The sequence below is a fragment of the Medicago sativa genome, chromosome 7, assembly GCF_051527215.1.
Source record: "Medicago sativa cultivar Bolivia chromosome 7, Bolivia_mono, whole genome shotgun sequence".
Lineage (NCBI taxonomy): Eukaryota > Viridiplantae > Streptophyta > Magnoliopsida > Fabales > Fabaceae > Medicago > Medicago sativa.
In genome coordinates, this window is record NC_140755.1 from 28,213,639 (window position 1) to 28,285,727 (window position 72,089).

The 72,089-nt window shown below is 35.1% G+C and overlaps 3 protein-coding genes and 1 long non-coding RNA gene across 4 annotated transcripts; 2 read left to right on the forward strand and 2 right to left on the reverse strand.

The window, feature by feature from the left end:
- The first annotated feature begins 9,693 nt into the window (after positions 1-9,693).
- LOC146905342 (uncharacterized) lies at positions 9,694-11,068 on the forward strand. The gene is made up of 2 exons (XM_085724958.1): positions 9,694-10,188; positions 10,870-11,068. Exons 1-2 carry the CDS (start codon positions 9,773-9,775, stop codon positions 10,871-10,873), a joined length of 420 nt encoding a protein of 139 aa, XP_085581084.1. The 5' UTR covers positions 9,694-9,772; the 3' UTR covers positions 10,874-11,068.
- Positions 11,069-11,931: 863 nt separating this feature from the next.
- On the reverse strand, positions 11,932-13,114 carry LOC146905343 (uncharacterized). The gene has a single exon (XM_085724980.1). It carries the CDS (start codon positions 12,548-12,550, stop codon positions 12,341-12,343), a length of 210 nt encoding a protein of 69 aa, XP_085581106.1. The 5' UTR covers positions 12,551-13,114; the 3' UTR covers positions 11,932-12,340.
- Positions 13,115-34,902: 21,788 nt separating this feature from the next.
- LOC146905344 (uncharacterized) lies at positions 34,903-36,985 on the reverse strand. Its single transcript, XR_015020600.1, has 2 exons — positions 36,905-36,985; positions 34,903-35,140 (listed from the first exon to the last, which is right to left on the reverse strand). It is a non-coding gene; the product is annotated as an uncharacterized LOC146905344 (long non-coding RNA).
- A 14,620-nt stretch (positions 36,986-51,605) lies between these two features.
- On the forward strand, positions 51,606-53,126 carry LOC146905345 (uncharacterized). The gene is made up of 2 exons (XM_085728518.1): positions 51,606-52,620; positions 52,780-53,126. Exons 1-2 carry the CDS (start codon positions 51,606-51,608, stop codon positions 53,124-53,126), a joined length of 1,362 nt encoding a protein of 453 aa, XP_085584644.1.
- The last annotated feature ends 18,963 nt before the right edge of the window (positions 53,127-72,089 follow it).

The window sequence follows — 72,089 nt, forward strand, 5'->3', positions numbered from 1 at the left end:
TTTAAGTAACCATGAAATTGCTCTTGAAGATTTTATTATATCTGGCATTGACAGAAGCAGAGTAGCTTCTATGATTTATAGCATTTACAAGAACAATGGCAGAGGAATTGGTTTTCCAGAAGTGAAACTTGAGAAAACCAATCTAAAATCTTGTTGTGAATGCATCAAGGAAGGTCTGAAAACATTCTTTGTACCAGAAGGGGCTGAGTTGGAAACTGTTGTTCAATCAGAACCTGAAGCTTCTAGTCCTAAGGCTAAGATTACTTCAAAGCCAAAGAACTCTAAGTCAAAGGCTATGATCAAATCTGATTCCAAGACTTCAAAGGTCAGGATCCTGAAAAGATCAGAACCTATTCCTCAGAGTCTGGTGAAACCAAAATCTGGGGTTCTGAAGTCTAAGTTTCAGAAGAAGACAGTTACTGCTTCTGAAGTACCAAAACCTAAGGTGATGGTTAATCAGAAGCAACCCAACTCACAGCACAAGGTACAAGAAGTGAAGAGTAAAGCCTTAAGTACTAACCTTCCAGGACCCATAGAACAATGGGTACCTAAATCTAAAAATGTCAATGATGCAGGTATGTCTAAAAGCAGTGCCAAAGCAAAGATCATGGTACCTAGACAGCGGTTGCTCAAGACACATGACAGGAGACAAGTCCATGTTCCTCAGCCTAACAATGAAAGAGGGAGGAAATGTGAAATTTGGAGGCAACCAGTCAGGCAAGATCATAGGTACAGGAACTATTGGTAATTCCTCTACCTCAATTAATAATGTATGGTTGGTAGATGGTCTTGAACATAACCTTTTGAGCATTAGTCAATTTTGTGATAATGGTTATGATGTGTTTTTTGAAAAACCCAACTGTACAGTAATCAACAAGGAAGACAAATCCATTGTGTTCAAGGGAAAGAGAGTTGACAATGTCTATAAAATCAATTTTTCTGAACTGGCTGATCAGAAGGTGGTTTGCCTACTATCAGTGAATGATAAGAAATGGATGTGGCACAGAAGGTTGGGACATGCTAACTGGAGGTTAATATCTAAGCTTAGTAAGTTACAACTTGTGAAAGGGCTACCAGACATTGACTATCATTCAGATGCACTCTGTGGTGCATGTCAGAGAGGGAAAATTGTGAAATCATCTTTTAAAACCAAAGACATTGTTTCAACCTCAAGACCTTTAGAATTACTCCATATTGATTTATTTGGACCAGTGAGTACTGCATCCTTATATGGAAGTAAATATGGATTAGTCATTGTTGATGATTACAGCAGATGGACTTGGGTGAAATTCATAAAGAATAAAGATGTTGCGTGTGATGTATTCAGTAGCTTCTGCACTCAAATTCAATCTGAAAAAGAATCAAAAATTTTGAAAGTCAGAAGTGATCATGGTGGAGAATTTGAAAATGAGCCATTTGAAGCTTTGTGAAAAACATGGAATTTTCCATGAATTCTCTTCTCCTAGAACACCACAACAAAATGGGGTTGTAGAGAGGACAGGTTGATACTACACTCTTCAGAAGGACCCTTGGGAAGGATATTCTTGTTGTGCAAATATATGTTGATGATATAATATTTGGTTCTACTAATGCATCTCTTTGCAAGGAATTTTCTGAGTTAATGCAGGATGAATTTGAAATGAGCATGATGGGAGAGCTGAAGTTCTTCCTTGGCATTCAAATCAATCAATGCAAAGATGGAGTCTATTTTCATCAATCAAAGTACACAAAGGAGCTTCTGAAGAAGTTCAAACTTGAAGATTGTAAAGTGATGAACACTCCAATGCACCCTACGTGCACCTTAAGCAAAGAAGATGAAGGAGCTAAAGTAGATCAGAAGCTGTATAGAGGTATGATTGGTTCTTTGTTATACCTCACTGCATCTAGGCCAGATATTTTATTCAGTGTATGCTTGTGTGCAAGATTCCAATCAGATCCTAGAGAATCTCATATGACTGCTGTCAAGAGAATCTTCAGGTATTTGAAGGGAACAACTAATCTTGGACTCCTTTATAGGAAATCCTTAGATTATAAGCTAATTGGATTCTGTGATGCTGATTATGCTGGTGATAGGATTGAAAGAAAGTCAACCAGTGGCAACTGTCAATTTCTGGGTGATAATCTTATATCCTGGGCTAGCAAAAGACAAACAACTATTGCTATGTCTACAGCAGAAGCAGAATACATTTCAGCTGCAAGTTGTTGTACACAACTACTTTGGATGAAACATCAGTTGGAAGATTATCAGATAACTGCTAACAGTATTCCCATTTATTGTGATAATACTGCTGCTATTTGTTTATCTAAAAATCCAATTTTGCATTCAAGAGCTAAGCACATTGAAATCAAACACCATTTTATCAGAGATTATGTTCAAAAAGGAATTTTAGATATACAATTCATTGATACTGAAAATCAATGGGCTGATATATTTACTAAGCCTTTAGCTGTTGAAAGATTTGATTTTATAAAGAAAAATTTGAACATGCACTTTGTATCTGATTAAATGCTTGCTTGCTCCTGAATAGGATTTTAGGTTCTGAAGTTAGTTCAGAAGCGGTAGTCCATCAGAAGCTCTTTATTGAGGTTCTAAGGAAAACTCGCTTCTGATGATGACGTCAGCATCTGAAGTCCAGAAGCTGGATTTGTTGCTTCTGAATAGTTGAATTAGTGGAAACGTTGGAAGTTACCTTTTAAAAAGTAACTTCTGGCCCACTAACTTGGTAGTTACTCTGTGAACTTCTTACGTGGCCTGTATGTGTTGGTGTATAACTAAAAGGGCAATGATGATTTTAGCTTTGAAAGTAATTTTCACGCGCCCCCAATTTTATCATTAATGTTATGTTTGTTTGTCACTTTTGAATTGCAATCGTTTTGCTTTTAACACTTTGTCAATTCACACACTACTCACTCACAACAAACACATTTGCTCTCAAACTTCTTGCGAAGTAAGCGCATTCTCTCAACCTTAGAACCCTAAAATCTTCATCTTCTTCAAATCTTCGTCTATCATCAAATGGCATCATCAAGTTCGCAACAAGAAGATTCAGTATCTACTTCACGAATGGTCCCGGAATATGACTACAGAGGAAGAAGCATGAAATTGGAAGAATGGGATTTACAAGTTCAGATAGAGAATCCAGTGGATTTTGATTCTCTGAGTTTTCATAAGTGTTGGATCAGAAGCTACTTTGAAGAGCAAGGACTCATGCATTACTTCAAAATGTTGAATGGACCAACATACGAAGCTTTGGTTAGACACTTCTGGGTAAGAGCAAAATTTTACAATAGAGCGGCATCCCTAGCTGAGGAAAGTCAGATGGTGTTAATGTATCCTGAATTAGAAGGGAAAACAAGAGAAGAAATGGGTCTTGCGCCGTTTGTTGAGGATGAAATCAGATCAAGTATCTGCGGTATTCCAGTAAGAATTACTCAATGGCAAATAGAAGCTGTTCTTAAGGTTGAAGCGTCTGGATATTACTTTGGAATTGATCTTTCAAGTGCTGTTGAACAACGCATTTGGAAGGAAAGAGCTAACTTGGTTATATACAATTCTGAAAAGGAGAAGAAATATGCTGAATTAAACATGGAAACCAAAATGCTTCTGAAGATTCAGAATGAGGATTTGTTTCCATGTGGTGATAATGAGAAACCAAATTTGGCTCAGAAGGTCTTTCTCCAGCACCTCATCAAGAAGGAAAAGGTAAATGTGCCCAAATACATGTTCAAGTACTTGGTAGAGTGTCTGAAACAGAGTCAGCTGCAGGATAAACCAAGGCCCTGGGTTCCTTATGGAAGACTCTTATCAGAGATATTCTATCAAGGAGGTGTCTTGGACAGTTTAAGCAGAGCTCAAGGCTACACAGATCAGATGCTGGATACAAAAACTGGAGCATTCATAAATGCTCAAACTCTCAAGAACATGAAGCTGATCAGCAAGGTCACCAAACTTAGAACTGATCTAAGTGAATCTCATGTCGTGTCTGATCTTATGAGGGATTTTCCACCCATCTGCAAACATGATCCTATTGAAGTACAGATGAGGTACATCAAGGAACACTATGTGGCAACCAAAGAGGTCATCAGGTTGGATGAGGTACCTGAGGAAATGTATGGTGGTACTGTGCCTCTGGCAAAAAGCAGGAGTGTTAAGAGGAAAATGACCAAAGAAGAATATCTGAAGGTTGAAGAATCTGCAAAGAAGGCAAGACCTGCTTCTGTCAAGCTTAAGATTGGTGGTTCTGCAATGCCATCAATTGAAGAAGTAGCTGAAGACAACAACTCTTGTGTAGTCCTAAGTTCTGGTATTGCCCCTGTACAACCAGCTATACCAAAGAGGAAGAGGAAGCCAGCTTTGAGGAGGACCAAGGATTTTCCTCATATCACCATGACAGCTCAAGCTGCTTCTGATTTGGAGTTAAAGGACTTACAAGGGAAGAAGGCAGCAGCTGAAAAAGTCTTGGAAATTGCTGCTGACCTACAAGAGTCTGTAGTTTCAGAAGCCAAGCAACTGATGCTGATGACCAGTGAGTCTGCTAAAGAGGATTCTGATCCTGAACCAGAGAAGGTAATTAATATATCATCAGATTCCGCATCCTCATCATTATCAGATTCTGATGATTCTGATGATGATATACCCTTAGCTCAACTTTTTCAAAAACCAGTAAAAAGCCAGTCAACATCAACCAAAACCAACAAAAAGCCATCTCAGTCAACTACTTATGAACCAGTTGGTCACATAATTAATGAGAAGTTGGCTGAAATGGCTGAGCAGAGAGAAAGAGTCATTGATACTATCTTTCGCCTTAACCCTCAACCCCTTAACATTCAACCTCTCAACATGATTCCTCCAGAAAATGTTGAGTCTACCTCAGAAAAAGCCTCTGAAACAACTCCAGAAGCAGCTGCTTCTGAAAATGTTGTTTCAGAAAACCCCCATCAACAAACCCCTAAACCACATAAACCCACAACACCCCCACAATCACCAATAGCTACAATTGACCCCCAACTCAACACTCATACATCAACTTCACCACAACAACCACCAACTGAAATTGAACACTCCGCAGAACCAACTCCCATGGATGTTGACAACTCTCAAGTCAATGTTCAAGCCTCAACCTCTACTGCACACATTGCTTCTGACCAGCCCTCATCGTCAAACACACAAACACACTTTACCATTCCAGTTCCTAACCCTGTTCAAGACCTGGAAATCAGTGATTCTGATCTTGAAACCCTTGAACAACCACCCACAAACATCCTGGAATCTGGATATATTAATGCTGAGCTTCTCACAATCCTTAGTCAAATGCATAATCTGGTGGATCAAAGAAGGTCAATTGATCTCACCAACGCATATGAAGACTCCTGGGCATCTCTTCAGAACCGGGCAGCTGAGCTTATTGAAAATGTTAAGGCTAAGTGCATCAGAAGCAAGGAAGCTTCTGTCAGGAATTTAATGGAGCATCTGAAGCAGAATCTCAGAGTAAGAAGTTCTACACTGCTCCTGGCAAACCAACCTTTCTTCTCAGAAAAGGACTACTTGACCAGAGAAGCAAGGTTGTGTAAGCTTCTGAAGAAACAGATGGCACAGCAGCAGCAAGAGGCTAAGGAAAGGGAACAGGCTCTTCTCCAGAGGCAACAATACCTTGAAGAACTGTTGAAGACAAAAACTGAAGAAATGGAGAAGAAGAAGAAACAACAACAAACCAATCATTAGTTGCACACCTTAGTGTTATGTTTTGTTTGTTGTGTGTTTTAAATTTTTAGTCCTTGCTTCTGAAACCATCTTGTTTTATTTTTCTATGCTTCTGAATGCTTAAATGATTCTGACTGCTTAGCTGCTTCTGATATTTGGATATTCATGTTCATATACTTTGGTCTGATTTATTTAGTTAATTTCTTAGTATACTCTCTCATGTTTGAGTTTTTCTCAAATCTTTTTGTCTTTTATGCTTATTTTTATCTCATTTTTTTTGATAATGACAAAAGGGGGAGTCTATGCGACAAGTATTTAAAGGCTCTGAGCCCCATTAACATTAATGGCATTTGAAATTTTTGAAAAACTTCTATCATTTTTTTTACCTTATTGGTATAAGCTATGAACGAACGAAGAAGTATCAAAATTCAAGTAAAATTAATTGAACCATTCATCTTATCTATAAGTTAATTCTTTCAATGATTCAATTTTTTAAAGCTCTGATAATTTTATTGTGCGAAAAATGAATTTAATTAACCTGGATAGAACTTAGGGGGAGCTTACAAACCTCACCTTAAAGACTATCAGACTCAGGGGGAGCTTGAGCTTACAAACCTCAGACTCTGAGCTTACAAACCTCAGAACCCCAAGGTCAACTTGTTAATTAGATTAACAACAATTGATCAATTTGTAAATACTATTGTTTGTCATCATCAAAAAGGGGGAGATTGTTGGAACAAAATGTGTTTAACAATGAACCTTAAAGAGTTTTGATGATAATAAGGTATTAAAAATTGTAAATTGGACTAGCTAATATTTGTTCAAGTGTACAGGACCATAATTATAAAGTTACATCATTGATTGGTTCTGAATGAGCAAATAAAGAGCAAAAGAAAATGAAGCTTAGATGATTCTGAAGGCAAAGCGCTCCTGAAGTCAAGCTGCTCCTGAAGAAATACCGCTCCTGAAGTAAAGCTGCTCCTGAAGAATAGTGCTTCTGAAGACAAGAGGTCCAGAAGCCACATCATCAGAAGCTGAAGAAGCTGCACCATCAGAAGCTGCAGAAGCTGCTTCATCAGAAGCTGCATCATCAGAAGCTGCCTCATCAGAAGTCATTTCACCAGAAGCTGAAGATCAACTGGATTTGCAAAACATTCAAAGATTGAAGAATCTACATTGCAAAAGCTGTCTATTGATTTCGAAAACACAACAGAAAATCAGTGGAACATTGCAACGGTCATTTCAAAGGTGTTTGAAGGCATGTGCTTGCAATTTGGACGAAAGCGTTGACATTGTACTATTGTACGAATTGTACAGCCACGTTCTCCACTACTCTGTTTTGTGTCCACGCTACAAGACAAGAAAACAGCTCCAGAATACGGTTTCGCCTGCATATATGTTCCTTTGGATAAGGAATGGATTTCAAATTTGTTCTTCATAGGACAACAACCAAATCAGGCAATATATCATTGGTGAAAGATCAAGCTTCAACAACGACTCTTTGGTGTGCTGGCAATTTCACAACGTCTCGTTCACACTTCTATATAAAGGAGTGAAGACCTAAAGATTTGGTAATGCAAGAACGCGGAACAAAAGACTCATAACATTTTTACAAGTGCCAAACCTCTGCAGAAATTGTTCTGCATTCACTTAGAATTTCTGTGTCTCAAAGTCATATCTTAGAAATTCTTAAGTCCATTGAGTCTGTATCTGATTTGTATTGTGAGCACCTCTGATTGTATATCAAGTGTTCAACCTTAAACAATTTTCTGTGTAATTTTGTTTAGTTAGGAAGTCTCTTGCAGTTGTGCTTGAGCAGGAAGTCTCTTGATTGTGTTCTTGAGCAAAGGAAGTCTCTAGCTTGTGTGCTTGAGCAAAGGAAGTCTCTTGCTTGTGTGCTTGAGCATTTGTAATCAGATATTACTCATAGTGAAATCTCCTTGGAAGTGCAAGGGGGACTGGACTACTTCCGGATTGTGGAAGGAACCAGTATAATTGCTTTGTGTCGTTCTTCTTCTCTCTCTCTCTCTGTTTTATTCCGCTGCATTTAGATTCTGATTATCACTTCAGAAGCTGTCTCACTTAGCTTCTGATCAGTGTGTTCAGTTTTTAGGAGAATTGAAGAATTTTTCAAAACACAATTCAACCCCCCTTCTTGTGTTTTTCTCACCTTCAACACGATGGTAAACTGGGACCTTCGTATTTGTAGTTGTGGGAGTAGTATGCTTTGGCCAAATGGGGATGTGAGCATTGTAATAGGGTTGTCATCAATTGAAGCTATCCACCTCTATGTAGTGATCCTTGACAATTTTTGTGGGTGTTGGATTCATCCATTCGTCCATGGTTCTGGGAGTGTGGATGTGGATTTTGTCCTTCATCATCTTGTATTACAGACTAGTTCAAACCCGGGGTTGTTTCCATTCGTCTATTTTTAGTTGCCAAACATGTTTATAGTAGTTCTCCGTAGTAAAGATATGCCATTATTTCCTTGATGTTTATGTAAATGGGATATGTTTGCCTTCCTCTGCTTGTCAAGATCAAAAGTGTCAAAAATGGGAGCGAAAGTGATATATCTTTGGTTAAATTGTGTTGTCATTTCAAAACGATTTCTCAATTTATGTCAATTTGCATTATATTTCTCACATTGTGTAATGTCAATTGGCACACGGTATTGTGGTCGATATGGAAGACTAGGAACGATCAAATTTTCTCTTCAAAAATGTATTTGGTGATTGAGTTAGTGGAGCGAAATTAAAAGTTTGTCTTGACAATGGCATTCAGCTAGAAAAGTCGAGGTCTCTATGTCTATTTTACGAGTGAATCTATATTTCCCTAATGTATTTTTAGATAATCTTTCGAGCTACGAGCCTATGTGTTGTTTTGATATTGTTTTGGTGGATAGAGTACGGTTTGTACTTGTACTTCACCTATTAATTTTAGGTCTAATAAAATTTATACTTTGTTTCACCTATTAAAACTATGCTTGTACTTCACCATTATAAGATGCAAATTATGGATGATTCCTTTATAAATCAAACCAAACCAAACAAACTATAATCGGGCTACGAATCATATTTTTGCCAAATCTTACCCAAATTTTACCTACCCATGAAACTATTTGTAATTTTGCAAACGTTTGCAGCTTATCCTCTAGTCTTGATCTTTGAACAAAAGAACCCACTTTGTGACTCTGTCCATGCACTGACGTATCCCATTCCATCACCCATACTCTTACCCATTCTCATCCACTTTGACTAGTGACCATTTTATCAAAACCATACTCCCTTTTTACCTATTATAAATAAATAAATCGTTTAGGAAATATCGTGTTTGATTTTGGATGGAACAATTTTTAGTCAAATTTTACATATCTCTTAAGTGAACTCCATATCACTAGATCTCATTCCCTCAGAATGAGAGTCTCATTCCCTCGGAATGAGAGGTTTAGCAAAAAATATCATTTAATCACTTATTACATGAAAGTTTTTTAAGAAATATTCTATTCATCCTTAATTATAAACATCTATTGTATATTTAACATATATTGAAAAAATTAGGTATATCTCCAAAAAGTTGAAATTGTGAACTTTAATTGTTATGGTAAATTATTTTAACACAGTAATTCTCCAAAAAACCAACATTGAAGTAATTTCATTTATCTACTTTATGAACATATTTATAAAAAAAAAAAAACTGATTTTCATAAATTCACTTCTCAAGCACATCGAATACTAAATATAGGTATATCTCCCGGTTGAGATTCAAGTCTAAGTTAATTACGTGGAAGTTTAGTCTGTTCTGCTAGACTTAGGTCTTGTTGGTTAAAAAATATAAGAATTATAAAGTAATTATGATATAATATTTTTTATAACCACAATTATATAACTTTTCATTTTTACCATATTTTTTCCTTTTGACTGAAATATTGCACATATAATAATACATATCTTTTTTTATAAGCCTATAATATATAATATACCATTAATTCCCTCTATAGGCTTCCCAATATTATGACCATTTTCATTCCTTTCAAATTTCATTTCTCAAGTTTCATTTCAGAAAGATAGAATCATGATACACCAAAACGAAGAAGACCACCAATCTAAGGTTCTATACGAGCTTTGTTCCATGATAATCCACACTCTCAAGTTCCCTTTACCCTTCCCTCTCTCTACTCCACATCCATATTCTTCAACTTCTATAGCTTCTTCTTCTTCTTCGGCTTCTAAGAGACAGCCATGGTGGATGACAACGTTGTCGACATCCCCGAAGGACTCACCGGCAGCATTTGCATCTCTTTTTTTTGGCATATGCCTAGCTTTAATGCTTTTTGGATCGGTCACTTTCTTAATTGGGTTGCTTTTGTTGCCTTGGATTACTCTTTTAGTGCTGGTTTTCTATGTTGCTGCTTTTGTCTCTAACTTGTCCTTGTTAGGTCGTTTCATTGTTGGTTCCTTTGGGGTTGCTCTTGCTCAGGGATGTTCAAGGTAAGCCTCTCCTTTCTTGTTTCATAGTTCCTAAATGATTCATGATTCTTAGATTTCCACATTTGCGCCTTTCATTTTTTTTTTGTCTCTTTTAATTTTGTTTGTTGAATGATTATGTATTTTCGTCTGTGAATTTGTAATTATCGGTTAAATTTGTTTAGGATTTTTACAACTTAAACAATCTCTTTCTTGAGATTGTAACATGTCAATTAAAATGGTTCATTCGTATTTTAATTAGTTTAGCCTTTATAGAGTAATACAACATGACGTGCCATGTTAAATGAAGATATAGCGGCAAATTTGTACTCTTCGTCACTACCACGATCCAAGGAGGAATTGTTTGTTATAATTTTGAGGGTAAAAGCATAGGAGTTACTTTGTCTTTCAAATTTGGAAAAGAAAAAGTAAATTCTTGGCTTTTAGAATACAAAATTTTAACATTCAATTTCGTCCCTTGAGACGTGATATGATAGTCCATGTGGATTGTCGCATCTTCATTTAACTTACCACATGATGCTGGACAAAGAAGTATTTTGATTGAAGCGTTAAATTTGAAGGAAGTGCATATTCACTCATAGTTTATTAGTTCTTCTTGTTGAAACAATTTTATCTTTCTTATTTTATAGTATGGTTTGTATGTCTTCTACTCACTTTAAGAGCCTACAATTTGTCGCCCTACAGATGAGATAAGGCAATTATACTGCTAGAAAGCTAGGAGGGAAGAAATTGTCGGAGAACGTTGATTAGGTACTGAGGTGCTTGTATCATAATATTAAAGAACAGAATCTTGTTATTGAGAATTAATAATGATGTTTACATTTGCAAGAGCTAGTATGACTATTGACATGTTCTTCAATTGAAATTTTGTCTCTATTGAGCACGTCGATTGTAATTTTTTTTTGTATGAATCTAGTATCTTTCCAGTGCAAATATAGAAACTAATGGTTTCTTTATGGTCCGTCAATATATTTCTAAGGGTTTAAAAGCTCTCTAAAAAGGCTCAGGAGCCCTCCAGAAGGGCTCCTGAAGCCTAGGCGGCAGACACGCCCTCCTTAGGGCGTCGCCTCAGTCAGCTTCTAGAAGCATCTAGAATCGGATCAAAAGATCTAAAGCCCAGCTTGCTTGGGGCTTAAGTCCCGTTAAAACAAGCCCACAAAGGGCTATAAATACCACACTTAATCATTCTAAAGGCATCCCAAAAACAGTGTAAACCCTAGATTCTATTACTATACTCACTGCCAGGGCAATTTATTTTCATAAGATAGATATACTCCCTCCATTCCTTTTCTTTTGATGTTTTAGAACTTCAACTATATTCCAAAACTTTTGATGTTTTAGTGAATTTATTATTGTTTTCTCAAGTTTACCCTTGTTGGAAAACACAATAAACTATTAAAGTAGTTATGACCTTTGGTTTATCACATGTGAATTTAATGATAAATAAGAACATTTAAGTAAAAAACACACAAATATTTATATATTTTAATTACTCCTTAAAACTTGTGTCAAGAGCTAAAACATCAAAAGAAAAGGAATGGAGGGAGTACTAATTAACAGGAATATACTAATGATAAGTTAAGGTACATGTAATAATTTCAAAAACACCGATGCACTAATGTTCATCATAGAAGATTGTATCAACAATACCGGCATCTATTCAACATTAGGATTAATTGCTTTGATTATTAAATAGAAACGAATTATTTAGATTTGTGCAGAGGGGATTTAGACACAAAAAAAAAATCAAAAGACATGCATTATTTAATTAAAATAACAACAAGAAAACTCGTCAAAGTCTCCACACTAAAATTGTTGAATACAAAATAACAAGCTCACATATTTTTCACTAAGGAGGGTATTAGGAAGAACAACCTTTTATGCATATCACAAAAATGCTCACTTCTATAACACTAAAAGTGTGTATAACTGAAAGGTGTATAAATTTGAATATAACTAAATTTGCTAAGACATGTAGTGTATGTAGGTCGATGCATGGTTTTGAATTGCATTTGCAATTACGCTGCGAACTTTTATATTGCAGAAAAACGTGATTGATATAGTTAAAATTGAGGTTATTATATTGTTGCAAAGACCTCAAAATCTTTTATATCGTTGTAGAGACCTCAAATCAAAACCATCGGTGGATGATCACTTAACCACTATAGATATGAACATCAATGGCAACAAGAAAGATAACCATAAATCCAAAGAAGAGAAGGGAATGAACAAAAATGGAAATGCCACTTGTTTGGAAATTGACAAATTCCACCACCCTGCCTTTGCCTGGTAGCTGAAATAGTAATCCAGGTGAAAATAACACAAACAAGATCAAGCCTATAACAATTGGAGCCCAATCTGCCATTTATTTCTCCCTTTGAAGCACTCTATGTTAATTAGTGAGAGATAAAAATGGTAACGAAAAATGTACACATTGCTAGGAGATGTAGATAAATTTATAAACGAATTATTAGCTTGCAAGCATAGTGCTTATCATATGGATTTGGATTAGATGTAGTAACTGCACTTATTAGTCATGGCGGTCCGATCAAGAGTCGATGGTGAATATGATTTAATGATGATTTTGTGTATGTGAAATGTAAGCCGACCGATCTCAAATTAATAGTCGAGATCGTTTAATGTGTGTAAGTAAGTGCTTTTTCAGCTACGGTGGATCCAGATCCATTTCACATGGATGACATAAAGGACAACATAAAATTCAAGGAGAACGGAAATTAATTCAAATGGAAGGTAAGACAAATAGAATGGTTTGGTTCACATCAAGTTCGGCAGAGGCATTGGATAAAACGATAACTTTGAAAGTTACAGCCCTATGTCATGACATGACACTATTGAGATCTCTCAAATAAAATTATCCATGGACGGCTATCAACTAAGGGAGGCATGTAATTTATTAAACTTTTTTATTTTGAAAAAAAACTTATTAAATACTCCATCTGATCTTATTTATAAGAGATAATTGGATGAATAAAAGTTGATGTATCTAGTTCAATTTTTTAATCAGATATATCAACTTTTGTTGACCAAAATTTCTATTATAAATAGGATATTGTTTCATAGACACCCTTTTCACTATCCCACCGTTATACACCCTGCCATGTGGCATTACTTTTAATTTATTACTTGTTTTATTAATCCAAACAAACGAAAAATTGTTTCTTTATGCAATTGTGCAAAATTAATGAATTAGTCAAGATAATTGTGCAAAATTAATGAATTAGTCAAGATAATTGTTTCTTGGGTCATGTTAACTTGTGCCCTTAGGGCACAAGTTAAGGAACTAAAAAAGGAAATAATAAATCAATTTTGTATTGAAAATATAAATTGTTTAACTTTTACAACAATGAATATACAAGTTCCAAGAAAATGTTTCTATTTTTAACTTGTTAACTTGTGCCAAGGCACAAGTTAACATTTCCCTTGTTTCTTTATGGAATTAAAATCACAAGACAACACCAAGAACCACTTCCGATTTCTCGTAATGTTGAATAGGGATATAATACAGGTGTTGGGCCTTATGGGGTAGAAAACACTGACATGGGTCAACTCATTAGAGAAATAGCAATCACATAAGTGCCAATGATACCATATTTTTATCGAAAAATTTAAGGTTTAAAAATATAAGTTTTTTTTTTCACTTAATTGATGTCCAACCTCCATTCTTTTATTAAATGTTGGGCTTTAACTGACACATGATAAATAAGGAATAAGTCGTTTGGACCATGTATGATGTACATTGAGACCCTTTGAGAGCACTTTTGTCTGCCTCATGTGTCCAACACATACGCTAGGTAAAAGAACAACATTTTTCTATTTTATGGTCGTGGGCCCCTCACATGGTTCCACGCGCCACAGACATGGAAAGATGTATTATTTGAGTCGTTCATCGAGAGATTGCGAATTTCTATTGTAGGATTATGTTTAAGGTTCTCCAACCCTCATGCGAGCAAAAGTCAGTACTAACCGTTGCAGAGCAATACATCATCATCTGGGCCTATAACCGAACACGGAGTAAGCCTTACTTTGTTAGACATCTTAAATATAAAACTTAGGTCGTATTTGATCTAGAAGCACGTTAATCTAACAAAGACATAGATGAGATCAAACAATGTCAAATCTTTGTTCCTGCCCTTTTAATTTCAATGTAATCAAACAATCTTGCAAACTCTCCCAATTAATAGTTTTTAATTATAAGTTTAGTTAATTGCCTCGTAGAAAATAATAATTCATGTGAAGACATTAACTTACTTTATAACTTAGAACGTCTTGCAAACTCTCCCAATTAATAGTTTTTAATTATAAGTTTAGTTAATTGCCTCGTAGAAAATAATAATTCATGTGAAGACATTAACTTACTTTATAACTTAGAACGATTTGATACACTTGTCAAAATTGTCATAATTTGTCATAACCACATAATTGCTAAAAATAGTTGAAGCACCAAGATGTACATCTCCTCTACTTTGCGGGACATGGTGGCGCCTTTTTGTCATACCAAACACCTACAACACCAATTATATTGAATACATGATTGAGATATAATCGATGGTGTTGGTGATTGCTACGAAAAAAATGTCGATACCATACCCAACATAATAGACGAGAATGATACCTCTAGACTTCAACAACAAAATTAATTTTGACATTTATCTCGTTATGATCAAGACAATAATAGTTAAAACATACTCCATATAAGGCCTCGTCTCATATTTAGGGACGGATGAAGCATTCTTTACATCTGTAAATGAACCGCGAAAGAGATACGATAACTCATTCATTAGAACATTCTTTTTACCCATAAGGCATTTATATCACAAAAATAGTGATTGTATTAGCATGGATTGACGAGCACATTAATGACGAACGTTTCTCTTTAGGCCCTCAATTTCTCTAAGGCCCTCTAAATACACATCCGGTAGTTATCTACCAGATGTATGTTTGACAAAAAAGCATATGTCCGATAGATAACTATACTAGATGCGTATTTAAGAAGCTTTAGAGATATTAGGGTTCTAATGAGAAACACCCATTAAGTTTGAATCCATGGTGTTAGGAAGAATTATAAAAAGAACAACAAAAACATTAAATTCATACTAGTATAAGTTTTGGTGTGGCTTCCTTGAAAAAAAATGGTGTAGCTTTTTCTCCAAATTTTACGTTGATTTAATCTATTTGATTACAATTTTATACCTTTTAGTAGCACCAAGAGAAAGGTTGAGTCTAACGGAATTTATTAGACTTCCACAACATAAAAAACCAATAGTAGCACCAAGAGAAGGGTTGAGTTGAGTCTAACAGAATTTATTAGATTTCCACAACATAGGAAACCAAAATTTCAATGTCAACTAGGAGTACCACATTTAATGTATGGTACACCTCGAATATAATCATCTTCGATCGAGGGATCCTATTAAAAAAAAAGTGAATTCATTTTAGATATATTTATACTTATTAATATTCCATTATTTAAGAAAATATTACTTTATTATTCAAAAAAAAATATTACTTTATTTTTTTCTACACAAATTTCCTTTTTTTTTTAAATAGTCTTAATAGTAAGAATCACAAACCTTAAATATGAAGAAGTGGAGAATCATATGCTTAAACCTACACTCTAACATGTCAAAAATTTTCTTTTAGGATATATCAAATGTTCTTATAGCTACCAAAGTTTTGCTTACGGGACATGTAAATTTAACCTTTTTTTTAAATTTAAATTTAATTAACCCTATAGTTTAAGAGAACTCTAATAAAATAAACATTACACAGATATGTTAATGGACAAAGTTGTCTTTGTCCTCACAACATTTTATACATTCAATTTTTTTTAATTTTTTTATAAAATCAAATATAATTACATATAATATGAATAATCAAACTTGATTGAAAACACAATAGAACACACACATATAATGAAAACGCAATAAAAATAAAATGCAAGAGAATGGTGATAGTGTGCTCCTCTTTGTTTCTCTTCCATTCTGCTAAAGAGGGACATTTTAAAGGAATGGGTGTCTATGATATGTATCTCTATGACCTTTTTCATTTTGCTCTGTTTAGTTTTTGGTATTTATAGTCATAAATTAGGTTTTATGGTCATTACCAGCTGAAGAAGATGACAAAAATGCAAGGCTTGAGTTTGAAGGCTAGTGCAGAGGGTACATGTAGTATAATGTTTGGACCACGAAAAACCGTTTTTGTTTTTTCTTTGGCATTTGTAGTTGTATTTAATATATCTTTTTGTAGAGACAAATCTTTTTGCTACATTCAACAACAATTGATATTTGATATACCTATTCCCTTATATGAATGTTTGTGTTTTAATACATGTACTATTACATTATTATTTCATTATTGCTAGTCATTGCAAAAAAATTAGGCTCATGATATATACATCAGTACTAAAATTAGGTTTACAATAAAAAAAAATTAGGTTTACAATAAAGCATTACTTTCAAAATATAAATTAATTTTGTCAAACAAAAAAAATATAAATTAATTTCTAGTCGAGAAAACAAAATTCAGAACCATCATATTTCCTAAGCATATTTTCTCTAGTTAGTAGTTACGTATAGTGTATGTGTATCTCTATTGAAATTTGAATTTGTAATATTTTTATTATTTTAGAAGACAACATTGATTCAACCATCCACCATTGACCAAATTCGATAATACGTGAACCCCATATGAGCTGTATATCCATCCAAATTTTGAAAGCCACTGAAAACTCTTTTTAGTGGTTGAAATGTATTTATCTAATTACGGCATGTTCAAACGATACTCTGACCTTGTATATATGAAAATAAGGGACATTTAGGTCTCTATAACAAATGCAGTAGCCATTGTGGTAATCGTGGTACTGGAGAAAATAAACGTGGTTTATTTTTTTGTTTAGTGTTAGTCTCTAACATCTTAATAGTATAGACTAAATTGATGAGTTTTATATATTTTATAGATTTTTTTTTTTGACAAAATATTTATAGATTATTTATTATTTGTATATAGTTTATAGATTATTTATCTATCATTCATTTATGGTCTTTGATTTCTCTTTGTGCATCATTTCCCATTGTATAGTTGAATGTGTTAGCCTTAATTTGTGTTTGATATGAGCGATTATTAAGTGATTTGGTAGTTTAGGGAGGAAGGGAGCTTTTTTTTTTTTTTTTTAAACCAAAAGAGTAGCTAGCAAAGTGCGAAGCTACCAAAATATATACACCAAAACGGAAAGGAAAGAACAAACAAAAGGAGGGAGGAAGGGAGCTTGAAGTTATAAGGAATCATGAATTCAACTTCTTAGATAATAAATCACTCTATCTATTATCAATGGAGGTTTCATATAGTGGAAATTGTTAAGACTCGAATATGACAAACTAAAGTTTAAACAATATGCTGAACCAAAATTTAAATTTTCATCGGGAGAAATATTCATATTTAAATTTAAAAAAAATACTTTATTTGATCTTTTATAGTTGTTGTTTTTAGATTATTTAATTATTACAAAAAAAATTAATAAAATTTGGTATTTTTTATTAAATTATTTGTCTTTTTTCTATAATAACCCTAACATTTATCATTTAAAAGAAATAAATTGTGTATGACTTGGACGTCATGATGAATATGTAAATACCTATAAGTGTTGCATCAATTGAAAAGCAATAGTTTTGTGGTGTTCTTTTAGTTTTTGCTCTGAAATTAGGGGGTTGATCTTTTGTAATAGTAACAAAATTATGTTAATAATAGGATTTCTTCTTGAGAAATGATATTTGTACAAGTATTTTGTAACAATTTTTGTGACAATTTTATCTTTCATACTCACATTATGTTTTTACTTTCTTTCTCTATTATTTTGATTTCCGTGTCAATACCTACTTTTCTTTGTAAATTTATGGTTGTCTCAAAAATTGTAACATAAATAATTGTTCAAATAACACACCTCTCTCTTCTTTTCTATAATTTGGGTTCCTATTAGTCCCACAATGCAAGATGTTATCACACACCTCATATACAACCCAACAAAAATAATTGTTATGAACACATTAGTGGAACGATGTTTGAGGTTAATTTCACTTTGTATTTCTTGAATAATTAAGAACTTATTATACATATACAAAAATAGTAAAAAACAACTTCACCTACATTGCTCAGAAACTAAATCAAAGAAAGGTAATATAGAAAAGTTAGGGTGATATATTCATTTATTCTAACACAAAGTCCTCTCTCAATCAATACAATGATATAGACTAAGCAGGTAATAGAGGTTCATCCAAACATACTTTGTCAGTAGATTTATTTATCAAAAATTTCACTTCCTCTATCTCATTAACCATAATTTTTGGACATGTGACATGAACTACATCTTCAGCTTTACCCCGAATACAAGCCAATGATCACTCCAATTGCACCTATCAACCTAACACACATGAAGTTAAAGATAGCACACTGCATCAACGACTTGCTCAACTTTAGGCGTCTTTGAGTTAAAGATAAAGTATTTCCTAGCCTTCTAGATTAACCCAACACCATGTGCAATGTCAACAACATGCCCTTTAATTTGACTCTTTTCCTTTCCTAGAAATTTCACCAAAGATTTCTAGCAAGGTCGAAAGATTCCCTAGAACTACCATTGTCACCTATAACCATTTGAAGACTTCATATCAAATAGCACTAGCCAAACCACATCTAGCAAACAAGTGATCTTCCAATTCTAACACGCCATCACACCAAATCCAACATGGTTCCTTTGCTGTGCGAACAGGGCCGTTCCTAGAGTTTTAAGGGTCTTAGGCATAATATGAGAAAAGGGCCGCTAACATAATACATCATAAATGTTGTTAGCTCATTGTTGTGATTTTATTAACTATTTCATTTTTTTCCGCTTTCCACTATCAAATAAATGTTTTTTAGGCAACTTCTGAAAATAAATCAAATACTCCACATACACCAAAATAAAATAAAAAATATCGTAGAATTTGATAATGCAAGATCATGCGAGAATTAATTAAAAGTATATCAACAAGTAATTAACCAAATTTTAAACTTTTGGATGCAAAATTCTCAAAGTTAAACTCATAAAAACAATAATACATGAACTCATTTGTAAACTAGAAGTACGTCATTCCTCTTTTTATATGTTATAAGTATCTCTAACAAGTTCATTACGATGATACATGAACATGTCTCGCACGATCTTGCATTATCAAATTCAACTATGCAATCCTTTCAATTAATTCAAGAAAGTTGTCATTACTATATTGATGTAATTTATTTTTTTGAACCTTTGAAAGACAAGATTAAGATTAATTTCTCTAGTAGGTTCATTTTCAACTAAAATATAATTTGTTTTGTTATGAAAATTATTCCAATTTATTGGATAGTAAATATCACTAATATTTTTAATATGGGTTAATTGATCAAATTGACCCTGTAATATACTTAAAGCCTGAAAAATGACCCTGTAAAAATGAGCACACATTCTAACCCTGTAATTTGAAATTCATCTTATTTTTGAGCCTCTAATGTACGCTAAGTCTAGAAAAGTGATTTATAGAATTAATTTTTTTTCATGATCTTTTGCAGACATGTATATGATGTTATATGACTTTCCACAAAAATTATAATTTTTTGACAAGAGACCAATTAATTATGAATTTTTAAAGCATTAGAAATTCAAAAAAGAAAACAACAGAAACCTCGACCTATAATTGAATTTTGAGTTGATTGTTTGACTCGACATCTATAAAAATACATACAAAAGATCCGAAAAGTTTTATAGCATTTAGAATAAACCTCAATGTATTTTGATTTTTTAACCACAACGTGAAAAATTACAATTTTGTTTTGAGTAAGCATATATTGATGGGTCAAACTTTGTTTCCTAGTTTTGTAGTCTTGCTTAGAACATCATAATATTCTTCACCATAAAATTTTGGAGTTTTTAAATGATTGATGAATTAATTATGAATTGTATAAGAAATTCATAATTTGAGGGATCGAAAATTCATAATTAATTATTCCTTAGTCAAATTTGTTTTTTTTTAGAAAACTATATTTTAACGTCTGAAATATGACTACTAAAAATCAAGAAAAAATTCAACCTCTATGTCACTTTTTTGGACTTCACATATATTATAGGGTCAAAAATATGAAAATTTTAAAATTACAAGGTTAGAATATGTGTTTTTATTTTTACAGGGTCATTTTTCAGACTTCGTGTATATAACAGGGTCAATTTGAACAAATAACCCTTTTAATATTAGTGAAGAGCATTATTAGGAACAAAGAGCCCAAAAAAATATCACCAATTTCTTCGATAATAATTTTTGGGTTAATTAAGTTTTTAGTCCCTATAAATATTCACAGTTTTGTCTTGAGTCCATGTAAAATAAAATCACACTTTTTAGTCCCTGTGACATTTTCCTTAAGCGTTTTAGGGATCAAAAATGTTGATGAAATTTATTTATAGGGACTAAAAATGCTAATGGAAAATTTTAATAGGGGCTAAAAATGCTGATGGAAAATTTTATAAGGACTAAAAAGTGTGATTTTATTTTATAGGGACTAAAAACAAAATTTTGAATATTTACAGGGACCATTTACTTAATTAACCCATAATTTTTTGGCACGTTATTAAGAATGGCCAAATTATTTTATTAGGAGGGTGTATATAGCAAATCACGCCAAAAGAGCCAAAAACATTAACAAACTTTAGCCCAGTCTATAGTAATGTCAATGTTTGAGGCCTTTATGTGAACTTTGCTATATATACCCCTATAAATGAAATATTTCTATATACACCCCCTACATAAAAAAATTGGACCCCTACCGACAAGGGCCCTAGGCCGTCGCACCCCCCGCATACAGCCTAGGGCTGGCCTTGTGTGTGAGATACCTCTCTTTTGAAGAGTTTATTTCTAGTTAGAAAGCGTTTTACTAGGGTGATAAGAAGAAAACCAATGCAGTGAGCATGTAAAATGGTTTGTGGCACCTGAGTCTAAAAGCCAAGGAGGGTTACTTGTATGAACTTGATGCGAAATGTGATGCGAACTGGCCAAGTTATCTGAGCTATTACCAGTAGTTGTAGGCTTTGCAGTCGGAATAAGAGCAAGGAAACTTTGAATTTGTTCCTTGTAACAGCCCGTTTTTCGCTAGATTTATTTTATTATTTATTTATGTGTGTTCTATGTGCTCTTATGTGATTAATTGTCTGTGTGTGTATTTTTGGTTGGGATTCGTAGAATTCGGTGTTAGAAGGGTATTTTAGTCATTTTGGGCTTATGGGCATTTTGGTCATTTTGAGGGCAGTGACAATTTTGTAATTTTGCAGAAAGTTATTTTTAAGTGCTTAGTGAGGATTTTATTTTACTAATTGCTAGAGGGTGTAGTAATTATTTTATTTACCGTTAAGTGACCGTTAGTGTTATATTTTACCGGTAAGTGAGTAGTGACATTTTGAGTGTTAGAGTGGAAATGGGTTAGGCCCATTAAGGTTTAAGAAATAAGCCCAATTGAGTAGAGCTAGTATATAAACTCTAGTTGTTGGTAAAACTAGGTTTTACAAACATTTTCATTTCATTTGAGAAGAGAAAAGAAAGAGGCTAGAGGGAAGAACAAGGGTTAGAGCTTGAAGAGGGGATTCATCATCTAGGAGCTCAATTGAAGCTTGGGTTAGAGATTCTTGGTGCTAGAGGTAAGGGGGTTAGGTTTCAACCATAATTCATTTTTTTTTCTCTTTACCCATTTTTGTTGAATTGATTAATTGAACCTAATTGTTGTCAAATTCGTGCATAATTGTTGTTGTTATGTTTGAGAACATGATTTATGTGATAATTGCATCTTAGTATGTGAATTAACATGTTCAAATGCATAGTTGTTGGTGTTTTGTGTTCTTGAGCAAGTTTGATGAGAATTGATGTTGTGATGTTGAATTATGCATGAATTTGTGTTCATTAGTTGTTGTTATTGATTTGGAACATGTTGTTGTTGAATTGGTACTTTGGGTATCAAGATTGGTGAATTAATGATGAGATTTGATATTGTTGTTGAAAGTTGAGAATGAATTGAGAAATTGGTGAATTTGGTTATGTTGATGATTTAATTCCAAAACTTGTATGTGTTTAAGTGTATTGAACCTATTTTGACCTATAAACACTTTCTGGAACTTGTTTTGGTGATTTGGGGGATTGAAAATGGGCTTTTGGGATGAATTTGGGTTAGAACCCGTAACTGAGTTCTGGGAATCTGATGTAGGACGCTTTCGCGTGCTTAGGACGCTTAAGCATCCCATCAGCGTCCCAGAAGCGTCCCAAAAGCGTGCTGTTCCAGGAGTTCTGGAACTAGGACGCTTAAGCGTGCAGAGGTCGCTTTCGCGTCCTAGCCTCAGTTCAGCAAATTTTGATTTTTGTTTTCGAGCACTTGGGGACCAATCCGATACTTCTAAAATGTTTCTTTGGACTTAATTAACCTCTGTTTATGCCTTTAATCCTACTGGAACATGATTTGATTTGGTTTGGACTTGAATTTGTGAAAATCGTCTAACTTTTATAAAAACGGTTCAAATGTTGATTTTTCCGAAAACTCGTTTTTCTCCGGAATTTGAGGTGGGATTAAAGTTGTATATTGTTTATATGATTTCTAAAAATGGTTGTGATTGGTTCCATCAAGTTTGAACTTGTTTTGCTTCGAAAATGGAAAATTTTGTGAAAAGTGATAAAATGAGACGAACCTTGGGTTTTTCGTGAATTCGTCGCATTTGGCCGATGAAATGCTTATGTACCCTCTACTGCACACATATGTGAATTGTGAGAATACAAGGCATAGGAAATTGAGCTTGTTTACTTGGTTTTGACTCAAATGTTCAATTAATTTAATGTTGTGATTTTGAGAGACGAACTTGACTAAAGATGACTTTTGAGAATCAATTGACTGTGAATCCTTTATGGAAAGTTATTATATGTTATAGGGAGATGATTGGTGTTGTAATTATGTGACAACTATATGTTGTGTGATTTTTGGATGTGGTTGGTGATTGTATATATGATATGTAATGGTGAATTGTTAATGATTGCATATATACAAGTATTGGTGATGGTGAGGTGATTATTGTTTGTGTGAACATATGCATTTGTAGTTGAGTCATATGTTCATGCATACATGACTGATGGTGGTGGATTATATATCCAATGGAGGTGATTACGATGTTTTTGTTGCATCAAAGGTGACGACCTTGAGGTGTTTTGGTACCACATGCATCTAGGTGAGTCTAGAGACATTGCATAAACTGTTGGTGGATTGAATTGCATTAAGATGTGTTTGATGGTTGATTATTGCTAATTGTACTTGCGGATTGAATTGTTAATTGTTGAGCTATTATTTTATTTGGAGTTTGGAGAATACATATGTATTTTATTGGAGATCCAAATATGTCTATGAATTATATGTATATGTTCCGCTGCTATGTGACGTGACATGATCGTTATGCATGTATCAATTGTGGTTTATTTGGAGACGTAGCATCTATTTCTAGAATATGGTTGTATATTCGCACGTTTTACCGCTTATTAGAAATAGGGTGTTACATTCCTTACTAGAACCAAATAGCGCACTTGAAGAATCACACTCGTCAAGTTCTTCAGGACCAACAACAGTAACTTGATTGACAAACTTCGTGGTCTACCATTCAGGTGGGAAGCCATGTTTCACAAAACAAGTATCACTTGTGAGATTTTTGCGACCACAATGAGTACACTTCTGAGCATGTCCTTGCTTAGATGAAGTAGGCTTGAAATCACCCATCCCAGGTCCTTGATAGAAGGTTGGAGGAGCCTGAATAGTATTAGAATATTAATCAATAAGTACCTTGTAGCAAAGTTGGTTAAGTTTTTTTTTTTTCAAAATTTGTTAGTTAGTTAGATAGCTTGCTCTACAAGCAAGTGTTATTGTGCCTGTAAAAGGCTTTGTATTGTGAAACTTCAAGTCTTAATGAGATTACACAATTCTTAACAACCACTCTATTCTTCTCTCTTCCATTGTTTTGTTATATTTTTGCTATTTGTAACACCATAAACCCTCAAGGTGATAAATTACGCAAATAATACAAAATCATACAAAGGATTTAGATGTTGCTTCTTTTATAACTCCAAAACATGCATAAATAAATTTTTAAAACATCGCTGCAGAATAATATCATAACATCTCATCAACAGCTAAATAAAATATCCAAGTAGTCATGCCGCATATATCATAATACATCGCCAAAATAATCCTCCAATCTCAACATACTAAGTGATAAAATCTCAACAAGCATAAAATGTAAATAACAGACAGACACCCTAATTAGAGTCCGACTATAAGACTCAAAAAGCAAAAGACAAGGTAGCTCCAAAGCTAGCCTCCAGCATACTCGCCAAACAAAGCTAAGAAACAAATCATGCATGCCGTCTACCCATCCATACGAATAAAGTAAGTGGTCAACCAAACGACCACTGGAGGTGAGATAGCATTCCACAATTAAGTATAATCAAATGAAAGTAAATGGCACAGTTAATTTCAAATGATCAAGCAACACTTAATTAAATCATTCACAACATCTCAACATCATTAATTCATCATGCATACAAGTACGATAATACACAAGTACATTTCCACATCTTCACCTAGTCACCAAATTTCACCGAGTATGTAATTCACCACGTTTCACCTATGCAAGTATACACCAAGCACATAAGCAAGTATGACACCTCTCAAGTTATGCAATGCGCCTAGACTCGATTTTATATGCATGTGGTACCGGTCATCATCAAGTTCGTCACCTCAAGATACAACTGTATCATAAACATTGCCTCTGGATATGAAACTGTATCATAAACATCTCCTCTTGAATACAAAGTATTCTAATCATCACCTCTGGACACTTATGAATGCTTGAACATATGACTCAACCATGCATACGTTCATACAACAAATCACCAACATAAACACCGAAATTTTCATACCTGCAATCACCAACAATTCACCATCATTTTTGCACGTAAGAAATCACCATCATTAACAAATCATCAACATAATCATCATCAACAACCAACACCTCAAAGAAACAACAAGTTTCAAAATCATATTTTGCATAAAAGACAGACAACTATCCATTCACCCTTGATTCATTCTTATTTTGTCATATCATCTTAAGTACGAAGTTAATTTCCAGTTATCCAGTCATGAAACCACATTTTAACAAGGTTCGTCTATTTTCACAACTTTTATCATTTTCTAAGTGATTCACCAAGACAAATCATATATGTTCAAACACCTCAACCAAGCATATACACTAATCACACATGATCACAGTAGCATATACATATCCTCATCCTAAGCCAATTCAGATTAATTTCAAGATTTCACTAAGTTCGTCTCATTTTACCATTTTCCAAGAGAAACCCATTTTTCAAAGCAAGACCAAGCTATAGCTGATGAATACCATTCAAAACCATTTTATAAATAATGATTACAGTAACCAACCATAACCCTACCCCTTTTTCCTTGAGAAAAACGAGTTTCAGGAATTTTCCTGTTCTTGAACATTTTTCAAAATGTTTGGATTCTTTTCACAAAACCAATTTCAATCCAATTCATTTGATGTTTCCAAAGCTTTAGAAAGCATAACAACAGTTAAATACATCAAAAGACTCATTTTTTGAAAGTCCGGATCAACCCTCGAGTGCCCGAAACACCCAAAACATAGGTGCTGATACTGGGCAACTCGCCACAGCTAGCTCTAGCTCGCTAGGCGAGCTGCACCAGTAAGATGCACCCTGTTCTTGAGTTTTCCCTCTTGGGAACCCATCATTTTTCACCCCAAAATCCCGTTTTTGATCCCCTTTGACCCAAATTCGTCCCCCAAACTTGTTCATTAGTTAACATACATCAAAAGATAATCAAATCAACAACAAACATGGAATCATAACATCAATTCTCATCAAAATCATCATTATGTTCATTTTTCACCAAAACTCACATTTTCTCATTTTTCATTCAAATATCACAAACAACAACACCAATTCAAACCCCATCAACATACAAACATGTATAAACATTTATGAAGTGGATTTAAACATGTTTCAACAATAATCACTCACAAGTTCATTGAATACACTTAGTTAAACAAAAATCATCAAAACAACTTATGAACAACAACAACTATGGATTTTAAGCACATAACATATCAATTTCATGAAGTTTATCATACCCATTAATTCACATGAATTAGGAGCACGAAATTCATCATCAAAAATCACTTATGACCCATAATTGAAAAGATGAAAATTATAGCTTAATTATGAAAAGGATTTATCCCTCTTACCTCTAGCTTCAAAGATCCTAGCTATGACTTCAATTTAGCTCCTAGCTCTTCAAACCCCAAGCTCTCCCTCTAATTTCCTATTCTTTCCTCTTGTGATCTACTTTCTCTCTACCTCTTATGTTTTTGTGAAATGAAATAATGAGTAGTGTAACACCCTATCTCCCGTAAAAATTATAAGCAATAATAATAGTAATAATAGTATATTTATCACCAAGGGTTAGGGCTGGAAATGAGTCGAGTCGAGTCGAACTTGTCTGAGCTCGACTCGACTCGATAAGAATCGGCTCAGCTCGAAACTCGACTCGAATTCGATACGAACCTTTTTTTTAGCTCGAGTTCGGCTCGTTTAATGTTCACGAACAACTCGGTTCGGCTCGTTAGGTTCAACTCGTTTGCTCGAGCAACATAATTCAAAAGTTTTTTTTTTTGTCAAAAATGTATATCTTGACCATTTAATTTATTTTTTAAAAAAACAAAAATTCAACTAAAATAAAACCATTGACCTTGTCGGACTTAAGACCTAACATAAAACCATTAATCACTCTACTACTGTAGCGCAGTTAAGTTAGTACAGTAGCACTTATACACTTCTCTTTTATAACTACTACTCCTCACTAATGTTGTTAAACTCCCCGATGTGGGACTAAATTTAGTACATATATCTTTGGTTAAAAGTCCATACATGTTCGTTTTTTTACAAATCTGCACAAGTATGTTGTAAGCTTCTATTCTTTTCTTTCTCTTTTGTTATAATTATTGTTAATCCTTAATTTAATTAGTATTATTTCCTCTATAAACAAGTACATAAACATCATAGGAAGTGTGTAATAAATAACATATTATGTCTTTAATATTTAAGCTTATACTCTATTAATATTTACTAAATAATATATATATACATCGAGCTAGCTCATGAACCAACCGAGTCGAACTATATAAAACTCAAGTTCAGCTCATTTATTTAACGAACTTGATTTTCAACTCAAGTTCAGCTCATTTGGTTCATGAACCAAGTTCAACGAGTTAATTGTCGAATCGAGTTCCGAACTATTGTTGAGTTGGTTCGGTTCATTGCCAGCCCTACCAAGGGTGCTACATGAATCAAACCTTTTGGCACTAATTAACATACAAAACGTCTCTTCTACAATAAATTTCACATCGTAGAATAAATTATTAAAGTAAATCATAATAATAATCTCTTACTTGTGCCGACATTCATAATTAGAAATAAACAAGGTTCTCATAAACAATTCAAAGTTTGCAAATCAAAATATTTAATCGTTTTTCCCCAACCCTAGTGTTACAGGAATCAGAGCATGTAGCGTCTACATTTTTATTTCAACTACTGAAAAAAAATTGATGCATGGAGCATCTCTCTTCGCCACCTTCTAAACGTCCCAAAGCTACTCCTCGTCGACCTGAGTGTCTGTACTCATGGTACAATCACCATAAAGGGAACAAACACAACAAAATAAGGGGTGAGAAATCCTTCCATAACATAATAATAGGGAAATCACGCATTTTAAAAAAATATCATGAGAATACAATCTCTACTATCTCATCAATTTTCAATAGTTATTAAATACAATTCTCTTCTCTTCACAAATCACAACATCAGACCATTTCCACATTTACAAGCACAAGCATAAACATCTTCACATATGATGCATATGGACTCTCCTAACGACCTATATGAACGTGGTACCACACCTACTCATCATTTTGCCAGAGTTATATTACTGGACTTTTCTCCCACATAGTTTCCAGAAGTATGTTACTGGACTTTTCTCCCACATAATTGCCAGAAGTATGTTACTGGACTTTTCTCCCACATATGCAAGACTTATGCTCTAGACTCTATATGAACGCAAAGAATTAAATTCGACAAGTATTACACATATACACATAATCACATAATACACAAATTAATGTCAGACTTCCCCTAAAATGCACGACTCTAAAACAAGCACACAAGTCATCATCACTCTCATCATCATTATATATCACTCCCATCATCATTACATACATCACTCCCATCATCATTATATTTTACAAAAATATATCATCATGTCTCCCTTTCTCTCGTACAACATTTTTAATTCTAATCCTAACCCATAATATAATTATAATTTTATATCAAGTGCCTAGTCCTAATCTTTCTGTCAATTGTGGTTATTTGATAGGTGCCGAACCTACTTTTATTTTTCTGTACTGTGCGTGGACTGTTTTGGGGGTTCAGTGTACTTAGATGTGTTGGGTAGCTAGGTCTTATTTTTTTTATCATAGTTAATTGCTTCTAATTTCTACACGTCATTTTTTTTTATGGATGCCAAGCTCATGAAAATTATATCAATTCATGTTATGGAATAGGCTAGAATATAAGGAATTAAAAGCCAAATTATAAACCTGAGATGTCTATACTAATGCCAAACAATTAACGCCATTGCACTCTTTTCTTTCTTTTCTTTGTTTTTTTTTCTTTTCCATATTTCATGTAAATCATGGTCACCATTTTGGTGTGTTTTTATTTCAAATTTACAAGGCTGGACCTGTAAACAATAAGCCTAAAAGCCTAGCTAATATAACAGTTACCAATTAGAATATGTATAGGAGGGAGCCAAACCTACATATTTAGTTTACACTCATCTAGGTTTACTAGTTCAAACAATTGATCCTTTGTAACAGATATAATGTCCAAACCCTCATTCACGCCCTTGTTCTCTATATTTCTTTTGGTTTATATACCCACATACTATAGATGCAAAAGTAAAACCCACATCATCCTACCAGTAATGAATTGGGAATTAATTATGTATATATCCAAGCCTTTATGCATGAAATCGATTGAAACAGCCCTATATTATTCATACTGTGCATATATAGTCTTAATCTAATGCATTCTTGTACATATATTGGCATGATGATTAAGCATCAAGGGACCCTACAAACGAGACTCACATACTACTGCTCCCTTTACAATTCACTCTTAACAGAGGAAATCTTTTATTCAATCCCTAATTATCACACGACTTACTTTCCTGTTTCAATAGCCTTATGTCGTCTCTCTTAATTCTAATTATCACTTCATCAACAATATCATCACTATTGATTTAACATTCATAATCATAATTTCTACAGCCCCACAATAAAATTATAAACCCTAGAGATGAAGAGATTCTCCCCCTTACCTCAATTCCTTTGAAAATCTGGTTTGTTTTGCTTGACCTTGTCGCACTAGGGTTTCTCTTCCTCTGCTCCTCTCTTCTTCTCTTTTCACGTTCAGTAAATTAAGACTGACTATTCTAACTCCTAAAGTTCTATTTATATTCGGGTCAACACTAGCCACAACCTTTTCCACCAATAACCACTATTCTTTTACTTCTTCCCTCCCCCACTTATTAAAAACTTATTTCTTACACCTCCAACTCTTCACTTCGTGTCCGGACTTTATGCTTTATTTTATTTAAACTGTCCTAATATTTTTCAATCCTCACCATAATTAATTTTTCTCTACATCACATAATATTCAACTAAACAACATCAATAATATTTCTAACCAAAATTTCACCTAGGATACTTCATTAAATTAATTAAAAAAATAAAGTAGGGGCGTTACAACTCTCCCCCACTTAGTGGATTTTCGCCCTCGAAAATTACCTGAAGGAAATAATTCTGGATAGGACTCCTTCATCTTACTCTCCAGCTCCCATGTTATACTACCCCCAGCAGGTCCTCCCCACGTCACTTTGACTAGAGCGATCTCCTTGCCCCTCAAGTTTTTTACTTCTCTATCTTCGATCCTTAGTGGTAAGGCCTCAACGGTAAGGTTCTCCTTCACTTGCACATCATCCATGTGAATCACGTGAGTCGGATCAGGAACATATTTCCGAAGTTGTGATACATGAAACACACTGTGAAGGTTTGAAAGTGATGGTGGTAGGGCCACCTGATAAGCTACCTCTCCAACTCGCTTCGTAATCTGATAGGGACCAATAAACCGAGGTGTAAGTTTCTTCGACTTCAACGCACGACCAACACCCGTCGTCGGAGTGACCCTCAAAAATACGTGTTCCCCCTCTTGGAACTCCAATGGTTTCCTCCGTTTGTCATGGTAGCTCTTCTGTCTACTCTGGGATGCTTTCATCCTCTCTTGAATTATTTTAATCTTCTCGGTGGTCTGCTGAACAATTTCTGGTCCCAACACTGCATTCTCTCCTGTCTCATACCAGCATAACGGGGTCCTACACCTCCTCCCGTAAAGAGCTTCGAAAGGTGCCATTCCGATGCTAGAATGGAAACTATTATTATAGGTGAACTCAATCAGCGGCAGCCAAGTATCCCAATTCCCTCCTTGGTCCAAAACACAAGCCCTTAACAAATCCTCCAGGGACTGGATCGTCCTCTCTGTCTGTCCGTCAGTCTGCGGGTGGTATGCTGAACTTAGCTTCAACTTAGTCCCAAGTGCCTTCTGTAAACTCTCCCAAAATCTTGAAGTAAATCTCGGATCTCTGTCAGAAACAATGCTTGAGGGAACACCATGTAATTTCACTATTTGTTCAATATAAATCTCAGCTAGTTTTTGTAATGGGTAATTCAGTTTTATTGGTATGAAATGTGCTGATTTACTTAATCGGTCCACTACCACCCAAATAGCATCACTCCCCTTCACGGTCCTAGGCAAATTCGTCATAAAGTCCATAGATATGCTATCCCACTTCCACTCCGGAATACTCAATGGTTGCATCAATCCGGACGGTTTTTGATGTTCAATTTTTGACTTCTGACACACCAAACATGAGTACACAAACTCGGCCACATCCCTCTTCATACCGGGCCACCAAAATATTTTCTTAAGGTCTTGATACATCTTTTTAGCTCCAGGGTGAATACTTAGTCCACTCCTATGACCCTCTTCTAGGATACTTCGTTTCAATTCCGTCATATCGGGCACACAAATTCTACTCCTAAATATCAAAACTCCATTCTCATCTAATTTGAAATCCATTTCTTTTCCCTGATTGATTAGTATTAACTGATTTACTAGTTCCAAGTCTGCCTTCTGCCCTTCCTTGATTTCTTCCAACACTGGACTTGTCAATTTCAGCATTCCCAACTTCACACTCCTTGGTGTCACTTCACAAACAAGACTAATATCTCTGAATTGTTCTATTAAGTCCATCTCCTTGACCATGAGTGCCGCCATGTGTAAAGATTTTCTGCTCAAAGCATCTGCAACTACATTAGCCTTCCCTGGATGGTAATTCAGCTCGAAATCATAATCTTTAAGGAATTCCAACCACCTCCGTTGCCTCATGTTCAATTCTTTTTGATCAAACAAATACCCCAAGCTTTTATGATCACTGAACACTTCAAACCTTGAACCGTATAAATAGTGTCTCCATACCTTGAGTACAAACACTACAGCTTCCAACTCCAAGTCATGTGTTGGATAGTTCCTTTCATGAATTTTCAATTGTCTCGAAGCATATGCTACAACCTGTCCACCCTGCATAAGTACACCTCCTAACCCTCTACTAGAAGCATCACAGTAAACTACAAATGGTTTATTCGGATTTGGTAAGATCAACACTGGTGTTGTCGTCAACCTCTTCTTGAGTTCTTGGAAACTGTTTTCACATTGAGTATCCCACACAAAAGCTTCCCCCTTCCTAGTCAATTGTGTCAACGGTAATGCTAACTTCGAAAATCCCTCAATGAATCTTCGATAATACCCAGCTAATCCCAAGAAGCTTCTTATTTCTGTAACAGATTTAGGGGCTTCCCATTGCAACACAGCGTCTACTTTGGACGGATCTACTGCTATCCCATTCCTCGAAATCACGTGACCCAAGAAACTTACTTCACGTAGCCAAAACTCGCACTTTGACATTTTTGCATACAACCTCTTTTCTTTCAAAACCTGCAATACAACTCTCAGATGTTCTGCATGTTCCTCTTCTGACTTCGAGTACACCAATATATCATCTATAAACACTACTACAAAATGGTCCAAATAAGGTTGGAAAATTCTATTCATATACTCCATGAACACTCCAGGGGTGTTAGATACTCCAAACGGCATAACTGAATATTCATAATGACCGTAGCGAGTTCGGAATGCAGTCTTGGGTATATCTTCTGTCTTTACTCGAATCTGATGGTAACCTGACCTCAAATCAATTTTACTGAACACACAAGCACCAGTCAGTTGGTCCATAAGGTCATCAATCCTAGTCAGAGGGTACTTATTCTTAATGGTGACTTTATTCAACTGACGGTAATCTACACACAGTCTCATACTACCATCCTTCTTCTTGACAAGTAATACGGGTGCTCCCCACGGTGACACACTAGGCTTGATAAACTTCTTCTCCAACAATTCCTCTAGTTGCTTCTTTAACTCCCCCAACTCAGAAACAGACATTCTATAAGGTGCCATTGACACGGGTCTAGTTCCAGGCACCAATTCTATAGCAAATTCAACTTCCCTTTCGGGTGGTAAATCAGTAATGTCTTCCGGAAATACTTCTGGAAAGTCGCACACTACTGGTTGACTAGCACCTTGAGGTTCATTTTCCAACTTCAAAGCCGCAAGTAACATAAATACCTCAGCTCCCTCTTTCTTAGCCGCTTCCACTTGGACTGCAGTAACAAATCTAGAATTTCTTTCCTCTTCAGGTTTGGGGAACAATACAGTCTTAGTGAAACAATTAATATAAACCCGATTAAATTTCAGCCAATTCATCCCTAAAATAACATCAATCTGACTCAAGGTTAAACAAACTAAATCAATCCCAAAGTGTTTCCCATAGATTGTTAAAGGACAATTTCGACACACTAAATCAGTAGTTACTGAACCACTGGCTGGGGTATCTATAACCATCCTACTCGACATTGACATCATATTAAGATTCAACCGCATCGCACATTCAAGGGAAATAAAAGAGTGCGTAGCCCCAGTATCAATAATGGCAATCAAAGGAACATTATTAATGAAGCAAGTACCTCGGATTAACTTATCGGAGCTAGGAACATCTTCTCCACTCAAAGCAAAGACTTTCCCTCTGGCTTGTTCTTTCTTTGGATTCTGACAATAAGTACTGATATGTCCAGCTTCACCGCACCTGAAACATACAACTTCCTTCTCGCATTCCGTTGCACGATGACCTGTACCTCTACACTTGAAACACCTTAACTCAGAACTCTGACATTCATTTGCACGGTGCCCTATCCCCCCACAATTGTAGCATTTCACCGGAGGACGACCGTCTCCCCCACTAGACCCTGTCTCACTAGTACCCTTCTTCAGTTTTCCCTTATCAGTTGAAATGTTATACGGCTTACCCCGACTTAGATCTCTCCCTTTCTTCTCACTGACTGCCTTGTAATGACTAGCTCTCGCCTTGCTGTCATCCTCATAAATTCTGCAAGCAGTTACCAATGTGGAAAATTGACGAATTTGTTGATACCCAATAAATTGCTTGATTTCAGGGCGTAATCCATTCTCAAATTTTAAGCATTTGGAAACCTCCGCCCCCGCTGCATTTATATAGGGGCAAAACCTGGACAACTCTTCAAATTTTGCTGCATATTCTGACACGGACATGCTCCCTTGCTTCAGCTCGAGAAATTCAATCTCCTTCTTGTTACGTACATCAGCAGGGAAGTATTTTCCCAAAAATTCCTCTCTGAAAACTTCCCAGGTAATCACAGTGCCAGCCCCCTCAAGCCTTTGACGGACATTTCCCCACCAGAATTCAGCCTCTTCCGCCAACATGTGTGTCGCTAGTCTAACCTTTTGTTCATTAGTGCTCACCATTGCCTTGAAAATCCTCTCAATCCCTTGTAGCCAATTCTGAGCACCATCAGGATCATACCTCCCCTTGAAGGTAGGAGGGTTGTTTCTCATAAATTTGTCCAGGCGAAGCTCATCAGCTGTTCCCTGTTGGTTCTGCTGTCCTCGAAGTGCATTGTTTAAGGCTTGCGCTACCGCGGTCATAACATTTGCGATTGCTTGATCATTCCTCCCAGCCATTTCTTATCTGCAATCGTCAAAATCATAAAACAATTAGAATTTAGGCATCTACAACGTGTTATACACTTGTCGCCTACAGGGTAAAATATCAATTAAAAATCCTAGGCCGAATGGATCGACCTGCTCTGATACCAACTAATGTAACACCCTATCTCCCGTAAAAATTATAAGCAATAATAATAGTAATAATAGTATATTTATCACCAAGGGTGCTACATGAATCAAACCTTTTGGCACTAATTAACATACAAAACGTCTCTTCTACAATAAATTTCACATCGTAGAATAAATTATTAAAGTAAATCATAATAATAATCTCTTACTTGTGCCGACATTCATAATTAGAAATAAACAAGGTTCTCATAAACAATTCAAAGTTTGCAAATCAAAATATTTAATCGTTTTTCCCCAACCCTAGTGTTACAGGAATCAGAGCATGTAGCGTCTACATTTTTATTTCAACTACTGAAAAAAATTGATGCATGGAGCATCTCTCTTCGCCACCTTCTAAACGTCCCAAAGCTACTCCTCGTCGACCTGAGTGTCTGTACTCATTGTACAATCACCATAAAGGGAACAAACACAACAAAATAAGGGGTGAGAAATCCTTCCATAACATAATAATAGGGAAATCACGCATTTTAAAAAAATATCATGAGAATACAATCTCTACTATCTCATCAATTTTCAATAGTTATTAAGTACAATTCTCTTCTCTTCACAAATCACAACATCAGACCATTTCCACATTTACAAGCACAAGCATAAACATCTTCACATATGATGCATATGGACTCTCCTAACGACCTATATGAACGTGGTACCACACCTACTCATCATTTTGCCAGAGTTATATTACTGGACTTTTCTCCCACATAGTTGCCAGAAGTATGTTACTGGACTTTTCTCCCACATAATTGCCAGAAGTATGTTACTGGACTTTTCTCCCACATATGCAAGACTTATGCTCTAGACTCTATATGAACGCAAAGAATTAAATTCGACAAGTATTACACATATACACATAATCACATAATACACAAATTAATGTCAGACTTCCCCTAAAATGCACGACTCTAAAACAAGCACACAAGTCATCATCACTCTCATCATCATTATATATCACTCCCATCATCATTACATACATCACTCCCATCATCATTATATTTTACAAAAATATATCATCATGTCTCCCTTTCTCTCGTACAACATTTTTAATTCTAATCCTAACCCATAATATAATTATAATTTTATATCAAGTGCCTAGTCCTAATCTTTCTGTCAATTGTGGTTATTTGATAGGTGCCGAACCTACTTTTATTTTTCTGTACTGTGCGTGGACTGTTTTGGGGGTTCAGTGTACTTAGATGTGTTGGGTAGCTAGGTCTTATTTTTTTTATCATAGTTAATTGCTTCTAATTTCTACACGTCATTTTTTTTTATGGATGCCAAGCTCATGAAAATTATATCAATTCATGTAATGGAATAGGCTAGAATATAAGGAATTAAAAGCCAAATTATAAACCTGAGATGTCTATACTAATGCCAAACAATTAACGCCATTGCACTCTTTTCTTTCTTTTCTTTGTTTTTTTTTTTCTTTTCCATATTTCATGTAAATCATGGTCACCATTTTGGTGTGTTTTTATTTCAAATTTACAAGGCTGGACCTGTAAACAATAAGCCTAAAAGCCTAGCTAATATAACAGTTACCAATTAGAATATGTATAGGAGGGAGCCAAACCTACATATTTAGTTTACACTCATCTAGGTTTACTAGTTCAAACAATTGATCCTTTGTAACAGATATAATGTCCAAACCCTCATTCACGCCCTTGTTCTCTATATTTCTTTTGGTTTATATACCCACATACTATAGATGCAAAAGTAAAACCCACATTATCCTACCAGTAATGAATTGGGAATTAATTATGTATATATCCAAGCCTTTATGCATGAAATCGATTGAAACAGCCCTATATTATTCATACTGTGCATATATAGTCTTAATCTAATGCATTCTTGTACATATATTGGCATGATGATTAAGCATCAAGGGACCCTACAAACGAGACTCACATACTACTGCTCCCTTTACAATTCACTCTTAACAGAGGAAATCTTTTATTCAATCCCTAATTATCACACGACTTACTTTCCTGTTTCAATAGCCTTATGTCGTCTCTCTTAATTCTAATTATCACTTCATCAACAATATCATCACTATTGATTTAACATTCATAATCATAATTTCTACAGCCCCACAATAAAATTATAAACCCTAGAGATGAAGAGATTCTCCCCCTTACCTCAATTCCTTTGAAAATCTGGTTTGTTTTGCTTGACCTTGTCGCACTAGGGTTTCTCTTCTGCTCCTCTCTTCTTCTCTTTTCACGTTCAGTAAATTAAGACCGACTATTCTAACTCCTAAAGTTCTATTTATATTCGGGTCAACACTAGCCACAACCTTTTCCACCAATAACCACTATTCTTTTACTTCTTCCCTCCCCCACTTATTAAAAACTTATTTCTTACACCTCCAACTCTTCACTTCGTGTCCGGACTTTATGCTTTATTTTATTTAAACTGTCCTAATATTTTTCAATCCTCACCATAATTAATTTTTCTCTACATCACATAATATTCAACTAAACAACATCAATAATATTTCTAACCAAAATTTCACCTAGTATACTTCATTAAATTAATTAAAAAAAATAAAGTAGGGGCGTTACAAGTAGCTTGACCTAATTTCTCATAAGAGTTATGCTTGTATAGTCACCTCATACTTGGGCTAGGTTTTTAATTGTCATAATGAGCTCAACATTCTTACTAATTAATTCTCAAAAGTTATTACTCACTTAAATCGTTAAAATACCGAATAATTACCATCTCTAAATAATTACCCCAACTCACTAGTAACTTAGTAAAAATAATCATTCTCACTAAAACGTCAAAAATATCCTTAATAAAATGACTAATTTACCCTTACTCGCCAAATGACCAAAATACCCCTTAGTCTAAAAATGACTACAATACCTTTCTAGGCCTAAAATCCACTAATCCCAAATAAAATATGCACAAAGACAATTAAGCACATACAAACACACATAAACACATATAATAAATAATTAAAATAATTCTAGCGAAAAACGGACTGTTACACTATTTCTCTCATTTTGCTAAAACAACTTATCTGCATAAGCACCTCTGCTGCGCATATGAACACAATTTCTATTCTAAAAATTGGTATAGAGAGCCTGGGTTAAATTAAAGGTCAATGTGAATTCAATTCATCCCACACAGTACGAAGCTCAATGAAGTAATCTTACACAATTTTGGTACCTTGCTTGAGATTGTTGATAGTTGATCTCAGAGAAAAAATACGAACACGATCAACCTTAGCAAAACGTTCTTTCAAATCTTCCCAAGCAGATAAAGCAGTATCATGGAAAATAATAGTTTGTGAAATGCATTCAGTAACTGAATTGAAAATCCAAGAATGAAGAAGGTGGTTACATCATTTCCAAGCTTGACGGTTAAGGTGATCAATGTCAGGTATGGGAATGGAACCATCAATGAACACAAGCTTGTTCTTCGCTCCTAAGGCACATTGCATGGAATGTTGCCAAGCAAGATAGTTTAATCCATTGAGCTTTGGAGTGATAACCAAAGAGCTATGATCTTCACTCGGATGCACATATTATGGAGAATCTGAATCAGAGTTTGAAGGAGGAGTAGGATTGCGAGAAGCCATGAAAACGGTGTAAGGAAGAAGAAGATAGAAATTGAAGAAAAGCGAACAAATTGAGCAAGGAAGAAGCACAATTTGAAGCAAAACAAGGAAAATAAGAAACAAAAGAGTGAATATTATGAATCTTCAACAAGAAAACAAAGAAGAAAAGCTTCAATGTGAAGCTTTAAGAATAAGCAACAATGGCGGAAAAACGGTTACAACTGGATCATATTATGAAGGAACAAATGAATGAATCAATTCTCATTAAATGTGATCAAAGTGATACTATAGGGACTATGCTACACTAACTGTATGCTAACAATCACTCTAATACAGTTAGGAAAATGTAACTAACTAATAACTTGAATAACAAGTTATCTCTATATCTAGGATTTATTATCACTAATGTCTTCACTATGCAATAAAATGACTTTCTATTTTATGAAAATTATAATATTAAATTTAAATTTTAGTATTTAAAATGCTAACACCTGAATTTACTTGAAACACTTCAAGATTAACGTGTAAAATTCTTAAGCTATATTATAAAAACAAAAACAAAAACAAAAATTAACAAGATTTTTAAAAGGGTTCGCTAAAAAAAAAATGATTTTTAAATGGGTTGGATTCGTTGGTTGAAAAGTTTGAAATCATGAACCCATTACCCAAACCAAACTACTATGGGTGGTATGGATTTGTTGGGTTGGACCCTAACTTGAACGAAATGGATAAGATGCAGGTTGGTTTGGGTGACCAAGTTGAATAGGTGATCTGCACCGGTGAACACCCCTAGCATACATCCTTCATTGTGCTCATTAATTTTGCATATATTCATGTTTATTTATTAATTTAGAATTTGTATACAAAAATTTAAAATAAAGTATGCCGGGTACATTTTTTTGGTTTAAGAAATAATTCAGAATAAGTAATTATTTAAAATATAAAACGAAAATAAATATAGGATAGGGATATTTGTTTTTTTTATATGCTGATTTGAATCTTTTTCATTAATTGATAGATTGATTTGATTTTTTATAGTGAATATAAGAACAAAAAAAAAACATATCTTTTTTATTTATCCTGATCAATAATAATGTGAGTGTATATTTTCTAAAATTTTTGACATTCTGATGCTATAAATAAAGCCTTCTGATGCTATTCTGATGAAATTATTGAAGGAGGAGAAACAGAGAAAAGAGGAGACATAAAAAGTTCACAAGTTCACAAAATTGGTACGTACTATTTTTCATGCAAAGTTTTTTTAGATGTTCATGCACTCAGTTCATAACAAGTATTACTAATGTAGAATATTTGATACAATGCTATTTTTATTTTAGTGGAATGTACTTTTGTTGGACTTCCTTCTTTATCTTCCAGAAAGTGCAATACACAAACTTATTTTTTCTGGTGATATATGACAAGCTTTTATTTTGTGTTAAGTGTATTTTATTTTTCGGATATAATTTGTAAAGTCTAATATTATTAGTTACAATCCTTTTATTTTATTTTTACCACTACAGTCCATGTAATTAATTTAAAAAGAAAATCTAAATTACCTAAACAAATTAAAAACCTCATACTTCTTCACATTCTCCTTTTTTTAAACATGCATGTAGATTTTTTTATTTTTTTTATATTTTCTGAATGTGTGATCGTTTAGTTTTTTTTTTCTTTTTTTTTCTCTCGTTTATTTAGTGTCCAAGACAATTTGAATATTAGATTTTTTTCTTTATTGTTAATGAGTGTTTATGTTGTGTTTTAGAACAATGGATTCAAAAATTACTCTGATTTTGCACCATGGTGGTCATTTGAAAAGATATGATAATGGTATGATGGAGTATTTAGGAGGTGATTTATGTGTTTGGGAGAATTTTCAAACAAATTTTCTTACCAAGCTTATACTTGAATATTTGGTCAAAAGATGCATAAGATATCACAGCATTGAAAGCATATGGTGGTTTGATCTTGACAAGGGGAAGTTTATCGAGTTGTTGAATGATGAAGGCATCAAAGATATGTGTATCAGTGCAATTCACCACAATCATGAAGTTCACGTTTATTTTACACACCAAATATCAGTACCAAAAATTGTTGCACCTCCATCTCCCTGATAATATGGTGGTCTGTCTATGAAGCATGGACACTCTTTGGATTAGATGTGTCTTAATGTCTGACACGTATTGGTGCAGATACCGACGCGACACCGACACATATAATTACACTAAATTTTAAATTTTTTATATATTATTATCAGTGTCGGCGTGTCTGTGTGTGTATCATATCTGATGTCTGTGTCAATATTTTTGCTTCATAGCAGTCTGGTTAATGATGCTGAATTATTGTGGTTGGTTTATTATGTAATTACTAGTTCACGATTTTATTTTAATTTAATTGTACTGGTTTATAATTCTAGTTATCCAATTCTGATTTATTTCCAATTGTTTAGTTCCAATTCTGGTTTATGAACAAATTTACTATTTCTAAAAATACTGGTTTAGCAACAAAGATGGTAACTGCTGGTTTAATTTCAATACTGGTTCAGGAAACCTTTTTTTTTTTTCTTTTTTTCTTTTTTTGCTAAGCCAGGAGATTGGACAGGCATCAGGGGAAGCAACGACATCCCAACTAGGTTGGCACCCCGTAGAATCCCCATCCTATGCCGCCAATCTCAGATAAAATTTTATTAAAAAAAGGGGAAAAAGTACATGGGGGGGAGACTAGGCCAAAAAGGGGAAAAAGTACATGAGGGGGGGGGGGGGGGGGGGAACAAAGCAGAAACAGAAAAGGAACAAAAGACAGAAAGAAAACAGCAGACATAAAAAGAAACATCTGTCTACGGGAACCTAGGACGAGGGAACCCTCTCCGGTCCAAGAAGTCAGTCTGAAGAGTCTGAGGCAACACCGATAACCAAACCTTGCCTTGTATCGAATGACAAGTCCGCACAGGTTCCCCAAAGATGAAACCTGTGCAAGTGATACCATTGGCTCCGCCAAAAAACGATTTTGGTGTCAGAAGTGCCGAAACCGCGAACCTTCCAAGATAGTTCATTGGTCACCTGAATTTGATCATCCCTGAGAACGGGTTTTATATTGAATTCTGTTTTATAAAACCTGGTATATCACATTCTAATTTTTATGAATTCTGATTTTAAAACATGGTATATCATATTCTAATTTATATTAAATATTTTCACAAATCACATATACCATTAATTAAAAGAGATACACAAAGGTGAATTAGGTATATGTGTCATCATAATGGTAAATAACAGAATCCACCTTTTTTCATGTCAGCCTAAGCTACTGAGCTTGTATATTTTAGTGTTAAATATGTTTTTTTTTTTTTGTATATTTTAGTGTTATATATGTTTTTTATAAATATGTCAACTTTTTGTTTTAGTCCTTCTAAAATTTTCCTTTAACTATTAGTAACTTAAAAATTTTCCATCTTCATTTTTAGTCCCTTCTTTAAAGTAAAATCATATGTAGAATTCCTACTTTTGAATAAAATTTTGCAGAAAAATTTATAATATTATAAGAATCTCTCTCATAAAAATTTAGAATTTTTTAGCAAAACATGAGTTTAATATAAATTTTTATATTTTTGACGGTTAAAAATTCATATTTAATTTATGTTTGGTTAAAAAAATCGAATTCTTTTTGGGAAATATTTTTCCAATATTCTACACATTTCTGTACAATTTAATTAAAAAAAATACTAAAATTAAATTTAAAATAAGGACCAAAAATAGTAATTGAAAATTTTATAAGGATTAAAAGTTGAAGGAAAAATTTAGAGGGACTAAAACGAAAAGTTTGTATATTTATAGGGACCGAAAACATATTTAACCCTATATTTTATTGATATGTTTTTTCTTAAAAATATTTTAATGTAATATAACTAATGAAATCCTTAAACACTTCAATTGTAATTGGTAAACCGATTTATTTATCTTGACAAGGGAAACAAGCTGATTATCCACAACATATATAGGAACATAGATAATTGATACTTTGATCAAAATTCAACCTAAAAATGTTGTTTTAGTAAATATTTTTCTGAGTAATTTTCTAATATATGGTCACCACTGTTTTCTATCTTACCCCAGGTTTTGTAGAAGATGCTAATTGAATTCACATGTTTGATAGTGGAGAAAACTGATTTTAATTAAATTAATTGTTACCTTGGTTTTAGTTAAAATTGAATTTGTGATAAAATGATCGGATGAGAAAGTGAATTGAAAAATTAAATAGAATTTAAAAATCACCTTTTAAATACCACTAAACATACAAAATAAGAAGGTTGATTCAGTCTACGAAAAATATAATCTAAGGGTAAGAAATTAATTAATCAATAATGAAATCTAACAATTAAACACTACAACTATGCGAGGGGGGGGGGATTACATTTTTGGATGTGATATATATTACAAGCAAATAGATGTTAGGTATCATAGAAGTGTACGTTCGAGCACAGTTTGAGATGGGAAAAAAATGAAGACTATAACGGTCTTGGGAGGAAACTACACAACCGGTGGCATGTAGACCCTCTACGTTAACATAAGAGGAGCGCACACCTTGGACATCTAGACTCACCCAGCTATAATCCCCAGCATCCTGCTGTGGAGTCTCTAGAGTCATTGGCTTCGACTTAACCATGTCGTCACCTTTATCCACAGAAAGAAAGTGAGAATACCTAAGGGCTTCTAAAAGGTCTACAGTCTACTATCTTGATCTCAGCAAATGAGTGGTCAATATCCACACAACATTTATCTTAGCGAGTGTGGAGAGAGGAAAGGTTCTCCAACTCCAGAAAAGGGCTCACATTGGGGTCAATGAAACAAATTTTTTTTCCCTCTCCCAGTCCAACGTTTCTCACCATCTCACTCGCACATTCAAATAAGGAACCGGAGCAACAATCGTTCAAGCTTTTTGGGTTTTGAAGCATAGCTTTTCTCTCCATTTCTCCTTAAAATGAGAAAGCAAATCAAACAAAACAGAGAGGAAAGTTGAATTGCTATAAGTAAGCAGCAAGTTTCTGCGAAAATCCTTGAAACTTCAGAGAAATATGAAAAAGGTATCAGGAAATACGGAAATAAATCTCAAGAACTGAGAAAATAAGAGGAAAGTTTTTCAGAGCGTAACGGGAAAAAGAAAAATATTCTAAAAGAGTAAATGGGAGGAATATTTCCCCATTTATAGGCTTTGGGAAATTTAAATCATGGTGATCCTGCGGTTGGGAGCGCCCTCAAAATTCAAAAACACTTGAGTACTCACTAGTACAAAAATCACTTATTAACTCATACATTTTAAATGGGTTGCTATCCACTTGATTTAAAAAGAAGAAAAGTGGCAAGGTTTTTGTTTAGAAAGAATTTAAATGGGGTAACCAGATTAATAAAGTATTTTAATTAAATTAAAATAAAACTAGAAAGAAACATGTAGGCCTTTTCTCAAGTCCATCTCTGAATCTGATTAACTCAACTTTGTAGCCTTCTCTCTCAAGTTCATCTCTCTCTTCCTCTGAAACCCTAACAATTTTCGCCTCTTGCTCTCTCTTGCGACCACCGCATGTCTTCACCCAGAATCATCAGATCCGTTATTTCGAGACCCATCCCTCAGCTTGCGATGAGTTTCTATCCCTCCGTTCAGATTCATCAAATCAATCAGACCCAGATGATTCCCCTCGATGCTTCCTTTAATTTCCCGATTGAGGTTTTATTCGCTCAAATACGAATCTCTTTACTCTGATTCCTTTTCATGTTTTATTTTCCATATTATTTTTAAGAAGATTGGTATTTTATATGGGTTTGTGGTTTAATCGTTACTATTATTGTTGTTTAGATTGATTACGGTCTTTTATAGTTTTTATTTTTATTTTGGTTTTTCTTTTGTTAGGGTTTGGATTGAGATCTGCTTGTTGGGGGTTTGAATTTTTCGAATTGGGTTTTCAAATGGGTGTTTTGCGGCAATTTCGTCGGGGAGTAGAGAAACTATGTCTGGTGATGAAGGTGATGGTCATCAACAAAATCTGTGGAATGATTTGCTAGAAATCGGGTTTGGGTTTGTTTATATGTTCATTAGAATTATTGATGGGTTTGTTTGGATTGACTTGACAAACCAAGAGATAGTTAATACAAGTGCTATTACACTTTTAATTCATTGATAAGAAATGTTTTCACCAAGCCTGGATTTCTTTAATGATGCTTTATGCTTCTATGATATTTATGTAGTTGAATAGTAGTAAAGCTAGTTTTTCTCGTGAGTATATCAAAGTTGGTAGGGATACTGCAATATACAGGGGCTGAGGTTTGAATCCAAGATTCTCCATTTATTCATCTTATGGGATAAAATTTTGGCCATTGGACTACTTGACTAAAAACAAAAGAAGCTAGTCATTTAGTCGTCTTCAAAATGTTGTCGTCTTCTCCAATCCATAATATTCATTCATTTCATTTAATATTTCCTTGATATTAATTTTTTATCTCCATTTATTGGTATCTAGATTAATCGGAAACATGCAGGAGAGCTTGTTGATGAAACACTGGTGAACAACGCATTGAATTTTTACTATGAGATTGGAGAAAGTACAAAAAAATACGATCCAATACACTTTCCAGAAACAATGATTAAGGAGAATGAAACATTTAATTTTATGTCGAGTATGTCAAGGCTTCAAATTGGATAGCATGTTTTAGTATCTTTATATTGAATGTATTTGGCTAAGAATGGCCAAGGTCTTGCCATGCACTCTTCTCATTGGTGGTCTTCACCTCCTTCCTTTCTTCCCCCAAATCTTGTACAGGGATAATTTAGGTCTTTCTTTTACTAGAACCTCTATGCCAATAACTATGCTATGCTTTGAAACAATGTTTAGCTTTTGTTTAGTTTTATGATATTGTAACTTTGGATTTGTTTGATATTGTTACAATGGCATGCTTTATATGAAATTTGATTATATGATATTTCATATTAGTGGCTATGTTTATGAATTTTTTTTATTATTATATTAAATTCAGTACCATAATTGTGTTTAAAAAAAATAGAGAGATTTTAAATGGGGTGAACTGATTTAAACTATCAGATTTTTGACTCTTGTTAACCTTTTTTAAATGGGTTCAACCGATTTAAATTAAAGGATTTTAAATAGGGTGAACCGATTTAAATAAACAGATTTTAAATCAGGTAAAGGGTGGAGACTTAAAATCAAAGACAATTTTTTAAATCGGCCACCTATAAGTCGGATCATGAACCGATTTAAAAAGTCATTTTCACCCCATTTAAAAAGTGTTTTCTGTACTAGTGACTGGGCATGAGTGATCCTCAACATCAAGGCGCCTACCAGACACGCAGATGACAGGTGGGGGGTAAAAAACTAAATGGACATCTCATCAAATCCTTTCGAATCACATCGCAATAAATGCCAACCACCCACACTCACCCTACAGTTGTCGCCTAGAGTCGCTGCACACATCCAATATGCGCAACACAATGATATAACATCACGAAGGCACTGATTGTGCACGACTCAAATCCAAGGCGTCCTCATAATCACATGCTTATAAAGCCCAATACATAGAAGCCCAATAAAGACAAATTCACATCCTTCTCGAGGAAGCACCGTGAAGGTGAATGTAAAGCTTCGTACGCGTCACCACACATGAGCGCATTCATATCTATCCTCCCCGTTCAGAACATCTCTAACGGCCTCTAGGATTCACGACAGGAAACCCAGAGACGGTTAACGTTCTCCTCCTTAATATAAGCTTGACTCAACGTCACGCTCAGATACACTTTCATTAAAACAACTTTCGCGTACATAAACTACATTTTTTATACACTAGTTTGAGCGTTGGAGAGCTAACATGCCTGCAAGCACCATTCTTCTATGGTGACAAAGCTTGCTCTCCTCCACCCCGAAGCACCGTGAACCACTACCATAGCAATTGCAGTTCCCGAAAATTCACCACTGCAACTCTCTAATCTTCACTAGACAGATCATGAGTCAATCAAAACGAACATATGTATGTTTGGGTGACTTTGCAAATAATAAAAACGAAGCTTGATCAAACTAAAAAGAATAACAATATTATGTAAACAAAAAAAACATTTAAGTAAACATATTTAGTTTTAAAATTTTGTATAGTTTAGGTATGAATTTCAATTTGAATTTAAAAAAGAATCAGATTCCAAAGGTAGTTTTGTCCAGAGAAATGGCCCGATCAAAAATAGTTAACTCATGATCAACTTTAAAGTTGTCTTTATATAATGATATGAATATGAATATTAGAGTCATAACATTTTAATATATATTGGTCAATTGACCTCTTATGGAGTGAATAAGTTGAAAATCAGGTGTTCGAACCCTGACACTCGCATAACGCAGTGTCTTCGCCAACTGGGCTATGTCTATGAGGACTATACTAAAATATTTTTATAAATTAAAAAATACCTTTTTTTATAATATTTCTATATTGTAATTTGAAAATATTTTATACATTTTAAATGTTAAATATATATAATTGTGAACCGATATATATCACATGTGTTCCTTTAGTTTAGTCGCAAAGTGCTTAAGATTTCAATGAAAACATGGTGAGCACATGAAAAAGCGTGGGTTGCTGTAGTTAAATTTAGACGTTGTGGTGCAAACATGGTGCAGCTCTTATACTTGAGGGGATTCAAAGCCAAAAGCTATACTAGATAATCAGCAACAAAAAAAAAAGTCAATTCAACAATTTTTGTACACTTAACAACCAAATTTAACGTGACTAAAGTGACTAACGGAAATTAGAGTCATGAATGTTTTGTATTTTTTTTCTGAGTCAGGGATTATGACAACAACTTGCACATCGAACAACCAAAACGGTTGTTTTCCCTTTTTCTTCCTCCATCTCTCTCAAGATATTTATGGTTGTTTTGAGGTCCCTGTGAACATAGCGTTGTGCGAAGACATATTGCATTATATATGCAATAAACATAGTTCAATTTTCAAATTTCTCATTTATTCACCTTAAGGATGAATTTCTTATCACTATACTACATCACAAAAAAAAAAAAAAAGAAGATGTTTTGAGTGTTTACTAATCTTTTTCCAATATTTAAAAGTTCAAAGATCCATCCCATGTGTTGTTCATTATTTGGTATGTATTCATATTTGTTCTTAAAATCATTAATATTTGGTAACAAAAAATAAACGTGGTATATATATCTTGGTTAAGAAAATATTTAAAATTATTAGCGTATATTTTAAAAAATATCATATCTTTTCTATTTATCCTAATAAGTAATGACGTGAGTGATTATTTTCTACAAATTTGTACCTTTTAATGGAATAATTTTAAAAAATATCATATATTTTTAATTTATCCTTTTAAGCAATGATGTGAGTGATTATTTTCTACAAATTCATACATTTAATAGGGTATAGTTTTAAAAAATATCATATCTTTTTTTATTTATCCTTATAAGCAATGATTTGAGTGATTACTTTCTACAAATTTATACCTTTTCTTAGTGTATATTTTAAAAAAAATATCATATATTTTTTATTTGTCCTAATAAGTAATGATCTGAGTGATTATTTTCTACAAATTATACCCAAGTTGTCATTATAAATGATAGGTTTCAGAACAATTGAAGGACGACGAGGAGAAACTGAGAAAAAAGGAGACATAAAAAGCTCACAAAATTGATACGCACTTTTCTACAAAAATTTATTTGATTTTTTTATCTAATTGCTTTTCATGTACTGAGTTTATAATAACTGTTATATCCTTTTATTTGTTTTGCTATTGCCTTCGTAGAATATTTGAAACAATGCTCTTTTTCGTTTTAATAGAATGTAATTTTGTTAGACTTCTTTCATTGATCGTTCAGAAAGTGTAATATACTATAGAACCTTTTGTTCCTGTTAATTTATTTACATTTTTTGTGTAAAGTGTAATGGTACGTACTAGCTTACAATCTATTTTTTAAGTAGTTTAATGATTAGATTCATGTGCCTTATGTAGTGAGAACGAGAGAATCCAAGATTCGAACTTAAATCTTGTTTATTTATTTATTTTTTGTATAAGTGTAATGTTACTAGTTTACAATCCATTCTTTAAGCCCTTTAAAACCAAAAAATAAAATAAAAAATCCTTTCTTTGTTAATTAGTTTTAAGATTAGATTCATGCGCCTTAAGTACTGAGAACCAAAGAATTCCATATTCGAACTTAGAACTTCACATATCAATTTCTTTGCAGCTTTAATACCACATCTAAAGTAGATTCATGCAAGACATTCTTTATTGCAAACGGGCATTAATTTTATTTTGATTTAGAATGGGTGTGATAACTACTACTCTGATTTTGTACCATGGTGGTCATTTCCTAAGAGACCATAATGGTATGTATTGGAGTATTTCAAAGGTGAGTTCTGTGTTTGGGAGAATATTCACATAGATAAGTGTCTCATTGCCAGTTGCAACAAGCATGAAATTCATATTTACTTTGAACATGGGATATCAGTGCCCAATTTAGTTTGAGAATTTTTGTGATATGCTTTAGTATTAAGAATTGTAATGAATTTAATTGGCTGCTGAATAATATGCACAATTTTGTGCAATATTTTTTTTTATTTTTATTATGGCTGAATTATTTGGCACATTTTTTATGGCAACATAAAATATTTTTGAAGAAAAAATAGAAAATTTCTACCTACGTTTGTTAATTTGATATGTATTTCAATATATTTAATCTTTTTATTTTCTTGTTATTTCCCTTCTCTTTTTGTTCTTATTTCTTTTTATCTTTATATTTCTAGGGTGTTGCAGGAGGTTTATGATCTGCAACAATGGAACGTCTTCCAGAAGACGTCTTGCTTATCATTGTCAAGAAAGTAGCAGCTTTTGGAACTCAGGATCTCCTCAGATTTGGAGTTACTTCCACCTACCATCAGAAGCTTTCCCGCGAGAAAGCAGTGCTTAGGGCTCTACCGAGAGACTGCTTACGGTACATTTCTGACTACTTGCCCTGCGCGGGAAAACGCAAGTTCATGCGGCAACTTTCTCGCAGTGGGCATGAAGCATACAGTGTGGTGTTGGCAGCCCAAATGCTTCAAGGAGACCGCCCCGACTTGGAAGAGATAAAGCTTATCCTCAGGGAGGCGGCAACTCATGGGTCTGATGGGGCTAAGTACTTCGAGCTCATGTTGAAAGTGTTGGCCAAAGATGGTTTCTCGATGGATGAGGTCCTTCCTGTGTTCAGGGACCTTTTCAATCGAAAAACAACTTGCTGAATGCGGAAGGGCCATCATGAATACCGAGGGTCCTCCTTCCTTCTCGGGGTATTACTGGTCGAGGCCTTTACTCCTAGATTTGGAGTATAGGTTTACTTGCACCTCAAACGGGACCTGTAAAGGTCATGGGAGGAGACCCAACATCTTTTGGCCACTCCCGGGGACAGATGATGAATATTCGATGACGGACCTCTGCCTTTTCTGTCGTCTTGATGTCGAAATCACTTGGTTCCTCGTTCATTTTTGTTTCTTAGAGGACGCAAGATTTTAGATTTTTGTATTTAAGGCCAAGAAATAGCTTTTTGTAACTAGGGTGTCGAATTAATCTTAACGGTTTTATCTATATTTCGACATTGATGTATTTTGGCCTATCAGTTGGCTTTCGATTTAATCAAAGTGCCATTTCTATTTCCTATGCTTTCTGTGCAATATTCGACAGTATTTGTGCTTCATAGAAGTCTACTTAATGTTGCTGAATTATTGTGGTTGGTTTATTATGTAATTACTAGTTTACAATTTTATTTTAATTTAATTGTACTGGTTTATAATTCTAGTTATCCAAATCTGATTTATTTCCATTTCAAGTTTGTGAAAAAATTTACAATTTCTAAAAAATATTGGCTTAGCAACAAAGATGGTAACTGGTTTAATTTCAATACTGGTTCAGTAAACCTTTGATTTATATCGAATTCTGGTTTATACAACCTGGTGTATCATATTCTAATTTATATTGAATATTTTCACAAATCACATATACCATTAAAAGAGATACACAAAGCCACAAAGGTGAATTAGGTATATGTGCCATCATAATGGTAAATAACAGAATCCAGCCTTTTTCATCTGTTTCAGCCTAAGCTACTGTTTACGCTGATTTTTGGTAAACAATCGCTGGTTTAAACAGGGTTACTTGCAAGATCAACCAGTAAATCTTAGGAGCATATTTGTGCTTTTGTTATTTCTGGGAAATCGTAATGTTCTTGAAGTTTAAATAAAACAGAGAAAATAAAAGCAATCGAAATCAACCCAGTTGACTTCAATCGAAACTTGTTAAATAAAAACAAAGAAATTGTTCAAAGCGAACAAGTAAAATGCAAAGACATTTAAGAAAAAGAACTTAAATTGCATTGATCGAAAGTAAATTGGTACACAGATTCATACATTGCAACTTGTGACTCATTTCTCGCTTCCATACGGATAGTTTGAGTGTAAGTTTTGTATGATTGAATTGCGACCCTTTTTTCCTATGAGAAACTACTATTTATACAAATAGAAATAACTACCTACATTCGAATTCAAACCTATAACCATATAAAAACTAACAAGTCTTAACCGCCTAATTTGAATTTCGAACGCGCTGTTTGGAGATGTCTGTTGCTTGCCCTTATCTTAAATAATTGTCCTTCGATGGTTTTTTCATCCGTAGAACTGAAGCACGTGCTCCCAGCGAGCCCAACTTCGATAAAACCCTAAAAACAATCCTTCATTTCTTCGATGATAAGGTCAACTCTCCTTTGACTGCATTTAACACCACATTAAATGATAGCCTTAAAAATATAGGCTAACAAATTGCCCCCCAGAAACGTCATTGTCGACTCATCTCATTGATAGGGAGATAAGGATGTTTCTGACCCCGATGCTTATACTTCAGCTTAATCGATCCTTGAAACTTAAATGACGTCATCTTGGTAAAGAAACAATTCAAAAAAGAAAATTTTGGTGTCCCCACTGTACTTAGTGGGCCACGTTCCATTGGGAACTACCATTTTTGTAAAAAACTTTCAAACACAAGATGTTGACACATGTCTTGATCAAAGGGCTATAAAACATAATGGCTTCACCTTTACCTTTTCACTTTCCAAATTTTCCCTTTTTACTATTCATTCTTCTTCTTCAAAGCAACAACCGGAAAAACCCTTTTTCAAAACTTCATCTTTTCCAGAAAAAACCACCCCATTCCATTCGTCATTCCCAATCATTGAACAGTTGTATTATGACGAAAGCACAAGGTTCTTCTTCTGGAACTACAAAACGCGTTGATCCCATAAATTTCTCCAAGGACTTTTCTATTGGAGCTCCTGTGTTCATAGAGGAACCTGATATCAAGGAAGCTGAGGATAAAATCTGGAAATCCCAGGTAATTATCTCCTGCCCTAAATCTCAACATGCATTATTAGGGCCGCTTCCTATAGAAAAAGAAACCCCAAAGGGTATTAGCACCGTTTTTCCTTGTTCAGAAGAACAACCTCCATTAGTATTCACTAAGGGTCCATACGACTTAAGTTTTCTGAAGTCTAAGTTCAGAACCGAACCAAGAATTGGTGAAAATGACCCTTACATTAGCTGGTTAAACAAACTAGAAAAGAAAAAAGGTCAATTTTGGAAAGATATAGGAATCTTTGACCTTATTCAACTGTCAAGGCAAGGACCTAACTACCATAATGAACTGATCATCGCTGCCTTGCATTTTTGGAATCCTTCGACAAATAGCCTGCATTTAAAATGTGGTATGCTTACACCTACTTTGCTAGATGTCGCAGGCATTACTGGTCTTAAACCCACTGGCCAAACTTTCGATCCAGAAAAACACCAATCAGAATTCTCATTTGACTTTACTAGGCCTGCTTATGGTCTTTTCATTATAGACCATCATGATACTTCAACTGCTGAAGTTTCTGATTCAGAAGACATAGCCTTTTCATCTTGTTGGTTATCCAAATTCATTTTTTGCTCGAGGTCAATCCAGATCCCTAAAAAATTAACAACTTTGGCCATACAGTTGCATGAAGGCAAAGATATTTGCCTAAGCAAACTTATCTTAGGTTCCTTGTACGAAAACCTAAACCAAGCAGTGACCAACATTAAAGACTTTCCATCTCAAGGTAGTTTGATCATTCCTGGTCCTATTTGGTTATTTCAATTGTGGCTTTTGGCCACTTTTAGGACAAAGCTGGCTATCACGCTTCCTAATCGCCTCAAGAAAGCTTATGAAGATAGCCCCATCGAAGGTATTGGTTTGGCCATGCTACAATATAGCAATAGGACTTCTCAAGACCTATTTTCCATTGCTTTTAATATCCTCTTAGAATGTGACACCTTTATTCCTGCTATGGCTCCATTTACGGTCAGAACTCGAGGACCAACTTAGTTTACAAAAGAATTTCCAGCAACCTCTGTCGAAGATGAGGCAGAAATCAATGCTATTTGGGAAGCTTATTTGACTCCCACACTCTTGTCTAGCAGGCTCACCACTGGTAGTCCTTATGGGTTATATGGTTACCAACCAAACCATGTTGCTAGGAAATTTGGGTTAGTTCAGCCTAAGCCCACCTCTTTGTACCACAGTATAGATGACCTGAAGCAGCCAGTGATAGAACACTTTTGGAGATCAACTCTACGTAAAGCTGAAAAACAAACACTTGTTTTCAAACCTACTCCATTTGCTTTATCTACATCATGCACTGAAGCATTCTTTCAATGGTGGCGGGATTATTATAAACGCCAGACCAATTGAGTGAATCTTGATCAAATACTTCCTCAACTAATCCTTGCTTTTAACACAGTGCAGTGCAAGACTAAGAAGACCAAAGGTACGCATATTCGAGAAATTCAGGCTTTTCAAAAATACTTTCAAACTGTATATGATCCTTTGCATTTAAAAAGAACAATCAATTATGCCGCCCAAACTCTAAGAGATAAAATTTATAATAAACTTCCTTCGATGAAGTTTCCACCTTTTACTCCCAGCAAATACCTTTTTGCACTGCACTTTAAAACAAAATTCCCACCATTGCCAACCAGTAAACTGGCATTAGCTTTCAGGCCACCATATCCAAAATGGCTACATTGTATTTCCTTACTGGGAATGAAACAATTATTAATAAAGAAAGAGGAGGATAAAACGACTGCATCGAAATTGAACCTTTACACTTTTAGAGGTCATCTTGGCTTAGACCTTGCTCATATTCGAATCACTTCTCCGATAGGAATAGGTAATGAAGTTACCAATCAATTTCAAGGCAAAACATGTAAATTTTAAAAAGAAAAGCTATTTGTCACTTATCTTGTATCCTCCTTTTGCAGCTGTTTCCTTGGACTCCAAAGATGGAAGTGATGGTGATGATGTTCCAAAACCATCAAAATCCAAGTCAGGGAAGGCATCGAAGAAAAAATCATCGAAATCAGAGAAGAAATAAGTTACCCCTTCTCCTGAACCATCTCCCATGGATGTTGAAGAACTTGCTCCTGAAGATCATGTAAGTCTCATTGATCTATTTTCAAATATTTCTTTGTGTGATAATCTTATATCTATGTTTTTCCAGCCTAATTCTACTTCTGTGGCCGTCGAAGTCACTACAACTTCAGAAATGCCAAAAACTAAGGAAGGCCGAAGGAAAAGGAAACATAAAGTCCAAGAGAACACCATTGAGACTACACACACTGAGGGATCTCCAGTCAAGTCGAGTCCAAAAAGGAGGAAGCACAGACACAAACATTCAAATCCTAACAGTGCTCAATCTTGTGTAGGTGACAATGTTTCGAAGGTAAGTTATCAATCTGATGCCTTTTTTGACATATTCTATTTTATGTTATTTTGATAACCCCTTGCGACATTCATTTCGTTTTCAGGATATCGAACATGGCATTGTTGGTACTTCTCAACAGGGTCAGCTTCTCTCGACTGATAAAGATATCCCAACTCCAATTGTTGAGGAAGAAGAAGGGGAAGAGACTAGCTCTCCTGGTGATGCTAATATTTCTCCTAATCCGCCATTGAAAGCAAATGATGAAGGTTTAAACCTTAGCAAACTGGCTGAGGAGGAAATGCCAATTCTTGAAAAGAACGCCTTTGATCGCACTGACCCTTTATCGGAAAAGGTCACACCAATGGTCAATTTAGACTTGACTGATGCTGCTATAAGTCCAGAAGAATTCGACCGTCTTGAACAAGAGGACCCTCTTAATGCATTTTCTTTCTTGATGAAGAACAATGCACTCTTCTCGAAGAGTAGTGGTAAATCTTCGAACGTTTCTACTAATTCTCCGTCAGAGACATCGAAAGAAAATCTCTTAGCGGAATTCCGGGACAAAGTCTTGAAAGTTAATTTATTGGAAGCTATCGAGCAAGATGAGGGCATCATTGGTGAAGTAAAAGAATTGCTACACAAACTTTGTGAGCTTCCTTCTGGTTCTAAATTCCAGCAACTTTCTCATTCGCTAGGGCCTCTTCTTGATAACATCAATCAAAGTTTTGAAGAAAAGAAGACTGATCAGGCTCAAATTGAAGAGCACACGCAACACTGTGATCAGCTTGTGGCGGACGTTTCCGCATTTAATGTTAAATTTGAAGCCTTTCGACAAGAAACTCCAGTTGTTCAACAAAACGTGAAAGAGATTGATGCTACCATTGCAAAATACAAGGCAGAAATCCAAGCACTAGAAACTCAAAAGACCAACCTCTTAGACAAAGAAAAACTCATGAAACAAGAGGCTCAAGCTGCTCTTCAAAAGGCTAGGGAATCACAACAATCTCAACAGCAAATACAAGCACTCACTGAAAATTGTAATGCTCTCGATGGAAAGATTTTGAATTTTAAAAGCCAACTCGACAAGCTCTTGTCCGAATTTGTCCTTTAGTATAACAATTTCTATAATAATTTTATTTTGAAACAATTTGTTCCTTTTTATCTTTGTTTGGTACTATGTGATGGTATTCCTACCATTTAAATGGCATTAGTACTTTTTATTTCTAAAAAATCTTACTTGCCAAATTTATTTACTTTAAAATATTCTAAAAATACCATTTAGGAACAAGTTTCAAGAACAAGTAATGATGAGAAACTAAAAAGTTTCTTTTGTTTAACCAAACAAGTTAAACTAGTCTAGCAAACCGTAAAACATCTTGTCAATAATGACATTTAGAGAAAAAATAAAATAAAAAGTAAATAAATAAACTTTTCAACTTCCCTCTTTTTCCAAGACAATCTACGGTTAATGATCCACGTGTGTGCATCTGAACCGGTTGAGAAACCGTAAAAAGTAACTCCTCCAACTTCTTCCTTTATTACAAATATTAAAACTTCTCTTGAAAACTTTTCTTGAAAACTTCTTGAAAACTTCTTGAAAACTTAATGATCCAACTTCTTGAAAACTTTCGTAAAAAGTAACTCCTCCAGCACTCGACTTTTCTTGTCCATTGGTAGAATAACTTTCCATACCAAGTCTCCTTGGGAAAAAAGTTTCGATTTAACTTTTTTATTATAAGCCTTAGCTATTCTTTCCTTCTGCTTTGTGAGAACCTCTAATGCCATTAATCTTTCTTCATCTAAGTCTACCAACTCATCCAAAATCATATCCCAATAATGATTCGTCGGAATTTCAAATTGCCTTTGGATTCTAGTTGATTGAAGCAAGATTTCGACTGGCAAGACAGCGTCATGGCCAAATGTAAGCCTATAGGGTGTAGTGTTAGTCGATTCTTTGGGAGAAGTTCGACATGCCCACAAAGCTTCACCAAGAAATTCATGCCAATTCTGGGGTTTACCTTTGGCTTTCCTTTTGACTATAGAAATAATATTTTTATTTGCTGCTTCGACTTGACCATTTTCCTGGGCATAATATGGTGTCGAGGTTAATAATTTGAAACCTGTTGTTTTAGCAAATTTCACCATCTTTTGACCAGTAAACACAGATCCTTGGTCTGTGGTGATAGTTTCAGGAATGCCAAATCTGTATATGATATGTTTTTGAACAAAACTTATCACTTTATCCTGTGTAACTTCCTTTAGTGGGACTGCCTCTATCCATTTGGTAAAATAATCTATCCCAACTAAAATATATTTATGGCCTTTCGATGATTTAGGTTTTATTTCTCCAATTACATCTAAAGCCCAACCTCTAAATGGCCAAGTTTTGACTATCGAATGTAGTTCACTCGCTGGCACACGTTGGATTCCAGCGTGCTCTTGGCATCCTTGGCAACCTTTGGCAAATTCTATGCAATCTTTTAGCATAGTTGGCCCATATAAACCTTGTCGAAATAAGAGCCATTTCATTTTATGGCCTGCTTGATGCGTACCACATGTTCCACTATGAGTATTGGAAATGGCTAAATGTGCCTCAGTTTCTCCAAGACATTTAAGCAAAACTCCTTCTGGAGTCTTTTTAAATAAATCATTTCCCACAATCACATAACTCAAGGCTTTGTACTTTATTTTTCGACAAGTTGTACCATCGGGATTTTCCAAATAATTAACAATGGGTTTTCGCCAATCATCATCAGATAAATTGTTAACAACCAAAATTTCGATCAAATTCATTCCTTTTATTTGTTTATGAGATGCTTCTATGCCCCCAAGTTTTGGTATTGACAATTTATTAGGAAGAGATTCTATCGAACTGCGCTTATTCCTAATTTCGATGGGTTCCTGTTCTTGATCATGCGAAACCTTATATCCAGAAGCTGTTTGAGCAAGGTCATTTGCCTCTTGATTCTCCACTCGGGGAATGTGTTTTATTTTAACATGAACAAAGCGTTTGAGCAACGCATTCGCTATGGTGAGGTATAGAATTAAACCTTCTTTGACACATTTGTATTCTTTGATCAATTGTCTCAATACTAGTTCTGAATCCCCATTTATTTCGATATTTTTTGCCCCCAGTTCGAGTAAAATCTCTAAACTGGTAATTAAGGCTTCATATTTAGCCTCATTATTGGAACAAAATTGATTTATTCGAAATTGATACTTAGTTATAGTATTGTTTGGTGAAATAATCACCATCCCAATTCCGATGCCATTTTTATTACTAGATCCATCGAAATACAACCTCCAACACAGGTTCTCGATGCCCCTAGGCATCGGATTTTCCACTGAATGATCAGCTATAAAATCAGCCACAATTTGGCCTTTAACGGATTTCAAAGATTGATAAGTCAATGAATACTCTATAAGTGCTAAAGCCCATTTTCCCACTCTGCTATGCAGAATAGGTTTTGACAACATATGTTTAATTATATCAAAATGAGAATAAACACAAACATCAAAAGGCTTTATATAATGCTTAAGCTTTGTACATGAAAAATACAAACAAAGACATAATTTTTCACTTGGATGATATCTTGTTTCAGCATCATTCAAAACCCTACTAAGATAATAAATGGCTCTTTCTACGCCATTTTCATCCTCTTGTGATAACATGCTACCCATAGTATTTTCAGAAGTTGCTATATACAATTTCATCTTTTTATCTTTTAAAAGAGGAAATAGAGTAGGAGGGTTCATCAAATAGGATTTGATCTCATCGAAAGCCTTCTGGTGCTCTAGTTCCCACTTGAACTCATGCTCTTTCTTCAAACGAAGCAATGATGTGAATGCTTGTGTTCTGCCACTTAGGTTCGATATGAACCTTCGAAGAAAGTTGATTTTTCCCAATAAAGATTGCAACTCTTTCTTGGTCGAAGGGGCTTTAGTCTCCATTATTGCTTTGGTTTTGTTTTGATTGATCTCAATCCCCTTTTTGTGAACAACAAAACCTAAAAAATCACCTGCACAAACACCAAATGCACATTTTAATGGATTCATTTTTAATCCATATTGCCGCATCCTTTCGAATGATTGGCGCAGGTGTTCCAAATGTCCATCCTCTGACGAGGATTTAACTACAATATCATCGATGTAGACTTGCATAAATTCTTCTATGAAGTCATGAAACATCGAATTCATCGCTCTTTGATATGTATCGCCAGCATTTTTCAGGCCGAATGGCATTACTATCCACTCATAACAGCCTAATGCCCCTGGGCATCGAAACGCTGTTTTAGAAATATCCTCTTCAGCAATAAAAATTTGGTTGTAGCCTGAATAACCATCAAGCATACTTAGATATTCAAATCCTGCTGCTGAATCTACTAGCATTTCTGCTACAGGCAAGGGATATTCATCTTTGGGGGTAGCGAGATTTAAATCTCTAAAGTCAATGCAGACTCTTATTGTCCCATTTTTCTTTTTAACATGCACTACATTTGCTAGGCAATCTACATACCTGGCTGGTCTGATGAAACCGCATTTCAAGAGTCTTTCGATCTCTTCTTTAATCTTTGGCAAGATTTGTGGCGCGAACCTCCTAGGAATTTGCTTCACAGGTTTTTTATCTAGTCGAATTGGCAACTTTAGTTCTACCACTTTTCGATCTAAACCAGGCATTTCGTTGTAATCCCAAGCAAAACAATCTTTATATTCTTTTAAAAGTTTCACTATTCGACTCTTGAATTCTTCGGGAATCTTTGTGCTTACATAAGTTGGTCTTTTGACGGAACCATCTCCCAAATCTACTTCTTCGAGAGGATCCTGCGCCTTCATTTTGATGGTAGATCCCATAGGATCTTCTTCGAAACCCAAAGGTTCCTCATCATATACACAATCCAGTTTTTGGTCAACAAGAAGATCATCGGTAACATCTTCTACTGGAATTTCGATTATTTTATTTTGCGAAATTTCGGCTTCGTTAGCCGTTTTGGCATGAGTTTCGGCCACACAGGCCGTAATTTTGTCCCAAAAATTGGGCTTAACCATAAATTACTTTTCAATGTCCCACCCAGTTGGTGAGATAGCATACTCTGTTGATTCTGGAGTGAGGTCATCAGTAACCTTCTTGTATGCTGAAGCTCTTGTTCTGAGCAAGTTTTCCTCCCTTAGAGGAACTTCCTTATGATCCACCATTATGTAATCATGGTCGATGAGTTCTCTTTCCCATACAAAACCATCAGGATGTAGTTTCATAGTATATATTTCATCTTCAGAGACTACATATTAGGGACCTAGAGAAAGGACTGGAGAAATATTGGCAAGTTGTTTGTCGAAATACTTCTTGGTGATGGTATTCACCCTAGCCAAAAAATAACTTTGATTAGCCTCGACATTCTCTACCAAACCATCTTCTCTCCAAATAGCAATCCTTTGATGTACAGTAGAAGATACTGCCCCCACACAATGGATCCATTCCCTTCCTAACAACACATTGAAGTTAGCCTTAGACGGGACCACCATAAATGTAGTTGTTCTTTTCACACTCCCAACTATCAAATCGACTTCGACAACCCCAAGGGAATTGCCAGTTGTTCCTTCATAGTTAGTGAGAACTATGTTATGTGGTTTTAAATCAGAATCGACAAGACCAATTTTCCCTAAAAAGGATTGGGGTATCAAATTCACTGTAGCACCTCCATCCACCAGCACTTTATTCACTCCTACGCCATTTATTTTAGCTTGAATAAACAAAGATTTGAGGTGATGCATCATCGAGATTTCAGGCCTCTCGAACACGGCATGTTGATCTTCAACACAACCATTGTTCATAACATAGTAACACAATGGCTTGTGAATAGCCATTTCATCAGTGAAATCGCTTTCCACTTCATTTACTTCAGAAGGTACATCATATTCAACTGGCAATACTGATACAACATTGCACACTATATCGAGACTTGGGTCAGATTCAGAAAAATTTGAAGTCATTTCTTCATCCTCTTTTGGGAGGTCTTCTTTCAAGATTGACAAAGGGGGAAATATCCTTTCAGTGGCTGGTCTTTTCACCATTTCAAAAACAATTTCCTGCTTCTTTTCCCTTTTCTCAACATTAGTAACATCTTTAGAAGCACTTGCCTTTTTTTGGCGTTGATACCTTCGCCATTGTGTTTTTGTCATGGGGTTCTTACCCTTATAATTATTGTTGTTGGCATACTTGCTAGAATTCGATGTCTCTTGTTGATGAGATGTTGTGGCCACTCTTTTCACCCATTTTGTTGGTGGAGCGAAGTAACCAGATTTTCTACCTCCAGAAAAGACCCAAGTATCTGTAGGAACTTTCGAAGAAGGATTGAAAGTCCTTCTGTAACTTTTACCTGGATTCTTCTCTGAAGGATTGGTTTTATAGGGGACCCCTCGTTTGTTGAAACCAAATTTTGGCCGGTTGTCAACCCAACCCCCTTTACGTTTAGTTTGGGGCTGAAATCCTTCAACAGATTTTGCAGCTTCTTTATCGAAAATTGCGCTGCATCTTGGGCAAAGCATGGCATGTGCATTGGAAAGTTTGCACCTGATGAGAAAATCTATCAAATCTTCTTCGGCCTTAGGATATGCCAATTTCATTTTTTCAGCAAACTGGTCCTCAGTAACCATTGCATTTCCAGACTGATGGTCTTCAACAACCATCTCTTCATTTCCAGTTTTCAAATTTTCATCTGAAACTAGGATCGAGGAAAGGGGTTCAGTGCCAAATTCTTCTGAGATGTCTACCATGTTAATGGCAATCACATCAGCATACATTGAATCAGCCTTCTTTAGAGGATCTGTTTCGATTTGCATTGACTGTTTGGTTTTGTCTCCAAACCTCAACCTTCCCTCATCGAGAGCTGTTTGCACAGAATCCCTGAAACGAGTACAACGAGCTAAGTTATGGCCTAAAAATCCATGAAATTTGCAAAAACCCCGTTTCTTCCTTTGTTCTAAAGGAGGAAGTTTCATACTTTTTTGGCACCAAAATTATGCCATCTGCGACTAAGAGATCGAAAATCTCCTCACACTTAGAAACATCAAAAGTATATGTTTTGGACGGGTATTTATCATTTTTAGGCTCTTCAGGATTTTTCCCATTCGATGGCCTTAACAGTTTGCAAGTATAAGGCGGTCCATCTTTGAGTTCTGCTAAATTTATATCATTTTCTTCGACAATGTCTGACCCCCAATCGAATTCAGGGTCACTGTCTCCTGTATCTACATAGGCAATTTTTTCTTTCTTAGGAAATTTGTTTGACCGGGCTTTTTCAGTCTTGAGTCTTTCAACTTGTCGAACTCTATCTGCTAACTGTACCATATCCCTAAGGTATTGGGTGTCTAACTTCTTTCGAACAGAATAATCAAGGCCACCAGCGGCCATTTCGACCAACTCATGTTCTGGTACTAAAGTGAAACACCTGGCCTTGAGAATGCGAAATCTATTCAAATAATCATCAATGGATTCATGCGTCCTTCGTCGAACGCTAGCCAATTCTTTCAAACTAATTTTAGATTGACCCATGTAGAATTTTTCATGGAAAGCTTTTTCCAATTGATTCCAATTAAAAATATAATGAGGAGGTAACGTTGTAAACCAAGTGAAGGCATTTTTTGTCAAAGAACTTGGGAAACATTTCAACCTTAAATTCTCATTATTTGCCATTTCACCCGCCTCCATAAGGTATCGAGCAATATGTTTGACTGTTGACTCATTGGTTTCCCCAGCAAACTTAGTAAATTTGGGAACCTTCCAATTTCTTGGCAAGTCAGGTACATGAGCGTTTTGACTAATTTCTGGGGGTTCTATTGACCCACCATTTCAATTTCGATTAGACGGTGTGCTTCGTGCAGCAGGGGCACCGAAAAAATCAGCAATTCACTCCATTTGAGCAGACAATGCTTGATAACTATTGTTAGTATCTCGAATTAAAGGATTAATCACTGCACCCATTTCTTGCGTTACTAAATTGGCCATATCATAGTTGGCCTCATCCATTTGTTGCCTTAATGCCATCATAGATACATTTGTTAAAGTTTGTTGGGGTGTTGCAATCGGAACGCTCACCCCCGGGGTAAACAATTGAGGCATTGGCACATTTAAACTTTCGGAGAACGAAGATGGGTTTGTGTGCAGGCCTTGCATTAAAGAAGTTGGCATACCATATTGCATATTTCGACGACTTATGCCAAGATTAAAAAATGCTGGGACGGCCTGTGTAGTTTGGCCAGGGACAGTTGATCCTGTCGGAATGGCCTGAGACACTTGAGCGGGTGTCGTGACCGCTGGAATGGCCTGCGACGTTGGCATGGCCATTGTTGATTCGACAGTTTCTAATGCCGTCATTGTGGTACTATTTGGAATTGCTTGTGTACCACCAGACGATGAAGAAGGGTTGGTTGTGGTTCCTGATGAACCAGCGGCGTTCGATGCCGCTGTACTTGGACTGGGTGGAGGACGTACCATTTCAGGAAGTTGTTTCCTACTCCTTAAGAGCATACACAACACAAACCAACAATATAAATTCTACAAATTTCGTTATGAAATTATTTACAAAGGCACAAAAAAGTCCCAATGGGCGTGCCAATTTGTTTACGCTGATTTTTGGTAAACAAACGCTGATTTAAACAGAGTTACTTGCAAGATCAACCAGTAAATCTTAGGAGCATATTTGTGCTTTTGTTATTTCCGGGAAATCGTAATGTTCTTGAAGTTTAAATAAAACAAAGAAAATAAAAGCAATCGAAATCAACCCAGTTGACTTCAATCGAAACTTGTTAAATAAAAACAAAGAAATTGTTCAAAGCGAACAAGTAAAATGCAAAGACATTTAAGAAAAAGAACTTAAATTGCATTGATCGAAAGTAAATTGGTACACAGATTCATACATTGCAACTTGTGACTCATTTCTCGCTTCCATACGGATAGTTTGAGTGTAAGTTTTGTATGATTGAATTGCGACCCTTTTTTCCTATGAAAAACTACTATTTATACAAATAGAAATAACTACCTACATTCGAATTCAAACCTATAACCATATAAAAACTAACAAGTCTTAACCGCCTAATTTGAATTTCGAACGCGCCGTTTGGAGATGTCTGTTGCTTGCCCTTATCTTAAATAACTGTCCTTCGATGGTTTTCTCATCCGTCGAACTGAAGCACGTGCTCCTAGCGAGCCCAACTTCGATAAAACCCTAAAAACAATCCTTCGTTTCTGCGATGATAAGGTCAACTCTCCTTTGACTGCATTTAACACCACATTAAATGATAGCCTTAAAAATATAGGCTAACAGCTACTAAGCTTAGCTTTGTATATTTTATTGATTGATATGTATCTATCTTAAAATATTGTACTGTAATATAATTATATAAATAAGGGAAATACTAACTTGTGTTCTTAAGGCACAACATAAAGACCTTAAAATATAACTAAACAATAAATATTGTAGTGAAAAGATAAGTTTTTAAGCTTTTAAAGTTATGAATGCACAATTTCCAAGGTTATATTTCTTTATTTAGTTTCTTCTTCTGCCCTTAGGGCACAAGTTAGCAACACCCTATCAATAATGAAATCTTTTTTTTTTTTTTTTTTTGAGAGGAGAATAATGAAATCCTTGAACACTTCAATTGTAATTGGTAAACCGATTTATTTATCTTGACAAGGGAAACAAGCTGATTATCCAGAACATATAGGAAAATAGATAATTGAAACTTTGATCAAAATTCAATCTACAAATGTTGTTTTAGTAAATATTTTTCTGAGTAATTTTCTATTATATGGCACCACTGTTTTCTATCTTACCCCATGTTTTGTAGATGATGCTGCCTAATTGAATTCAAATGTCTGACAGTGGAGAAAACTTATTTTAATTAAATTAATTGTTACCTTGGTTTTAGTTAAAATTGAATTTTTGATAAAATGATTGGATGAGAAAGTGAATTGAAAAATTAAATAGAATTTAAAAATCACCTTTTAAATACCACTAAACGTACAAAATAAGAAGGTTGATTCACTCTGCAAAATCACTATAACTATGCAGGGGAGGTTACATTCTTGGATGTGATATATATTACAAGCAAATAGATGTTAGGCCTTGATCATAAAAGTGTACGTTCGAGCACAATTTGAGATAGGAAAAAAGTGAAGACTATACCGGTCTTGGGAGGAAACTACTTGCCACTTATCTTCAAGGGCGTCAACAGCAGAACCGGTGGCACGTAGACTCTCTACGTTAACATCAGAGGAGCGCACTCCCTGGACATCTGGACTCACCCAACTATAGACGCTTGCATCCGGTGGAGTCTCTAGAGTCATTGGCTTCGACTTAACCATCTTGTCACCTCTGTCCACAGAATGAAAATGAGAATACCCAAGAGCATATAAAAGGTCTACAATCTTGGTCAATATCCATACGCCATTTATCTTAGTGAGCGTGGAGAGAAGAAAGGTTCTCCAACTCCAGAAAAGGGCTCACATTGGGGTCAATGAAACAAAAGTTTTTTCTCTCTCCCAGTCCAACGTTTCTGACCATCTCACTCGCGCATTCAAATAAGGAACCGGCGCAACAATCTTTCAAGCTTTTTGGGTTTTGAAGGATAGCTTTTCTCTCCATTTCTTCTTAAAATGAGAAAGCAAATCAAACAAAACAGAGAGGAAAGTTGAATTGCTACAAGTTAGCAGCAAGTTTCTGCGAAAATCCTTGAAACTTCAGAGAAATATGAAAAAAAGGTATCAGGAAATACGGAAAGAAATCTCAAGAACTGAGAGAATAAGAGGAAATTTTTTCAGAGCATAACGGGAAAAAGAAAAATATTCTAAAAGAGTAAATGGGAGGTATATTTCCCCATTTATAGGCTTTGGGAAATTTAAATCATGGTGATCCTGCGGTTGGGAGCGCCCTCAAAATTCAAAAACACTTGAGAACTGGGCATGCGTGATCGTCAACATCAAGGCGCCTACCAGACACGCAGATGACAGCTGGGGGGTAAAAAACTAAATGGACATCTCATCAAATCCTTTCGAATCACATCACAATAAATGCCAACCGCCCACACTCACCCTAATGTTGTCGCCTAGAGTCGCTGCACAAATCCAATATGCGCGATACAAAATCATATAAGATCACGAAGGCAATGATTGTGCACGACTCAAATCCAAGGCGTCCTCATAATCACATGCTTATAAAGCACAATACATAGAAGCCCAATAAAGACAAATTCACATCTTTCTCGAGGAAGCACCGTGAAGGTGAATGTAAAGCTTCGTACGCGTCACCACACATGAGCGCATTCAGATCTATCCTCCCCGTTCAGAACATCTCTAACGGCCTTTAGGATTCACGACAGGAAACCTAGGGACGGTTAATGCTCTCCTCCTTAATATAAGCTTGACTCAACGTCACACTCAGGTACACTTTCATTAATACAACTTTCGCGTACATAAACTACATTTTTTGTACACTAGTTTGAGCTTTGGAGAGCAAACATGCCTGCAAGCACCATTCTTCTCTGGTGACAAAGCTTGCTCTCCTCCACCCCGAAGCACCGTGAACCACTATCATAGCAATTGCAGTTCCCGGAAATTCACCACTGCAACTCTCTGATCTTCACTAGGCAGATCATAAGTCAATCAAAACGAACATATGTATGTTTGGGTGACTTTGCAAATAATAAAAATGAATCTTGATCAAACTAAAAAGAATAACAATATTATGTAAACAAAAAAAAACATTTAAGTAAACATATTTAGTTTTTAAATTTTGTATAGTTTAGATATGAATTTCAATTTAAATTTAAAAAAGAATTAGATTCCAAAGGTAATTTTGTCCAGCGAAATGGCCCGATCAAAAATAGTTAACTCATGATCAACTTTAAAGTTGTCTTTATATAATGATATGAATATGAATATTAGAGTCATAACATTTTAATATATATTGGTTAATTGACCTCTTATGGAGTGAATAAGTTGAAAATCAGGTGTTCGAACCCTGACACTCGCATAACGCAGTGTCTCCGCCAACTGGGCTATGTCTATGAGGACTATACTAAAATATTTTTATAAATTCAAAAAATACCTTTTTTTATAATATTTCTATATTTTAATTTGAAAATATTATATACACTTTAAATGTTAAATATATATAATTGTGAACCGATATATATCACATGTGTTCCTTTAGTTTAGTCGCAAAGTGCTTAAGATTTCAATGAAAACATGGTGAGCACATGAAAAAGCGTGGGTTGCTGCAGTTAAATTTAGAAGTTGTGGTGCAAACATGGTGCAGCTCTTATACTTGAGGGGATTCAAAGCCAAAAGCTATACTAGATAATCAGCAAAAAAAAAAAAGTCAGTTTAACAATTTTTGTACACTTAACAACCAAATTTAACGTGACTAAAGTGACTAACGGAAATTAGAGTCATGAATGTTTTGCATTTTTTTCCGAGTCATGGACCATTATGACAACAACTTGCACATCCAAGAACCAAAGCGGTTGTTTTCCCTTTTTCTTCCTCTATCTCTCTCAAGATATTCATGGTTGTTTTGAGGTCCCTGCGAACATAGCGTTGTGCGAAGACATATTGCATTATATATGCAATAAACATAGTTCAATTTTCAAATTTCTCGTTTATTCAACTTAAGGATGAATTTCATATCACTACACTACATCACAAAAAAAAAAAAAAAGATGTTTTGAGTGTTTGCTAATCTTTTTCCAATGTTTAAAAGTTCAACGATCCATCCCATGTGTTGTTCATTATTTGGTATGTATTCATATTTGTTCTTAAAATCATTTTTTTTTTGGTACAATGTTCTTAAAATCATTAATCTTTGGTAACAAAAAATAAACGTGGTATATATATCTTGGTTAAGAAAATATTTAAAATGTTCATTTTTAAAATTATTAGCGTATATTTTAAAAAATATCATATCTTTTCTATTTATCCTAATAAGTAATGACGTGAGTGATTATTTTCTACAAATTTGTACCTTTTAATGGAAAAATTTTAAAAAATATCATATATTTTTAAGGCTTAATTACTCTTTTGGTTTCGTTTTGGTCCCTTAACTCTAATACATTCATCCTAACGTAAAGGACCAAAGTGGTTGACGGAGGAAGAGTTAAGGGACCAAAACGAAAGCAAAAAATAAGTTAAGGGACCAGAACGAAACCAAAAAATAAGTTAAGGGACCAAAACGAAACTTTTAATAGTTAAGGGACCAAAACGAAACCAAAAAGTAACTTAATAGACCAAATTGTAACGTTAATAACTTACAGGACCAAAATGTAACCAACAAATAACTTAAGGGACTAAATCATTAATTAAGCCTATTTTTAATTTATCCTTTTAAGCAATGATGTGAGTGATTATTTTCTACAAATTCATACATTTAATATGGTATAGTTTTAAAAAATATCATATCTTTTTTTATTTATCCTTATAAGCAATGATTTGAGTGATTAATTTCTACAAATTTATACATTTTTTGTGTAAAGTGTAACGGTACGTACTAGTTTACAATCTATTTTTTAAGTAGTTTAATGATTAGATTCATGTGCCTTAAGTAGTGAGAACCAGAGGATCCAAGATTCGAACTTAAATCTTTTTTATTTATTTATTTTTTGTATAAGTGTAATGTTACTAGTTTACAATCCATTCTTTAAGCCCTTTAAAACCAAAAAAAAAAAAAAAAATCCATTATTTGTTAATTAGTTTTAAGATTAGATTCATGCGCCTTATGTACTGAGAACCAAAGAATTCCATATTCGATCGAACTTAGAACCTCACATATCAGTTTCTTTGCAGCTTTAATACCACATCTAAAGTAGATTCATGCAAGACCTTCTTTATTGCAACGGGCATTAATCTTATTTTGATTTAGAATGGGTGTGATAACTACTACTCTGATTTTGTACCATGGTGGTCATTTCCTAAGAGACCATAATGGTAATATATTGGAGTATTTCAAAGGTGAGTTCTGTGTTTGGGAGAATATTCACATAGATAAGTGTCTCATTGCCAGTTGCAACAAGCATGAAATTCATATTTACTTTGAACATGGGATATCAGTGCCCAATTTAGTTTGAGAATTTTTGTGATATGCTTTAGTATTAAGAATTGTAATGAATTTAATTGGCTGCTGAATAATATGCACAATTTTGTGCAATCTTTTTTTTTTTATTTTTTTATTTTGGCTGAATTATTTAGCACATTTTTTATGGCAACATAAAATATTTTTGAAGAAAAAATAGAAAATTTCTACCTACGTTTGTTAATTTGATATGTATTTAGATATATTCAATCTTTTTATTTTCTTGTTACTTCCCTTCTCTTTTTGTTCTTATTTCTTTTTATCTTTATATTTCTAGGGTGTTGCAGGAGGTTTATGATCTGCAACAATGGAACGCCTTCCAGAAGACGTCTTGCTTATCATTGTCAAGAAAGTAGCAGCCTTTGGAACTCAGGATCTCCTCAGATTTGGAGTTACTTCCACCTACCATCAGAAGCTTTCCCGCGAGAAAGCAGTGCTTAGGGCTCTACCGAGAGACTGCTTACGGTACATTTCTGACTACTTGCCCTGCGCGGGAAAACGCAAGTTCATGCGGCAGGTTTCTCGCAGTGGGCATGAAGCATACAGTGTGGTGTTGGCAGCCCAAATGCTTCAAGGAGACCGCCCCGACTTGGAAGAGATAAAGCTTATCCTCAGGGAGGCGGCATCTCATGGGTCTGATGGGGCTAAGTACTTCGAGCTCATGTTGAAAGTGTTGGCCAAAGATGGTCTCTCGATGAATGAGGTCCTTCCTGTCTTCAGGGACCTTTTCAATCGAAAACAACTAGCTGAATGCGGAAGGGGTATTACTGGTCGAGGCCTTTACTCCCAGATTTGGAGTATAGGTTTACTTGCACCTCAAACGGGACCTGTAAAGGTCATGGGAGGAGACCCAACATCTTTTGGCCACTCCCGGGGACAGTTGATGAATATTCGATGACACACCTCTGCCTTTTCTGTTGTCTTGATGTCAAAATCACTTGGTTCCTCGTTCATTTTCGTTTCTAAGAGGACGCAAGATTTTAGATTTTTGTATTTAAGGCAAGAAATAGCTTTTTGTAACTAGGGTGTCGAATTAATCTTAACGGTTTTATCCATATTTCGACATTGAGGAATTTTGGACTATCAGTTGGCTTTCGAGTTAATCAAAGTGCCATTTCTATTTCCTATGCTTTCTATGCAATATTCGACAGTATTTGTGCTTCATAGTGTTGTGAATTCGTTGTGAAAACCACACCAATAATAAAACTTGATGTGTGGAGCAAATTAATACCAAGCAATCAAATGAAGCGGATGACAAAATAATTCAAACAAAAATAAACAGCAAGAGATAAAGGAAGAATGACGACACAAGAATCTGTTTACCCAGTTCGGTCTAATGATGACCTACTCTGGGGGAGAGAGCAGCTCTCCGTTCCACTATAATGATGTGAGTTTCTTTACAAAGAGGTATTGAGTTACAAGAATCAGTCTTCAAACCTAATTCTACCCACGTCCCAGCCTCTTCCCGTGACCAAGAGACTCAAACCTAATAGTGCTTTGTTCAAGGTGAATCAAAACAATCCCAACCCTAGTGTTGTTGCCAAGAGAAATCCTCTATAAACCCTAGTTTGTATGTTGGCTTCTAAACCCTGTTTTTCTACACACGGAGTGTTTTATTTCTACACACTCTCACTCTCTCTCTTATTCATCTGATACAAGGCTTATATTTATAGTGGAAAGCATCCCTCAAAAATTGGAACAAAACAGGCCCACAAGCTGTTTTATTTTTCTCCTCCTGCGCGCAATCGGCCGCCGAGCTTGCAAAATCGGCCATCGATTTTTCCAAAGACAAAAGTCTCCAAAAACCAGGTCAAAATCGGCCACCGTGTGGTACAAATCGATCACCGATTTTGACAAACAGAATGCACACTTTTGAGTCACTTTTCAACAATTCTCCACCTTGACTCTAAAATGGTGATGATGCCAATTTAACCATCAATCACCTTGCTGCTCTCTCCAACCTTCATCTATGCTTCAATGAAGTTAATCAAGTCTACACCATACCTCTTCAGCCCCCAGAGTGATCAAACCCGTTCTCCTGAAGATTCACTTGAATCCAATCACCCTTGGTCTTTTAGGGTTATCCCACAAGCCATGTTATACATTCTTCAACCTCCGGAATACCTTCCGTCTTCATGAAGAATTGCCTTGCTCACAACTAGAGCATAGCACCCAAGGTCCTCCATAGTCGTACCATTCTCGGTGTCATCTACTCCACCTCAAGTTGAGCTTTCTCTACCTCAACTTCCAAATGCATACATCCCACTATGTCTTCAACCTTGAAACTCCACCTCAACAGGTAGATCATGAGTATTGTTGCCTCCGCCTCTCCAGACTGATCATGAGTATTCTTACCACCGCCTCTCCAGGCTGATGTCGAGTGTTTAACGTCTCTCCAGACGATTCTTAAACACCACTTGCTTCCCATTACCCTTTGATTCTTAGGTAATGAAGCAAGTTTCCAAGTCTGGTTCTTTTCCAATGAAAGGATTTCTTCATTCACCGCCTTCAACCAATCCTCGTTTTCATTGTTTTCTTATGCTTCCCTGAAGTTCTTTGGTTCCGAGTCTTGTAATTCTTCAGCTGCATTCAAAGCATACGATATGAGGTCAGCATAACCGTATCTTTCAGGTGGTTTAATTTCTCTCCTTTGCCTATCTCTTGCTAGCTGATTGTCAGGATTAATTATTTCTTGGCCTTCACTCTCATCAGGTACTGGAGTCTGATCCTCCCCTTCCCTTTCATCAGTGGTAGGCTCCACCTCAAACTGAATTTTCTCTACCCCCGTTTCTGAGCTTGTATCCAGGTCTTTACAATTCATCCCCATGCGGGTCTCATCAAAAGTAACATCCCTACTTATAATAAATTTTGATCCTCCAGGTTCCATCACAGTTTTTAACCTTTCACACCTTCAGGATAACCCATGAAAATACACTTCACAGCTCTAGCATCAAGTTTGTCCTGTCTGACATGAGTAAATGCTAAAGCTCCAAAAACTTTCAAATTAGATTAGTCTGCCGGTCTCCCACTCCAAACCTCCATAGGTGTCTTGAGATCTATCCCTGTTGATGGACATCTGTTAATCAAATATGCTGTAGTACTAACAGCTTCTCCCCAGAAACTCTTGGACAATCCAGCTCCCAACAGCATACACCTCACACGCTCCAACAAGGTCCTATTCATTCTTTCAGCAAGACCATTATGTTGAGGTGTGTATGCCACGGTTCTATGCCTCTTTATACCTCTTTTCCTGCAAAACTCATTAAACTGCTCTGAAACAAACTCCAGGCCATTGTCAGTTCTCAACACTTTCAGTTTAGTTCCAATCTGATTTTCTACAAGTGTATGCCATTCTTTAAATTTTTCAAAAGCGTCACTTTTATTCTTCAGAATATAAACCCATACCCTTCTAGAAAAATCATCAATAATAGACATGAAATATGAACCTCCCCCATGTGTTTTGACTGATGCAGGACCCCAAAGATCCGAATGAACATACTCAAAAGGCCTACTAGATTTATGTACACTCACCCCAAACTTCACCTTGTGTTGTTTGCCTAATGTGCAATTATCACAGAAATCTAGTTTGTTCAATTTTTCATTCCCTAGCAAACCTTGTTTAGCTAGCTCAACTAAACCCCTCTCACTAACATGACCTAACCTCAAATGCCACAATTTAGTTATGTCCAGAGTGTCTACACTAGCAACTGATGCATGACCTATAACAGTGGAACCTTCTAAAATATATAAAGCATGTATTTTAGACCCTTTAGCTCTAACTAATGCACCATGAGAAATTCTCATCATACAACGTTCAATTCTAGTACAATA

Bases quoted from the DNA above. Each gene is read 5' to 3' on its own strand.
- LOC146905342 (XM_085724958.1), top strand. From the start codon at position 9,773: ATGATACACCAAAACGAAGAAGACCACCAATCTAAGGTTCTATACGAG.
- LOC146905343 (XM_085724980.1), bottom strand. From the start codon at position 12,550: ATGGCAGATTGGGCTCCAATTGTTATAGGCTTGATCTTGTTTGTGTTA.
- LOC146905345 (XM_085728518.1), top strand. From the start codon at position 51,606: ATGACGAAAGCACAAGGTTCTTCTTCTGGAACTACAAAACGCGTTGAT. The intron at 52,621-52,779 runs GTATTGGTTTGG...AAGAATTTCCAG, and splicing joins TGAAGATAGCCCCATCGAAG to CAACCTCTGTCGAAGATGAG.